Here is a 60,948-nt window from a genome sequence, read left to right on the forward strand (position 1 = left end):
AGACCAAAAACAGAGCAGAAAAAGGTGGACTGAGATTCATCAGGTGGAGACAAACACGACTCCACAGGAATGATCATGTTGGAGTTGAACAGTCGGTTAAAGCTTTTTAAACATGTCCTTTGTAATATTTAGTAAGTGTTGACCTTTCCGCCCGCTGTGACGTAAACCATGACAATGCTACAGACATCTTAAACAGATTGTAAGCATCGTTATCAGGGACACTTCAAAGGTTCAGCTGAAGTTCTTGTTCCACTTCAGTCTGCTCATTTTGTTGCTCTCTTTTTGACTCCACTGGTTTCAAAGGAGTCTGATTCTATAGAAGTCTATGAGAAAAGGTTCAGTAAACATTTTCCTAACGAGTTTATGGTCTCAATCTCTAGTTTGGAGTCTTCTTCAGTCCAGCATGATGTTCATTTAGGGCGATAGGGATCTGATCATCTGTGGATCTGATCATCTGTGGATCTGATCGATCTGTGGATCTGATCATCTGTGGATCTGATCGATCTGTGGAACTGATCATCTGTGGAACTGATCGATCTGTGGAACTGATCGGTCTGTGGATCTGATCGATCTGTGGATCTGATCATCTGTGGAACTGATCGATCTGTGGAACTGATCGATCTGGGGAACTGATCGGTCTGGGGATCTGATCGATCTGGGGAACTGATCGGTCTGGGGATCTGATCGATCTGGGGAACTGATCGATCTGTGGATCTGATCATCTGTGGAACTGATCGATCTGGGGAACTGATCGATCTGTGGATCTGATCATCTGTGGAACTGATCATCTGTGGAACAATGTCGGTTAAAAGTAAAAAACTCAACAACAAAACATTAAAGTCTGGGATCATGTTGAGTGTAATCGATCAGTGTGCTCTCTCTCGCTTTGTTTACTTCAGGGAGTCTTCCCACGAGGAAATGCTGACCAATCAGAGAGCAGTTTCCCCGCGCATCAAAACTTTTGGACGGCTGGTAAAAGCTGCCGTGTGAACACAAACCAAACTCGAGGCAAAATGCAACTTTGTAACAAAGTGGTCTTTGATCCGGACCAAACAAACGGACTTTAGGTGTGAATGTGCCCTCAGTCAGTAATGCTCCCATTTAGGCTGCGTTCACACCTGAGCTGTTCGGTCCCTTTGAACCGAACCCTGGTGCGTTTAGTCAGATAGTCTGGTCGGTTCGAGGTGGTGTGAAAGCAATCTCGAACTTTAGTGCAGATCAAGCAAAGGAGCTCTGGGGGCCAAACCAAATACAGGAAGTGAACCAAAAAAGTGTTCATTGTGGGTTGTTAACGGGTGCTGACACACAGCCAGGCAGCGAGATGAGTAAAGGACATGAATAAGGACAGACGTGGTGGAGCGATGAGGAAATAGAAATAGGCTGACCAAACAATTTCACACCACGCGGAGGCGTTCAAACTGGAACTGATCGAACTGCGGAACGTTGTCGGATAAAAGTAAAAACTCGATCAGTTAATTTTTGATGTTCTGTTTTAATGCCATATTTGAAGTTGCCCGTGGATCAGTCATTGTGGTGATTCCTGTGACGTCCTGACACCTCAGCAGGAGGTCTGACACCTCTGATCACAAACAGCCGATAATGAAGCTGAGACGTCCTCGTCCTGCTGCGATCAGAGGGGGGGAGACGCTCAGCTCAGCGGGAGGCAAACATCAACACTGTGCACAAAGAAGGTTTCAATTTAACGACCAGTGGAGCACTCGAGTCCCAAAATGTTCCTCTGAGTCACCAAACGACCTCAAAACCTTTTGTGAAGGTCACTAAGTGCTCGTACGTCATGTTTGAGTCACGTCTGAGTCTGAACAAGTCACCGAGTTCATGCCGAGTCAAGTCTGAATCATCTCTGTGTTTAAAAACTCAAGTCTGTCTGAGTCATCAATGTCGAAATCTGAGGCTGTCATCAACATTCAAGTCCAAGTCACAGACTTTCAAGTTCGAGTCGGCAACTTCAGAGTTTTAGTCAACAAAATTCAAAGACATCTAAGAAGACAGTCTGTCATCTCGAGTCAGTAATATTCAAGTCTCAATAAAAGGATGACTTGTCATGTTTCATTCATTTGACAGCAAAGTTCATGTCACGTCAGACACACACGAGTGTGACTCAGCAGTTTCCAAGTTTACGTCATTTTACAAGTCGTCAGTGATTGAATCCGAAGTATGAAACTCAGTCAGTAATATTCAAGTCTAAAAACAAGGTTTCTCGGTCTCGGTTGTTTCAAGTCCGAGGCACGGATCGACGAGTGTGAGTCAGCAGTTTTTGAGTTAAAGTTATGAAAATTCATCCTTGGCCTCTTACAAGTCATCAGAGTTTAAACCAAAGTCTGAAATATCGAGTCATTAACATTCAAGTCTAAATCAAAGTATGACTTGTCAATATTCATTCATGAGTCATCAATATTTCAATCCAAGCACGAGTCAATGTTGAGGTCCAAATCAAATCATAAGTCATCAACAATATTCAACTCTTAGTCACTAGAAGACTATATGTCGAGTCTATATGTCTAAATCAGAGTATGATTTGTCAGTATTCAAGTCATCAATATTCAAGTAGCATGAGTCAGCAAATTCCAACTTCTGTTCAACTAACTTCATATCTGGGTTTTTTGCAAGTCGTCATTGTTCGAGTCCAAAGTACAAAATTTTGACTGTAAATCAAAGTGTGACTCAGTAATATTCAAACAGTCAGTTTTATGGTCCAAGTCGAATCATGACTCGTCAATATTCAAGTCAAGAATGAGTCAGCAGCTTCTGACGACACTGTTCAAGTCAAAGTCCTTTTAATACAACCTGTCAACTCCCGAGTGTTAAATCTCTCTGATCTAAATCAAAGCGTGACTCGTCAGATATCGATCCCGAGTCATCTGCATTCAGGTCCAGGTCACTGATATCCCAGTACCCAAGAATGACTCATCAGAATTAGAGTCGGAGTCAATGATTGTCCAGTTGGAATCAGACGATTCCAAGTTCTTCTAAAAACAATACGAGTCATCGTACAAGTCATCGTCCTGACACGACAGTAAACATGCACGAGTCACGTTCAGGTCCAAGTCAAAGCATGACTCATCAATATTTAACTGTGATGGTGGCTGAATAATGCTGTGATCTGATTGGCTGCTGACTGATCCTCCAAAAGTTGAATCCAGGCTGACATCTTTTTCATTTGGACACCTGGTGACCATGGCAACCAGGTTGAGAGGCGTTGAGCCGACCTGCCTGAGGGCGAAGGAAATGAATGGTCTTCTAGCTGGTGATTATAGTGTGTGTGTGTGTGTGTGTGTGTGTGTGTGTGTGTGTGTGTGTTGAACATGAAGTCATCCACAGCTGAATGTGTGGAGGCTGTTGACAGATTGGAGCCTGACCTGTAGAGACTCATCGCTCGTGTGTGTGTGACACGGACACACACACACACGCACGCACGCACGCACGCACACACACACACACACACACACACACACACACACACACACAGGAAAGGAGGTGTTCTGTGTTTTATGATATTGGTGAGAAAGGTGACCTGGCGAGGGTTGGGGGAGGGGCAGGAACGGTAGGCGGAGTTACCGCGGTTACATGATCGGATCTGTGACAAACATGAGACATTTTTTAAATAAATGTTTGTAAAATAAAAAAGTTTTATTATTATTATTTATTGTTATTCATCCCTCGAGGATCGGAGGTGATTTTTTGGAATAATTGTTGATTTTTTTGTTCGTTTTCAGCAAACAGGAGCTCCTGACCATCTCCAATGTTCCTGTCACAGACTGCCCCCCCTCTCCCCCCCGAACCGCACCCCCCACCATGAAGGTAACACACACACATTTACATTTATCTGTACTTCTGAGGACCCTCAAACACATCCCGCAAATCCTCAAAGAATGTGCACGTGCAGAAAGAACCAGACCTTCATTTGTTATCTCTCCTGTTTTATAACTACACTTGTGTTGGATGATATTTACGGAAGCCCTTCGCACACACGCATCCAGACATGTAATCTTTTGTTTTTTTGAGATCTCGTCTTATTTATCTCGTTATCTCGAGATAACAAAGCTGCACACCGTAACGTCAGATGATCATACCTCGTATCCCCAGAGCTGCGAAAGCACCAAACAAACAGAAACAGGCCAGTGTGAGCCATGGCAGCATGTCCTGCTCTGTGACATCACAGTGAGCAGCCTGTTGGTCTGTTTAGATAAATAAGTCGAGACCTCGAGAAAACAACTGAAATGACTCGTTATCACGGGAAACGTTTGGATGCATGTCTGCTTAGGGCTTCTGTAAAAAAACATGAATCCCTCCATTTTCAGGTTTTATTGTGAAACATCTGCAGGAAGTGGTGAGATGAACAGGTAGTGACTATCCAACCCAATGTTCCAACCTTCAGTTAGTCACCTGCGTAGGTGCATGAAAACAGGTCTTGACGCGTATCCAAATGCTAACTGTCCAGATTGATGTTGCCTTTGGGTGATGTTCCCATTTATTGCAATGGTGGTACAGATGAGTGGTGATTACCAGTTGATGATGAATGTTCAATGCTCCAACGATGCTGTGATCCTGTGGTTATGTCTGTGTGTTACGGTAAGAACCGTATGTTCCCTCCACCTACTCCAACCAACTTCTATTCACCTGTGACCTATAAACACATGACCTAGTCATGTGACCAATCACCCAACTCAAATACACACCCTAGTGGTCAAAGTAAATCATTATAACAACATATTTATCAAACTATTTACAACATAAGACAACCATAACACACACGTTCAAAATGGCTCCCGCAGAACATTTACAGTAGTTAACAAGTCGTTAGTCGTTGTCGCTCAGGAAACCACACACCACAAGTTCAGAAGAACTTTAAATCATACATTTAACCCTTAAACAGCCGTCAGAGCAGGAAACAAAAACTGATCCTCGCAGATATCTGTGGTGTGAAAATAAAGTCAATGATACCAACATTAATACACACCTGTCTGTTTGTCTTTCTGTCTGCAGTCGGCTCATTTCTTCGACATGATGGACAAGATGGAGGTAAGAATTTAAAATCAGATTTAGATTGAGCCAGCATCGTCTTTCTGTGACAGCTGAAATGAAACACTGTGTGTGTGTGTAAGAATAAATAAATCAAAGAGCAAACGCGGGATTATTTTTCCTCCTCTGACAAACAACAGGAGCTGAATTTATACAATATTCATTTAGCTGCAAGCAGAATAAAATGAGGTCTGGGCAGATTCAGGTGAAACGGTGCCGGCAATAATAATGTCTCCATGAGGGACATAAAACAGGAAACACCTCGACATTCAATAAGTCTTTTCTTTCACCATAATTAGATTATTTTCTGATGTTGGAGTTATTCTGGAGTTCTGTCTCTCTTGTCTGATATCTGACGGCAAAGATGAGAAAAAGAATGAGTGAAGAAGTTTTATGTCCACACCAAACCATCGAACACATTAGTGGTTCCGCTCTCGGACCTTTAAAAGTCATTTAAAAGTGTTGAAAAGTCTCGTCAGGTTTGGCTGTGTTGTTTTTTCTTCACTGAGTAAACTGAGCTTCATTCCTGCTGCTCCAAATACTCACTGGAGCACCAAGTGTGGATTCATCCGCCACTGAAAATAGTCCGGTGCATATCCTCGTGTTCCTCCAGTTTAAGTCCTGTTTAATATTTGTGAATTCTTTTTGAGATTCTTCCGGTCTGAACCGTCACACTTTAAAACACTGTGTTCTCCTCCTGACGCTGACGCAGCAGGTGCCAGAAGCTTCAGAGATGAAGACGATCCCTCAGAGACAGAAGGCACGTCTGTCCATCCGTCTGTCCTCACGTCCATCAGCCCCCCTTCAAAACTTCATTTCATTCATTTCAAACCAAAGCGGAGGCAGTGTGTGCTGTTGAAAACCACAAAAACCATCATGAGGATCATTTTTTCTTCCTTGAATACAAAGATATCTGATTTATGTAGCGCTTCTTGATTTGATGAATTACAACGGGAGTCCCGGCCATCACAGGTGGTGGCACCAGTTTCCCTGGAGGTTCTGCTACTTTAAATTGGTCCCCTCACCTGGGGCCAATTTACCTGTAAAGACCACAACAGGGGTTACCTTCCCTCACAACAGGGTCATGGAAACGCACAAATACCTTGTAATGATGTAGATTCTTTGAGCGGGGCTGGTTTATCAGAGCGTCTACAAACAAACAGATTCTTGTCTCATGTTCATCACAGGCTGCTGCTCTCTGTGATCAGTCCAACAAAACTCACACAGTGTCTCATGTCCACCTGTCATGTTCAACATCATCACTCATGCAGTTTATCCCCCACATGGCACTGTGTGTGTGCGTGTGTGTGTGTGTGTGTGTGTGTGTGTGTGTGTGTGTGTGTGTGTGTGTGTGTATTCATGTCATGTACGTAACTGTTTTTTCTTCTTCTTTCAGGACGACTACATTCCTTATCCGAGGATCGAGGAGGTGCGTACATTCACCAACAACACGAGCAGCTGAGTGACATGTTTGGCTTGTTAAAACAGGGGAAATGTGACATAAGAAGGAACACCTGAGCGATAATAGTGATGAAGAGAAGAGGAGCATGGTCAGATGACAGACATGATTAGCTTTAGATTTGCTTCAGGGTTCAGGTTAGTCTCAGGACATGAATGTAAGCCGATGATATGTCCTCTCATGTGATGCAAACAAGAATGTGTGTGTGCAGGTGTTGGAGAGGGGGGGTCCCTATCCACAGGTAATCCTGCCGGAGTTCGGAGGTTACTGGATCGAGGATCCCGAGGCTCCTCCCCCTCCTGCACCTCCTCCCACCTCCCTGGAGACCAAGGGGGAGGAGGAAGAGGAGGAGTTGAAGAAGGAGGAGGAGGGAGGATTAAGAGAAAGAGGGGAGGAGGACAGAACCCCAGGGGATTATGGGTACCGGCTGGAGGAGATCAATGAGGCTGCTCGGGCGTACAGGAAGCACTTTTTGGGCAGGGTGAGATCAGCATCATCTGCTGCTAATGATACCTGCATGTTTATGTTTACTGAGCTCTGATTGGTCGAGGATAAGGTGAAAACATACAAGACTCTAAGGGGCACATGCCAGCCAATCAGAAAACAGGACTTCCTGTAGACCTTTTATAGTTTCCCCACAGAACTCGAGTAAATGTTTTTATGTTTTCAGTTCTCCTGAATGTGAAACTCTGCTACGCTCCTCAGTGTGTCTAAATAGATGGTCTTTCTCTCTGCCTGTCTCTCTGTCTGTCTGTCTGTCTGTCTGTCTCTCTTTCTTTCTGTCTGTCTCTCTCTCAGGAGCATTTAAACTTCTCTTGCCCAGCCAGCAGTCAGGGGAACCTGCTGCTGTCTGTGAGGCATGAAGAAGAGAAGGAGCACGAGTCCCTCCATGTCGTCATCAGGTAAACACACACCTCACTGATGGAGCATTTTTTATAAAAACAAATGTAGACTTAATTTTTAGTATAAAACAATAAAGAAAAATCCTTTGGGATGTGAAGCCTTATCGCTCTGGACCAGGTTCAGATTTCTGGTCTCTTGTGTCCCTTCAGGTCTCGGGTAAAAAGCGTCTACCACAGATTGTCCCTGACAGAGCTGCAGGAGATCCCCAGTGTGCCAGAGCTCGCCAAGGTACACAAACACAAACACACAGGAAACTGAAATGAGAAAAAGTCACAAAATGTTAAACAAACACTTTAAAAAAGGATCATTTCAGGAAGTGGACGCAGCCTCTTGGTTGCAGAAGTGTCTTAAACCCGCTTTCTCTCTACTGTCCAGCGGGGGGCGACTCCACTGGTCGATTTATTCCCTCAGTAAACATGTTCCTAATGACTTTATGGTCTCAGTCTCTAGTTTCAAGTCTTCTTCAACACAGCATGATGTTCATTTAGTCACTGATGCTCCCATTGAGAGTCACACAGACCAGGAAGAGGGGAGGGGTTAGGGCGGGGCTACCTGTGATTGACAAGGTGCGACGATGGCGACCTGATGTGTAGCATTTCTACTAAAAGACACTCTGCTCTTGTTTAAAGCCTGTTTTTAACTTTCCATAATTAGCAACCAAGCTAGCTGAATCCTTAGCCTTGCTGACTGTTTGCTCCTGTTAAGCTTCACCTTCTTGGCTAAATGTGGTCACTTCTTCTTCACAATCCAAAAACAAAGATGGCTGCGGCCAAAATTACCATCCCCTTTAATACCACAGTTTCATATGTACTTTGTTTACTAAGCTAGTGCTAGTGTTAGCTGGTAAGTTAGCGTTTCCTAAGCTCCACACTCTCGTCCAAATATGGCCAAACATGAGGCTTCCAAACTGTAGTCCAAAAACCAACCACTTTTTTATAACAAAGTCGATGGTCCCCACAAGGCACCTGTGAGAACAAGTGTGTGTCTTTAATATCACCCTTTTTAATCGGTCCTTTCAAAGGGGCCGAAGGATGCTTTCTACATCAGGGCGCTGAACACAGGATAGTAAAATAAGAGAAACATTATGTGCCTGAAAAGGAGCTGATCATCTTAGTGAACACAGAAACACACACTGTGTTTGAAAATGTATCAATGTGGGGACCATCGGAGAAGCGAGGACCAAGAAATACATTTAATTAGTTCAATCAGTCATAATAACAACAGTTGGCCTCTGTGCAAAAGCTTGTCTATAACAGAGTGTGTGTGTGTGTGTGTGTGTGTGTGTGTGTGTGTGTGTTTGTGTGTGTGCGTGTGTGTGTGTGTTTTCTGTCTGAAGCTGCTGTGTGATGAAGCTGCAGGTCTGCGTTTCAGTCCCGTCCTTTACCCCAAGGTAAGCTCAAGAGAGAGATCTACAACAATAAACATCCACAACATCATGTTGGACTGATTTATTAAACCTGTCTGTCTGTCTGTCTGTCTGTTTATCTGTCTGACTGACTGACTGACTGTCTGTCTGACTGTCTGACTGACTGACTGTCCGTCTGTCTGTCTGTCTGACTGTCTGTTTGTCTGACTGTCTGACTGTCTGTCTGACTGACTGTCTGTCTGTTTGTCTGTCTGTCTGTCTGTCTGTCTGACTGTCTGTTTGTCTGTCTGTCTGTCTGTCTGACTGTCTGTCTGTCTGTCTGTCTGACTGTTTGTCTGTCTGTCTGTCTGTCTGTCCGACTGTCTGTCTGTCTGTCTGTCTGTCTGTCTGTCTGTCTGACTGTCTGTCTGTCTGTCTGTCTGTCTGTCTGACTGTCTGTCTGTCTGTCTTCAGGCGTCTCAGCTGATTGTAAACTATGACGAACATGAAGTCAACAACACCTTCAAGTTTGGAGTCATTTTCCAGAGATTCGGACAGGTACCAAAAGACTGCTGGACTTTTTACACCCGACACTTGTACAGCTTGGCGTCAGACATGAGTTACATAGATGATGAGCATTGTTTGTGTTACATGCTTACTAATTTTGTAATCATATAAAAAAACTGTCCGCTAGGTGTCTGAGGAGGAGCTGTTCAGGAACAATGAGGAGACGCCGGCGTTCACAGAGTTCCTGCAGCTGCTGGGAGACACCGTGGAGCTGCAGGACTTCAAGGGGTGAGCAACAAAACGGCTCGATTTCTCTTCCATCTGAACATTTTAGTGAAAGTGAATGACTTAGTGAGAATAATGTGCTGCAAAAGCTCAAATCCAAATGAGTTTTTAATGGACAGAAGTCCACAAGGGTCAAAGAAATCCTCCAGAACACCCTCACAGCTGACGAAAAGTAAATAAATGTAAACTGTCCTTCCTTCTCTGTGCAGGTTTCGGGGGGGTCTGGATGTGTCTCATGGTCAGACGGGTTCTCAGTCGGTCTACACGGTCCACAGACAGCAGGAGATCATGTTCCACGTCTCCACCAAACTGCCTTTTACTGAGGGAGACACACAGCAGGTGGACAGCAGGACTTGTTGAATACAACAGGACACAGCATAAGATGAAGACGTTTCAACATGTTATATTATTATTACTCCTTCAGCTGCAGAGGAAGCGGCACATAGGAAACGACATTGTAGCAGTGGTGTTCCAGGAAGAGGCTACACCCTTCGTCCCGGACATGATCGCCTCCAACTTCCTGCATGCCTTCATCCTGGTACAGGTGGAGGAGCCCTGCTCGGACTGCACCTGCTACAAGGTACAGCTGATAGCTAACATGTTTAACCTGCTAACATGTTTTAGGAGTAGATTCGAACTATCTGGATGTAGATGTTTATTGTGTTTGGTCCATTTGCTTTTTCTCTGTTGGCATTATTCTTTTTTGTTGGTGATAGTAGAGATTGTTTTGTTTGACAGGTGTCCATCACAGCACGAGAGGATGTGCCCCCATTTGGCCCGCCCCTCCCAAATCCAGCTGTTTTTAAGAAGGTGAGTGGAAGGGAAGCTTTCCAGGGTACAACACAAAATACGGCCATGATGAACCATTTGAAAGATTTCTGAGTATAAATTTAAACCTGATGTCTTTGTGTGTTCAGGGTCCAGAGTTCAGAGAGTTTCTTCTCACTAAACTCATTAACGCAGAGCTCGCCTGCTATAAGAGCGACCGCTTCGCCCGACTGGAGGTAAAAAGACCAGAAAACACCTCAGCGTGATGGTTCAGAACGTTTTCTAAATGTTTAAAACTTTACAAGGAATTGCAAGATTTTTCTGTATTCAAGTCTGGAATAGATGATAGAACACATTTCTTGGCCAATCAGTCACAACACTGTGATACACCCGACCCTTGTTATAAAACCAGTTAATGGGAATTCCCACCTTATTGAAGCTGAGCCCTATTTTTGGTTTTCATGTGTATGTGAAATGTGTATGCTTTTTTATAGACCCAGATTTTTTCAGAGATTTAAAAAACAAGTCACACAGTCACACAAACATGTTCTGTGATGTTAAACTGCTCTTCTTTTCAGTGAAATCTGGTGGCTTTGAGCCATTTCTTAGTCGTGGTGTTCCACAGGGCTTAATGTTGGGTCCCCTGTTTTTATCTATCTACACATTGCTCTTGGATCACAGTGTGTGTGTGTGTGTGTGTGTTTGTAGGAGCGTACCCGAGCTGCCCTGCTGGACAGCCTCCACGATGAGCTGCAGAGACGCTCCCAAAGCATGCTGGGACTGACATCAGGTCTGGAGGAGGAGGGTAGAGCTGAGAACGGACATGCCCACGGAGGTCTTCTTGAGTCCCTCAAGGTTTGTTTCCATGTTTTAGTTTATTTTACACCCTTCAAAGGGAATTTAGTTTGTTTATATATTACTTTACTTTTGTTACTAAGCTATCAGCTCCCCCCCCCACGCTTCCTGGTCTGTGTGACTCTCAGTGGGAGCATCAGTGACTAAATGAACATCATGCTGTGTTGAAGAAGACTTGAAACTAGAGACTGAGACCATAAACTCATTAGGAACATGTTTACTGAGGGAATAAATCAGGAGAGGAGGAGGAGCATTTTCTCATAGACTTCTATAGGATCAGACTCCAGTGGAGTCGCCCCCTGCTGGACATTAGAATATTGCAGGTTTAAGAAACTTTGCATTGTTCCTGAACATTGTTGCTCTGCTGTCCCTCTCTCTCTCTCTCCATGGTCAGAGGGCGATGCGAGGGCGGAGCGTCTCCATGGAGACGATGTCGCGGGGCGGGGCAGGTCTGCCCACCAGTCTGAGTGGGGGTGGTTTGGCACACATCAGTGCTGAGGTGAGCAGAGGTCAAAGGTTGGGTTTATTTGTATCGTGTCTCCATTTTATTTATTTTTTAAACTCTTAACAATAATAATAATAATAATAATAATAATAATAAAGTTGGTTCCAGTAATGTTATTCTGTTAGAGGGTCAAATTTAAACTATTTTTAAACCTGGGCCTTTTTACACATTTTGGAGTCTAACTGATTTAATGAAACAAAAAGTTTTGGAAATGTCTCCAGTAGATGTGTTCATCCTGCAGCAGTGAAACAGGCTGTAATGGCTGCAACATAATCCTTGATGGGTCAAAGGTCGTCCACTCAAAGTTCTTGTTGTTTCCACTGACAGGCTCAGATTGTTATTCTAAGTGTGTGACAACATTACAGAAAGGATCCCTACAGAGATAGACCTTTTTGTTACAGAGGAAGATGATTGTTTTAACCACACACAGATGTTACATTGCTCTCTGCAAACACACCAGACTCCATTCATAAAAACACTGATTTAACCTCACAGAACACGGAAGTTACTGGTCTACTGCTGCCTCGACCTGTGAGTTGGCTTTCAATATTTTGTGACTGTGTGTTTTAGATCAAACAGATTCAACACACATGTTTTACACAAAAAAAACCAAACAATTGAAGCGGCAGGCGAGCAACTAACATGTTGTGCAAACTAAAATGACTGTTTTACGCAATGGACTCTGGTGACCCAAAAGTATGTAAAAATCCAGCCCATGTTTTGAAATACCTGAATGACCGTTTTACGGCTGATAAGTTTTGTGTGTTTGATCTCAGTATAGTGTGAAGTCCCCTGTGAAGAGGCGTTCAGGACTTTTTCCTCGTCTGCTGAGTGTCGACAGTCAAACAGAGAAACACAACCTGAGAAGGTGACTTTCATTTCAGTGTCTTATTTTTCTCTGATCCATCTCTTTGGATGGAGGAGGCTGACATTTGTTCAGCCTGCTTCCAGTGCTTATGCTAAGCTAAGTTTCTCTACATGTGATTCTTGAACAGTTTCAGTCTCCTCAGTGAGCAGAGGAGTTTTGACGGCTGTCCCCCGACGCTGGAGGTGAGGTCGGAGCTGCCATCCAATCCCAGCTCTCCAGAGGCGGGACAAAGGGACAGGTGTGTATAACTGTTTTTATTTGTTTGTCATACAACAACAGACTCAAGTAAAGATAAAGACAGAAAATTAAAATATGACAAAAAACATCCAGACAGAGTCCAGGCTGTGTCGGCTGAAGATGTTTTGTTTGCAGGATTCACATGAAGAAGGAGAGCAGTAAGATTTCCAGATCGACGTCCAGCAGCTGCAGCTTCAGCCTCCCTGCAGACGACACACACCTGGTCAGAAACTACAGCCTGTTTATTAATGACTGTATATCAAGATGGTCAACGCGTCTCCAGCTCCTTGTTGAACAAAAGTGAAGCCAAAATATTGCTGCCGTCATTTGTATCCAGAGTGTGTGCAGTAGAGATCGGCTGGTGGAGCCACAGTAATGAAGTCACGCCCCTTCCTCTACCCGACACACACATTTACCTTACCGTCCTTGCCTTGTGTTGGAGCCCTCAGGTGTCCTTGGCGTGTTGGAGCCCTCAGGTGGGCTCAGTCTGCAGCAGAGCAGCTTCTTGTGTCGGTCTGAAGCAGATATTCACGCTGATGGAAAGTTCAATGACTGTAGTGTTAGTGTTAGTTACGTCTCCTTTCGCCGTTCCTCCTCTACTCTGCTACTCGGGAACAGAACGCTGCAGGAGCCACATTTGTCCTCAGAGCTGTCAATCATGAGGCCACACCCCCTTTTTATAGCAACAAATAACTAATTAAAGGTTAACTTGTCAGAAAAATGAACACTTGGACATAAATCAGCATGATAAGAACTAACTATAATGACAGAAACCATGTTTGAGAAAAATGTATTTTGATTTTATAGTTTGACTCATGTCCCATCTGTTAACATGGAGGAGGCGGGCTTTATGGGCTATACTGGAGCCAGCCAGCAGGGGGCGATAGAGAGGGTTTGGACTCACTTTAAGGGAGCTGTCATGTCGGCCATCTTTTTATACAGATCCATATGAAAAAAACATTAATATATATATATATATCAGTTAATAGATTACTAATCTGTCCTCTCTCTCTCTGTCTGTAGCTCGCCCAGGCTGTGACGGTAGAAGGTCAAAGTTCAAGTCCGCTCCTCGTCTGTCGCAGCCCCACAGGTTCAGAACTTTCCGCTGCAGAGACACACTCTCAGAAACAGTTGGACGTTACAGTCTGTTCATCACTTTGTTTTTCTTTCAGAGCTGAAAAATAAAAACTCTCCCAGATCGAACCTCAAGTTTCGTTTCGACAAGTTGAGTCACTCAGCAGCAGTAAGTCTGATTTTACATTCAGCCTGTCTCGTGTTTTGGTAGATAAGCAGGACCGTTTTGTCTCCTTCCCTGTTTCCATACATTTTTATGTATCACAATAGAAAAGGTTGTACAGAAAGACCATCGTTTGATAAAACTCTTTGGCGTAACACTTCTGACGGGCTTGAATGCACAGTGTATTTGCTCCAAACCAGTTGACAGAAACTCGACTCATACACGTTTCTACTTTTTGCTCGGTCTGTCTCTGATAATATTCGGTGTTATGTTTCTGTGTTGTGATGTTTTTCCGTGCTGCTTCTCATATTTCCTCTCCTCTGTTTGCAGCCGGGGCAGTAAACTGTGAGGACGGCAGTGGGAGGTGTGTATCGTGTCTGTGTTTTTTTTTAAGAGAGACTTCACCAAGCTGACATTTCCCCCGAGGATGCTCAAAATAACAACAACTTTTATTTTTTTACTGTTTAGCTGAAAATAACATCCTGAGTTACAGAGGACAGAGTAAAGAGCTGTCCTAATGACCAGCAGTAATTTGTTCTCTGCTCTGACTTTTGATTTCACAGATTTAAAACAAAGAGGTTCATAACGACATCACACAGAGGAGGACGTTTACGTGAAGACACTGATGGACAATCACACACACACACACACACACACACACACACACACACACACACACACACAGGACAAAAAGGGAACACACTTCAACATTCGTCTTTCGCTGCTGCAGAAGCTTCAGCTGGCAGATTTAATCCTTTAAAGAGTCACTCCGTCTTCTGTACTCGGTTAGTTTACAGGGCATAATATTTCTGATGATGTCATAGTGATGTCATCAGGGTTATCTCAGACTACAGGAGGGGCAGACACTGTGTTGTTCGTCTGTAGTGTGGAAACACTGTGAGGTGTACACACTGTATTTCTGCTTATGTATAACAGATGCTTATATTTAATTTCTCCCCTTGTGCTCCTGAGTTATGGCGCTGAATAAGGACCAAAATATTATGATGTCACATTGAAGTCGACCTTTGACCTTGTAGATTCAAAATGTCTTCACTTAAACCTTTTTATCTTGTTACATATTTTTGTGAAATTCTCATTTTTGCTTACAACAAAAGTTATCTCATGACACATGAGTGTATGTCACAGTGACCTTTGACCACCAAATTCTAAAGTTATTGCCTCCTGGTATTCCTGAGTGTCGTCAAAAAGAATGGGTACCTTAAACCCAACAAAGTGTTGGAAATTAAGAAAGCAGACCGTAACACAGATGTAAAATGCATCTGAAAACAGACCTAACCACGTGTTGAAATACAGAAAACAAATGTTTAAAGATTCTTTAAAACAGATGCTTAAACAAACCATTAACTGAAAAGCAAACTATTAGAAAAGAAGAAAACAGGCTTAAGGAACCTTAAAATAGACCCAACAATGTATTAGAGATTAAGAAAACAGACCATAACTGTAAGGCCACCTTAAAACAGACTTACCTACATGTTACAGGGGAAAGAGATGGACCTTAAAACAAATAAGGGGTACCTTAAAACAGAAGCTGAATTGCACCTCAAACAGACTGTGCAATATGTTAGAAATACAGAAAACAGCTGATAAGGGTACCTAAAGAAAGACGCTAAAGGGTACATGGTCGGACATTAGAACCAGAATTTCCCTCTGGGTTAACAAAGTTCTATCTTATAAAACAAACCTAACCACACATTAGAAGGGAAGAAAACAGACATTAAAGGAACCTTGGAACAAATGTGTTTAAAACAACACTGTAGAACTGTAAGAAGTGAAGGAACCAGATGTATAACGGTACCTAAACAGGGATGCAAAAGGCTACCTTAAAACAAACCTAACCACGTAACAGACCTTGTTAAATGTTAAATCAAACCTTAAAACAGACCTCATCATGTGTTAGAAAGGACTGAAATGAGGGAGAGGTGCTGGAGGATACCTTCAAACACACCAAACAATGTGTAAGAAATTAAGAAAACAGATGTTTAATGGTACTGTACAAAACAAAACGCTAAATGATGAGAGCAGATAATCCTTAATTGATTGAGATTATAAAAGACTTTTCCATCTTGTTCTTTCGTTCTCTAAATATTAAAAAGTAATTAAATGGTCCTAAATAAAGACACTCTTATTATGCAATATTAATAAATGTGATTCAGAAACATAAAGTCAAACACTGGTATTACTGTAGTTCTTCCAGGTGTAGACACAATACTTGCCTCCATGTTGCTGATGTGACAGGCCGTCTGCTGAATACTGTATTTCATGATGTTTACACACACCAGTCACCTTTTCAAATTAAAATCATTACAATCAAACTGTCGACCGAGACTTGTTCAATCAGCAGTTTCGGGTTTTCATCACAGCCGTGAGTCAAACCTGCTGCAGGGTTTAAAGATATTTCAATCTCATAAAGGTTATTCTGAACAGGTTTGACTCTGAGCTGAGCTGAAAGTGCCCGACTGTAAACCTGCAAAAACAAGAAGCTTCACTGCCGTTTGATGCAAAAACCGACAGGAAAGAGACGTTTATTTTGCACTAAGATGACACAAAGCTCTGTGGATGTTGAATATGTACAGTCTGAATACTCTACTGTAATTGTCTTGATTGCACTGAAAGCACAAAATCTGTTCCTCCTCGTCTCCTTCTGATTTCAGGTGTAAATTTCTTTGTCTCTTTGTTCATAATTTTACAAAATAATAGTAAATAATTTATTTTGAAAGGGGACGAGGAAGGATGTAGCATAATTACAAAGATGTCGCTGTGTCTGTATTTAATGTTCTGCATTTCTGTGATTCTGACATAAAAATCTGATGTTATAAAAGTTTCTGCAGTACAAAACGTTCAAGTGTGTGTGTGTGTGTTTACTTGTTTTACTCTTGTTGTGGGGACAATCAGTTCAGTCACAGTGTGGGGACTTACATGCCTTAGAGGGACATCACACAAGATCCCAGAACATAAATCTGCTGCTGTATTGCTTCTAGCGCGTTGACATTAAAACAAGAAAACAGATGACTCAAAGAAGTAGAAGTAGTGACCATAATATGACCCATTGTTTTGGAGCTTTGGGCTTGGCATTTTGTTCGTCGCTATTGGTTTTTTAGAAGTGGAGAGGAGGGAGGGGTTAGCAATCACTAAGTTATCAGCTATCTAACGCTGGTGCTAGCTTGGTTAGCAAGGTGCATCCATTATTCAATTCATAATTGAGATGGGACTTTCGGTGAGATGGATCTCTTTTAAAATAACAGTCACTAAGTGGCGCTAATGCCTGTAAGGTGTAACGTCTACCACCACAATAACACCAACGAAGAAGAAGCGGGAGGACAGAGAAGCATTGCCGGGTTAAGGTAACAGCCGCAGCAGCCACAGTTGTTCGTAGCTCGCGCCATGGCGGCCGTGCGCAGCTTACGGGTGTCGGTGAAATCAGACAGCGGCTCTGACCGCTCGGATTCGGACTCGGACTCTGAGTCCGACAGAGATGCCCGAGAGGCCGAGCCGATGGAGGTGGAGGAAGGGGAGTTAGAGGCGGAGGACGTCCCTGTTAACCGTTCCCTGAAAGAGCTGCTGCCGGTAAGTCTCCTGAGAAGGCCTTGCTAGACCGGGGACTGGAGTCTCCTCCGGACGGCGTAACCGCGGAAGGCTTCCGCGTGTGGTAACTTCGACTCCCGGTTCTTTGAACTGGTTGTTAGCACCGTGGCTTTCATGGGCTAACGGCTATTAACGCTTAACTGCTCTATACAAGAACTAGTTTAAATTTCTATCTGTGTTTATTAGCTGCCGTTAGCCTGTTTGTGATCTCAGTCACTTGTTGCTGGAGGCTTTAAATGTCCCTTACCTGTAAGCACTACCACGAAATTCTATTTAGTAAACTGCAAATTAAAGGTTAATATCGTAATAGAAACGCAGGTGGTTAACAGGGATTAATCATGTTTGATGATTCTGATAATATAATACACTCATCTCGTTCCTCAGCTGTTAGTTGTCTGAAAGTCAAACTTACCTCTAACATATGGTGTTAGTAGAAACGTTTTTATTGTAGGTTTTAACGTTGTTTCACTGCCCTTATGTTTGACAAGTCACTATTCTATTTAGTCAAATTCAAATTAACAAGCTGGTTCTTTGAGTTACTGTTCTAGAAAAAGCTTAAAGGCATCTTCTGGGTCACTGAGGAGTTTTTATGTCAAACTTAAATGTTTGTAATCCACTTTTACACATATTTGAATACATGTTATGCCGATGACTTAGAATTTGGTAACAGTTGTTTGTCTTGTTATATTTTGTTTTGCAGGATACGAGCCGGCGGTATGAGAACAAGGCTGGAGCGTTCATCACCGGGATCGATGTCAACTCAAAGGTACGACACAGACTCTGTCAGTCCTCACGAAACAAACACAGCAGACACACCAGAAACGAAATATAATCAGAACAACGCTTTAAGCTCCATCTTGTGCTGCATTCCACTTCCTGTACAAATTTAGCATCAAACTGAGACTTAAAATCAGGTTCTTTACCTGAATGTGGTGCATCATGGGAAATTCCAGTGTGTCATTGGGAGTTGGGTGGACAGGGTGTCTCTGTGCAGCGTCTCTGTTTGAATGTCTGACGTGACGCTGGAGGACGGGGAGCAGCTCGTTCTTCCTCTCGGCCTTCACACACTCATCATGCTGCACTTTGTTCTTTCAGCTGCTTCAACAAGTTAGTCGTGTTGCTTTGCGGCGCAGACGCAGGTTTCATGACCTCTCTGCTGATTATTGTTTCTTCTTCACATCACTGAAACCTGAAACACCTCCAAACAAGCGCTGACGAGCCGCTTCAGGGGACCAGCTCGTCGTCTTCTGTTTCCCCGACCGTCTATGTTGTTTACTCTTCCTCTCTAAAAAATGAATGAAATGATTTATTGGTTATCAAAACAGCTGTCTTTTAACTTTATTTTGATCGTCTAATCATGTATCATTAATGATAATTCATTGTTGAGGCTCAAAATTGAAGTTTGAAAAAGGGAAAACTCAGAGTTTATCTTAATGTGTGTGTGTGTGTGTGTGTGTGTGTGTGCGTGTGCGCGTGCGCATTTGTCAGGAGGCGATCGAGAGGAAGGAGAAGCGAGCGAGACGTTTCCACTTCTGTGCGGAGGAGAGTGTCGCTCAGAGGAACGTCTACCTGGATAAAGACATCATGAAGAAAGGTGACCCCTCAGGTGTTTACAGGTGTGTTTACAGGTGTGGACTGACTGAGCATGTGCTGAACCTGCTGTGTTCTTCTGCTGTGGTGCTCAGCGATCCCCAGACTGAGGATGGAGGCGATCCATGTGACGGGCGTGGACGACATGAGCACTCAGGACGTGTTCGGGTATTTTAAAGAGTATCCTCCCGCACACATCGAGTGGATCGACGACCAGTCCTGTGAGTCACACACACTCGCATAAATGCACACGCACACGCACACGGACACACACACACGCACACACACACACACTCCGTGTTGAACGATGCATGTTGGAAGTATGACATTAGCTCAGAGTGCAACTGGTAAGTCTCACCACCTGTCTGTTTCCTAGGTAACGTGGTGTGGCTCGATGACAACACCTCCATCCGCGCCCTTGTCAACAGCAGCCGCATGCCCGACCCGGAGGCAGTTACCACGGCAACGCAGGACAGCGACCAACCAAGCAAACAGGGCAAAGGTCGGTGTGTGTGTGTGTGTGTTTTACAGACCCTTAGCAGAGTCCCAGAGGAAACAAAACTGATGTGTATGTTTTACCTGTCAGGTTGTCGGGGTCAAAGGTCAGACGATGAGGAGGATGATGAAGAGGAGGAGGGGGAGGTGGATGAGGCGGAAGAGGAGGAGAAGAAGAGCAGTGAGGAGGTGGAGGTGGAGGTGGAGGTGGAGGTGAAGGACAGCGAGGGAGAGGCGGAGCAGAAAAGGGAGGCAGAGCCCGGACAGGTAAGAGTTTCCTCTCATCAGGTTTATCACTGATCGATCACATGACCAGCTCCAATCACTGATCGATCACATGACCCACTGTGTGTCTCAGGGGGACGACCTGACGGGGGCGGAGAGAGAGTCTCTGCTGAGGAACGATCTGCGACCCGCCATCAGACCTTTTAAAGGGAACAAACTGCTCCTGCGCTTCGCCACACATGGTGTGACACAAACACACACACACACACACACACACACACACTTAAATCAAACCGTTACACTGGGGCCAGAGCAGTGGGGTTTGAGTGATTATGTGACTGTGAGGAACAGACTGATTAATAAAGTTTGATTTAAAGTCTCGTCCTCTGATTCTGTGTTCAGATGATAAGAAGGAGCTCGGGGCGGCGCGGCGCAGCAGATACTACATGAAGTACGGAAACCCGAACTATGGAGGCATGAAGGGAATCCTCAGCAACTCCTGGTGAGACTCGAGCAGTTTGTCCTGCACACACACAAACTGCACTCCTGAATACTGCCTGTCATGGTCCCGTCGGGGTCTAGTGTCTCCCGTCCTCCTGTTAAACACTAATCGAAGAAGGAGAATAAATCTCTTAGCGAGCAAACGCTCCGTTAGCAAACTCGTTAGCTTGTTAGCTTAGCTCTGTAGCTAACAGGACAAGAAGTTCACACTATTCAGTTTGCTCTAGCTTTTTGAATGTCTGTTTCTAAATATTGCCATAGCATGAAGAGCAGTGCAATTAATTTGAATCACAGCAAAAAATCCAGCAATGTGCTCAGTGTGCTCTGTTTGTCCTTTGCAGTTATAAACATGTGCAGTAACAGATGTGCACAGGTTACACAGGACAGTGTACAGTGTCTTCTTTTATGTTTTTAGAAAGTGTTATTTTTTATAGTGTATACTTTTTATTCTTTATTCAATTTAAATTTATTTGATTTATTCTGCGGTTTTTTCTCTTATTTTATATTTAGTAAAGCTGCTTCGAGTCGCACGTACCTGTGCTGTCCTGTACCTGTGCTGTCCTGTACCTGTGCTGCAATAAACATCTGTTCTGTTCTAAACGTGTTCGTCCTTTTGTTGATTCAGGAAGAGGAGGTATCACAACCGGAGGATCCAGAGAGACGTCATCAAGAGCAAGAAGCCTCTGATCGGAGACAGCATGGGACACACGCCGCCGTACACACACAGACACTCAGGTAACACACACACACACACACACACCTGAGCATCAGTTTAAAGACAGCTTACTGTGAATTCACGTTTAAATCAGTTTTCATTTTATCAAAGAAAACATTTTTCCTCACATGAAACAAGACTAAAGCCTAATAAAGAGAACCTTTAAAATTATAACTTTGACCACATGTTTAATTTTGTTAAAGGATAAAGATAATAAAAATAGTTAATGTAATAAAGAAAATAAAGAATAAGAAGTTTTGTTTGCTCATTCAGAGCTGTTTGTTCTAATACATTCAGCTTGTGTGACCAGTAGGGGGCAGCAACACATGTTTAACAACATCCGTGTTTGTGAAGTCAAAGTGTCAAACTTTATTATTATTTAGCAAAAAATGCCAGCGCATGTTTTAAATAACAACCTGGTACAGTAAAGCTGTGATGCCCTCTAGTGGACAGTATGTGTAAGTCTCTGTATACTGCATACAGATACATAAAACATGTTAATATAGGGTAAACATACAAATATAGTTAGAATCTTAAATAATCTGATCACAAAGATTGACAGCTGGTAAAAGAATAAACAGCTCAGTCTTCAGTGACAGTCAGGGCTCGATTAATGTTTGAGCTTTTATTTTGAAGAACATTTACTTTGAGAAATGTTAACTTTTTGAATAACTGTTGAATAAAAGAAGTCAAATAACTCAAATACACAAGCAGACACACTGTAAACACCAGGAACATCTGATGCAGACAAACATCATTATTCTGAAACTTCATGTTTTTGTTCAGCTGTTGAAAACTTTGGATGTTTTTTCTCTGCCCAGCTGACCTGGTTAACCTGCCCGAGGAACCCATCAAAGAGGAGGAGGAGGAGGAAGAGGAGGAGCAGGAAGAGGACGGTGACGAGGACATGGACTCAGACGACAGAGTGGTGGAGTACAAAGAGGGAGCAGAGCGGGAAAGAGGAGAGAGGGGCAGCAGCTCGAGGTCGCTGGGGGCAGGGCTTCGCAGCCGGGCAGAGCGCTCTCCGTCGCCGTGGTCAGAGTCGGATGAGATGGACTACGACCTGGAGCTGAAGATGATCTCCACGCCGTCTCCAAAGAAGAGCAAGAAGATGACGATGTACGCCGACGAGCTGGACACGCACCTGAAGAGCATCCGGTCAGTATCAGACACAAACACACATTGAGATGTATTTAGGGCTTTTACTTTGAAATATAAGTTAAAAGAAAGCAGCATTTTTTTTACTGGGCCAGATCAGAAAGTCCCTCTTCAAAGTATTCGATTAAACTTCTGGAATCTGTTTCCTCTCTGGAGCAGGAACAGGATCGGGGAGTCGGGTTCACAGAGCAGGCCCAAATCCACGTCGCCCACCAAGGTGACAGACGTGCGGCAGCTGCTTGAGGAGAAGAGACAAGGCCTCTCTCAGCACAGACAGCCCCCCCCGGTGGCTGCCCCCAGTGGAAAGACAGGTAGCTGTTTAGATCCAGGTGTTGTTTGTTTCAGCTGCTGGGAGATAAAACAAACTGATTCTGTCTGCAGACGTTCGGCAGCGTTTGGGAAAGAGACGGTACTCTCCTGACAGAGGACGCTCCCCCTCCCCCGTCTCCCCCAGAGACACGCCTCCAGCCAGAGAGCCAATCAGAGACGTGCATCGCAGACTGGGCGTGGCCAGCCAAGACAGCAGAAGCCTCTACTCCAACTCATCCAAAGACAGGAAGACAGGTAGGGAGGAGGCACGCCTGCTGTTTTCTTCTGTCGTCCTCTCTGAGACGCGTTTCTTTCTCGACTCTGACGTGAAAAACTAAACAAAAATACTACTTTTTAAATGTGTTTGACATTTGATGAATCAATGGATCAAAAACCCCCACAGCAGATAAATCTTCACCAAATAATAAACCTTGTTCGACCCTTCCTGTAAGACTCTGTGGCACTGACTGATGTTTTTAACCGTCACTCTCTGCAGGCGGGCTGTGGAGCAGACTCGGCTCTGCAGACGACGACAGCAGCTCCGGACGTCAGGAGCGTAAAACAAGCAGCTGCTCATCCGGCCTCTTCTCCTCTTCCTCCTCTTCTTCCTCAGGGCGGAAAAACACCAGCGACGATGCCGGCGGCAGCAGCAGGAGGAGACGGGGAGACGGAGAGGAGAAAGAGGAGGTGGAGGAGGAAGACGACTCAACGCTGCAGAAGATGTGGGGCGCCATGATCAAACAGAAACAGGAGCGTCAGACACACAAGCTAAAGAAGAGCCGGCTGGACAACCTGCCGTCGCTGCAGATCGAGATCAGCCGAGACAGCAGCGACGACTCGGACGCCTGAGACTGAGGAGGAGGAGGAGGAGGAGGAGGAGGAGATGGAGGAGGAGGAGGAGGAGGAGGAGGAGGAGGAGATGGAGGAGGAGGAGGAGGAGGAGATGGAGGAGGAGGAGATGGAGGAGGAGGAGGAGGAGGAGGAGATGGAGGAGAAGCAGATGGAGGAGGAGCAGAAGGAGCAGTTTGTTTCTGTTGAACTTCAGTCACTCTTTTCTTTAAGTACAACATTAAAAAAAACATGAAGCTGTCAGAGCAGACTGCAGATCTGAGGTCGGTCTGGAGGGCAGTCTGTTTATGTTTCATGTTGTGAATGTGTGGATGGATTACTGGAGGGGTCCACCAGGCACAGACGCAGGGGCTCACAGGGTCAGGAGGCCCTGTTTGTATTGACTAACTATTGCTTGTTGTCAGTTAAGCTATAGACTGTATATAAGAAGTGGACGTAGCCAGCGTGATGTCATTCTTTGGGTTTTGGATTGCTGTTTGGCATTTTGGTCGTCGCCATCTTTCTTTTTTTGAGCCAGAAGCGACCATATTTGGACAAGAGGGTGGAGCTTCAGAGGAGTCAGCAAATGCTTAGGATTCAGCTAGCTTAGTTAGCAAGGTGCATCAGTAACCCTAACACTACACAGGTCGGCGCAGTGGCTACTTGTCAATCACAGGTAGACCCGCCCTAACCCCTCCCCTCTTCCTGGTCTGAGTGACTCTCAATGGGAGCATCAGTGACTAAATGAACATCATGCTGTGTTGAAGGAGAAACTAGAGACTGAGACCATAAACTCATTAGGAACATGTTTACTGAGGGAATACATCAGGAGAGGAGGAGGAGCATGTTCTCATAGACTTCTATAGAATCAGACTCCGTTTTGTTGCCCCCTGCTGGATGTTGTAAAGAATGCAGGTTTAAGTCTGTGTCACTTTTCAGATCACGAGGCTCCGCCCACTTCTTACATACAGTCTCATGGACCAGCAGCACCTGAGAGTTCAGTTCACCTGCAAATCAACCAATCGGACAATCAAAGTAAGAACAAAGAGATGCACATGATGCTAAAAATGTGGTTAATGATATATTGTACACCCCAAAACCTCAGTCTCATAATCCACCCGTATATGAAATATCTGTGCTGCAGCCAAAACCTCCTAAACGTGCTGTCTTCATATCAGGAAGGAACACTCTCCTGACAGCCAATCGGATTCTCTCCTCTCACCTGCTCTCTGAATCATCATTCCTACGTCGATGTGAAGTCACACTTTTTGTTTCATGAATTCACCCAAAGCTGTGACGTGGCCTCTGTGTCCTCTGAGAACTGCTGGTTCTGTCGACGCCTCACCCCGGACCAGCACCAAACTCCATTTAAAAACCGTGTGTTTTTACATTGTATTGTCTGAGATGAGCTGCGATGTTCAGTCTGATGTGGACAGCGAGAAACACAACGTTAATAAAAGACTCAGTCGGATGGAAGCAGATCTGACTCCACCTTAAACTCCACCTTTGTTTCCAGACTTGTTTGTTTCTCTTAAAGCAGAATGAACTGATGAAACCGACTCAGAGGAAGAATCCAACATGTGGAACATTTTTTAATCTCCGTCTGTCACTTTGCTGTTTGTCTGTTTCAGTCGCATCATTTATGTTTTTGTTTTTCATTTTTTGTTCAATGAAACGGTCGGGGCCACAGTGACACCACGCTGTTTGATGTCACCAGTCTGATGACATCACTGCTGGTCATGAATTTAGATAAATATTAAAATGTTGGCTGATGCTGAACATTACACGTCTGTGATTTCTGAATCATTTCCTCACTTCTCCTGCAGTGTAGGTCATAAAGTGGCCTCCTCCATGTTAACAGACGGGACACGGGTCAAACTCTAACATCAAAATATACGTCAAAGAGAAACATCAGATCGTGCCTCTGTATCTGCTCCGTGTCTGATGTATGTTCGACTTTAACCCTTTGAAAGAGTGAAGATCGTAATAATCTACCTTTGTAACTCCTACAGGACTTCAGTTACACGCACCAGTGTTCTAGTTAATCCTCTCTGGGTAAAGATCCGATCCGATCTGATTCTTGCACAGACATCTAACAGACGATGTGCACATATGAGTAGGACTGATTTTATCAAGTAGATTAACAGTCTGAAATCAACTGCACATCCGCTGTGACGTGGCCTCTGTGTCCTCTGAGAACTGCTGGTTCTGTCGACGCCTCACCCCGGACCAGCACCAAACTCCATTTAAAAACCGTGTGTTTTTACATTGTATTGTCTGAGATTAGCTGCGATGTTCAGTCTGATGTGGACAGCCAGAAACACAACGTTAATAAAAGACTCAGTCGGATGGAACCTGTGTCTAAAAACTCTGGATCTCACGTTTAGTGAGTGTAGATACAGTTGGTGAAAGGCATCGGCTCCAAATAACGTCACCAGTGCAAGATGGCAGCAGCCGCCTCAAAGAAGGACAATAAGAGAGGTGGTGGAGACGCATCGTCCATCCAGTCTGTGGTGTGAAAGTAAAACAGACTAACAGGAACTGAAGAACAGGAAGTATTCACATTCAACAAGTTGGAACCAAAACAGAAAAAAATACTTGACTAATTGATGGATAATCAGAATAAGTGATGAATAATTTAATAGGTTGAGATATTGATTAGTCGTTGCAGCTTAAATTTAAACGTACGTGTTCCTGTAATTGGAACCAGTTTTTAGAGGTCAGTTCAGGAAACTTCTAAGGGATCATTTAAAAAGGTCAAACCCTGAAAGAGTTTCTGCTGTTAATAGAGTTTCAAATGAAAGAAACATTAGTTAAACATTGTTTTTTTATGTCAATAAAATATTTCACAGTCAACTCTAGTAAATTCCTGCTTTTACATGAAAGCACAAGAAATTCTCATCTGATGATAGAATATAATCGAAGACTATCCTTCTGCTTTTTATACTTAAACTTTATTTTCAAATATTGTTACTGAAGAAACATTTTAATGCATCTCAGTATTTTCACAGTGAATGATCTGAGTGCTGCATGTTGGATTGTATAACAGTGAAACAGCATCTCAGGCTGGTGTTTGATTTCTGTTCTAATAATAACCGAGCTGATGGTTTGGATCCTTACAAGGCAGCTGTGACACTGACAGGGTTAACTTCAATCACACTTGATTCCTAATCAGTCTCAATAACAAAAAACAGAGGCAAAGTATTTAAATAATTTCAGTATATAATGCTGCCTGTGTGTTTCTTTGTGTGGTGTAAAACCTTGTGTCTACAAATTATAGTCTTTTATAACACATGTCCACAGTAGCATAGACCTAGATGAATAAAAATCCCCAAATCTTAAATAATATAATCATTAATCATAAGTCCACCTTTCGTAAACACAAGATAAATGGGCACAAATAGGACTGTATGTTAGCCTGTCTTTATCATATGTAATGTTTTAGTCCCAAAAGCCTATGATAGCTTTAAAAATCTCCTTTTAGAGAACGCACTGTGGTTCGGTTTTAGGTTTTTGTCAGGATGTTCCATTTAATCAAAATGTGAATCAAGATCCATTTTTCTAATCTTTAGTTCAAGATACTGGAGGTCAGAGAGTTTGCACTTTAGCATACACAAACGATATGTAGCTACCAATGGAGACCTATTACATAATATGTATATACATATTTTATATAATCACAATATTTATTTATACTTATTCCATTACATATCTTATCTTTATTTATTTTTTTATATTGTTTATTTAGCTTTATTTATTGATAACGCTAGTGTTAGGATTGAGACGCCATGTTTGAGCCTCGTGTTGTTATGTTGTGAAACTTCTTCATGTCTGTCGTTATGTAATAATAAGCTCACATTGCATTTATGTGATTGGATCATTTGTGTGGCTGTTATTTCATCTAACCAATGAAAATAAATAGCGCAGTCAGGGCGACCTGAGACAGGCCAATGGGACTACATCGACGTCACGTCAGCTATTTCATTTTTCGTGTGACGTATGCGGCCTTCAGTTAGAGTCGCCATCTTGTTGTCGCCGTTAACGAGCAGAGAAGGACGACAGACAGCGGCTGAAATATACCACGAACACGGCGTTATTTTTCATCAAGTCAAGGCGGAACTTATAGCTACATGAGTTCATGGACTGCTTGCTAATCAATAGTCATGTTATAGAAAAGGCTCGTGTAGGTTTCCCCGGGTTGCTCGGCTCAAAGATGGACGACAAAGCAGCGAGGGACGACGCCTGCCGAGAGTACCAGTCCTCTCTGGAAGACCTGACGTTCAACAGCAAGCCGCACATCAACATGCTGACCATTCTGGCCGAGGAAAACCTCCAGTTCGCCAAGGATATCGTCGCAATTATTGAAGCGCAAATAAGCAAGGTTTTTACAAATATAGAATACTTAAATTTCAGCTGTTTCTGTCCATGTATGTCGAGGGGCCCAGTCCACGATGTGCAGTAGGCTAAGTTAGCTGATAGCTTAATATGGCGGCTAGCGTTGTGTAGCACGACATGTCGCCTAGATACGTTACATTCCGTTATTGTTATGGTTGGCAACTAAATCGAGTGGCACTGCTGTCCCTTAGTACAATTCTTCTGTATTAAAGTGTAAACTTCGGTTATTTCCTCATTTAGTTTTATTACAATAAATATATATATTCGAATATTCCCCTTTTCTCCAAACTCGCCGCGCTTTATGTGAGGTTAGCATTAGCTTGGTGAGCTTGCGGGCCCAGTGATTGTGAAAATCCTCCGTAAAATAACGTCAGCTGACCGTCAGGGCTAGAAAATAGTATCTCAGTTAAATAATCCCCAAGATTAGCAATTTGGGCGTTAACTTATGAGTCACAACAGTGTTACCATGGGTACAATTGTGCGTTTAGTCTTTTTCGACTGAAAGTAAACTCACTGTTCAAACTTTTTTTTTTTTTTTTTTTTTTTTTTTTTTTATACAAGTAATTAGAAAAGGGAGACAAAGAGAGGAGAAAATGTTTCAAAACTAAATAATTCAAAAAATCAAATAATAGCCAGCAGACGTTTAACTGCGTTTAAAGGTAACTTGTGTAGGAATTATTGTAATTGCATCAGAAACGCACTTTTTAAAATCCTTAATCTGTAGAGAGCTCAGGTACAGCATTAGTAAAAGATGTCAGTTTTCAATCTTCTGTTAACTCTGATTAATCTCTTTTAGTCTTTAGGCAGCCTTATTGACTCGTTTGTATATTTCTAAAACGATACAGCCTTTTAGGAACAACAAAAGAATGTAAAGTAGCTAATGTGAACAAATTTAAGATCCTAAATCTCAACACTTACACCCTGAAGTGTCCTGGAAGAGTCAGCAAGTTAGATCACATGTATATGAGTGGAAGAGGGCAAATTTAAACTTTGCCTTTTTGTAAAATAACCTCGGATAGGGAGTTTGATAGTTTCAAGGTAGAGTTTTAAAAAGTAAGAGCTCGAGTCTGTCACCGTACAATGAGCCTAAGGGCTTTTAATTTGAAAAACTAGTCCCAATTAAATTGTGGTGGACTTCGATGCAACTTCGCTGCCCACACTATTCAAAGCCACCTAAAGTATTCAGACTATTCAACACTAATCCTGAGCTCCTTTTCTTTATATCTGCTAATAAACACCAGACCGTACGGATGTTTTTTAAAGGATTTCAGGCAAATCTTTTGTTCATAAATATTGTCGGGTAGCTATTGTTGAACACATGAGAGGGGGCCTCTTCAAAGCCCCTCCACCTTCTATAGGAAATGCATTTCAGTCAGCAGTCCAGCCCAGTCTCTGTGCTCAGTGTTTGCACGTTTACGACACAGTCTGATCGGATCAGAAAATAAGTTTCTCTGCATTAAGTCACTAGTGAAACATGATTTACTGAAATGTCATTGAATGGTTAAATTGTTATAATAAAAATTGTGAAATGTGCTTTTTGTCATTTTTTATTTCCCAGTGTAATTTATTGGTATGACTCTGGTTTACATTTACTGACACAGCCAAGTCTGACTCGGCCTGTTTGGATTAAACAGAAGTTATTTAACTAATGCTGCATAGTGTAGTGACAATAGATTTAAATGCAGCTCCTCTAACTACAGTTATCTTGTTCTAATGGTTTTTTTTTTTTTTTTATAACAAGTGATTGGAGAAAAACCTTTGAAGAGTAAAACTTTGAAAGGGTGTGAGTGATTCATACTCACAGGGTGTAACGTTACAGATTTAAACTTGCTGGGTAAAGTACAAAGAGTGGTTTAAGCAGAAAAACCCTCTTTGGAGGTAAAACATCCCTGAGGACTGGAATCCCTTTTTAACCCCTCATGGATTTGTTTTTTCTCCTCTGACTCTGGGGAAGGATCATCTGTGCAGACACTGGAGTGACTGGTGGATATTAAAGATTTTCCTGCATTTTTTTTGAACCACCATGTTGTGGTCGAGCCTTCAGCTGGATGACAAAGGAGTTTATTGGAGTTTTTCCTGAATTTTATTTTGATTCCTGAAAGAAGAAACTTAAATGACTCTGGACTCCCTTTTTTTGGACGTCATTTTTCACTTTTCTTCACCTGGCACTTTTGTTTTTGCACATTTTGATTTTATTTTTTCACTCAGCGGGTGGTGAGGGGGAGGGCGCTCAGCCCTGTTAATCCTGTCAACTTGTGTTTTGAGCATTTGTTCTGAAATGTTGGTTTAACCCCTGTTGTTTTCTAAACTTGTCGAGTTCTCTATTGCTCCAGGCCCCATCCTCCGAGAAGCTTCCAGTTTTGTACTTAGTGGATTCCATAGTGAAGAATGTTGGAGGAGAATACCTTGCAGTGTTTGCTAAAAACCTAATCACTTCATTTATATGTGTCTTTGAAAAGGTACAGTTCTCTTTGCTGCCGTTAAGCTTTGTTATAAATTTAAGCACTAAACTGTTTAGCAGCCCACCTTCACTTCCCTCCTGTTTGTTGTGTTGCTTGCTTTTTAAATGTGACCTCCTGCACTCTGCTCCTGTCAGTTTAATGCCATAACATAGTGCTGCTAATAAAAGTATGGGAGGGTGGGTTCATGCATTTAAACATTTAGAATACGTCTTTAACCTCTCCAGAAACTGTATTTTAAGTATATTTTAACTTTTTATAATTGTACTGGAGATGGTTTTAACTGATTAAAGTGCTTCTGTGCTGCTGCTGAAGTGTTTGAAGGTTTCCTTGGGTAGCTTTGGACCAAGTCCTGTCCTCTGTTCGTAGGTGGATGAAAGCACTAGAAAGAGTCTGTTCAAGTTACGGTCGACGTGGGACGACGTGTTTCCTCTAAAGAAACTGTATGCGCTGGACGTGCGGGTCAACTCAGTGGACCCGGCCTGGCCCATCAAACCGCTGCCACCCACCGTCATCAACGCCAGCATTCATGTCAACCCCAAGTTTTTAAAACAGGTGTGTATGATCTGCAAACACTCATAGACTGGTAACATGTGAACCTTAAGATCTTAAACATTCAGTGTGTTAGACGTTCCAACCTGCAGTTTTCCTACATCGAGTTAGAAAAGGACCCACAACAGTGAGATAACAGATACACTTTCTTACTTCTTTTTAGAGACGCGTCTTCAGACGAGGCTGTTAACTTAGAAGTAGATAGGTAACTAACTTTAGGAACTTGTTAGTTCTTGTGTGTCAGCTGTTGTAAAGCTGGACTCTTGCTGGTAGAAGTGCTTTGCATGTAGTCCTGAAAGAAATGAGAAAAGTTTAAATATTTTGGTTAAAGTTTCGATGTTTGAGTCTTTTTATCATCAAAGTGTCAAACAACCTTTAGCCAAAATGTGACCACTTTCTCTTTCACATTTGACTGTAACTAATGTGTTTATTGCGCTGATTTTTTGATGAAACAAAGACCTTAAACCGCTACAAAATCTGTGAAATGAAAGTGCCCTTTTCACTAAAACAGAATTTGCTTTTACCGACCAGCAGTCCAACACCCCGAAAGATTAGACACGTCAAATTAAATTAAAAAGAAGTGCAAAATCCTGACATTTTAGAGGTTGGACCCGAGAAACGACGGCATTTTACTCATTAAACACTGAAATGATAAATTGATAAATTGCCTCTTGGATGTCCTGAGGCAAAGTAAAAAGTCTGTGGATGAACCCGAGCATAATTGTAACCTGTGATGGACTGTTTCTCTTTGTCGTCTCTCTTTACTCTTTACAACCTCTGTGTGTCTCCAGTCTGAGGAGGTCGCCTCTCCTCCGCCTGTCCCCGCCCAAAAGTCGCCTCCGCAGTCTCCACCTGCAGCGGCGCCCACGCCGGCTCCTCAGCCGACCCCCGCCGTCAGCCAGTCCAGCCTGACCCAGGAGCAGCTGATCCGACAGCAGCTGCTGGCCAAACAGAAACAACTTCTGGAGCTGCAGCAGAAGAAGATCGAGCTGGAGCTGGAGCAGACCAAAGCTCAGCTGGTAGGACTGAGGGCGGGCGGCGTTTAATCGCTCCTCCTGTTTACTTTTTGCACAGAACATTTTTCCAACATCACAAACATTGAGATGAACTTAAGCGCAGGTCTCTTTGTGGCCCATGTGGAGGTAGAACAGCTTCATGAAAATACTCGGACAGGAAACCTCCAGTAGCTTCTTCATCTGGTCCAAAGAGAATTTATGATGACACAGGATTCTACTATCCTTTAGTTTCTTGAGCAGCCTCTGAACTGCACAGCTTGTAATCTGTTCGTCTTCATGGTTTGAATATTAAATGTGTTGTTTTGTGTGTCTGCAGGCTGGAGGCTTTGTGATCCCTGGATCCACTCCAGTGTCATCTCCAGCAGCAGCGAGTGCAGCCCAGAAACCGGTGAGCCAGACTGCTCCTGTGGTCCGACCCTGGATCCCCCCTCAGACTCAGGCCGACTCCAAGCCGCCCACCAGAGACCCCCGTCTGAACCGAGGCGGCACCCCAGCTGCCCCCCAGCACAAAGAACAGCCTGCTGGGAAAAAAACAGACACAACAGGAAGTCCGGCACTGACCCCTGAGAAGTCCAACCGGCCTGACAAGTCCAGGATCCAGAGGAAGGAGGTGTTAGAGGAGAAACCCAAGTCCAAGTCGCCGTCTCCGATGGCCAAAAGTGTCATGAGTAAAACCAAACAGGTGGAGCCTGAGGTTCAGAAGCCTGCTGACGGCACCAAGAAAGATCCCCGGCTGAGGAAACGTACGCAGGATAAGAGCGGAGAGGCCAAAGACGAGGAGCTGAAGGAGAAGAAGAGATGCACTGACAAGAAGGAGCGAGAGGAGGCTCTGAGAGGAGCAGACCCTCAGAGGTCAAACAAAGGGAAGTTGGCCAACGGCTCAATGAGCAAACACGACCGCGACGAGTCCAACGAGAAACCCGAGTTCAAGACCGGAGGCAACGCCCGCACACACGCCAGGAAACGCACACGCTCACGCTCCAGGTCGCGCTCCCCTGCCACCTCCCCCAAGAGGAAGGACAGGAGGTCCCCAAAAAGCAGAGCCAGGAGCAGCTCCTTGTCCCCGTCGCCCTCCCACAAACCCAGCAAACCCAGACGAGTCCGCGCGGATGAACCGGAGCACGGCAAGCCCGGTCGAGAGGACCGCCCCACACCAAAGAAGAGCCAGTCTGACAGCAGGAGGTCCAAGAGGCCTAATGAGGACCGGCACCCCGAAGCCAGAGACTCTCACTCCCCACGAGGCCACGACGGAGGAGCCAAGGAGACAAAGGAGGCTCCTCACCGCTGGAGGAGCGGCTGGGAGGAGAACAAACAGTGAGTCAAATTATCATCTCAATACTTTTTATCAGTCATCAAACCTCAGAACTTCTCGTCACTGCCAAAAGATTTAAGAGTCATCAGGACATTTTATAATAATGAGTCAGTATTAATAAGACTTCAGTTACAGCCCTGCTTTAATCCATCAACAAGTGATTGCTGCTTCTGATTGTGAGGTCTGAGTTTGGCCCAAAGATTTGTTTGTCCATCGATAAGTAAAAACCGAATTGTTTTCAGCCCGGTGCTTCAGGAGGATTCTCACGTGAAGCCCGGACCTCAGAGACACAAACAGTACGGCACCCCGACCCGCCCCTCCACCCCCCGAACCCCGAAGCATCGCCTCAGCGTGGACGCCAACATGCAGATCCCAGAGGCCCTGAACTCCGCCTCCAAGAAGGACCTGCTGAGGAGGGTACGTCACAGACACTCTGCTACACCAGTTATAGAAATGGAGACAACTAATCATTTAAAAAACAGCCTCGATTTTTACCCCAAAATGTGGTTTTTAATTAACTTAACAGCAAAATAAAGGCAATAAAATGTCTTGTTTCAGTACTAAAGACTGGTAATCTCATGTTTTCAGTATCAACAGCTTTTTTTTTTTAAAGTTATGTTTAAGAGGGAAGGGAGAGAAAGGGGAACCACTTAATGTGAGCATGTGTGGTCAGTGTTGTACCGTCTCTGACCACAACATGGGGCCAAAGATATCTGATGATTTATGGATATTAGCATTAGCAGGTAAAACAGGTGTTTAAGTGTTTGAATGTGAAGGAAAATGTAAAAATCAGAGCTTTTTAAACTGAACGAAACCTTTTTCCTTTAATGCATTTCATGAATCTTAAATGTGTGAAAGTGTTTTTAAAGTTCGTCGTCTTCCTGTCTTTAGGCCAGTAAACGTCTGGAGAGCGGCGAGATCTCGCAGGAGGACTTCCTTAACATGGCCCACCAGATCAAATCCTTCTTCCAGTATCAGGAGGAGAAGCAGCAGCACTCTGAGACCTGGGACCGCTCTGGGAACTTCCCTGCCAAGAAACCGCAGCTGCTGACCACACCCCCCTCTGCTCAGCCTCGCCAACACGACACCATGGACGCCGCAGAGCTGTCGTACTACGAGCACAAGTCCAAGCTGAGGAAGACGCAGGTCACCCACCGACCCGCCGGAGAGGAGTGGGAGGGAGATGAGAGTCCAGAGGAGGCCGAGGGGACGGGGCAGGGCGAGAAGACGGGCGGAGGACGGAGCGCTGGACGCCGGGCGCCACGGGAACGGCAGGGTAAGTGACAACTGTGGCTGCAACGATGAGTGGATTTATCAATAAGTGACTTTAATCCCTCTCTGAGCTTCATCATGACTTATGTGGTGTGTCTCTGATGTCCAATGACTCTTTCAGGTGAGAGGCGGAGCAAAGAGCGCGAGGAGCCCCGCCCCCCACTCGGCCCCATGATCGAGGAGTACAACCACGGAAAAGAGTTCCCCACGCTGAAGTCTCTGCCCGGCCTCCGCTTCAGGAGGAGAGCCGACCCCCGAGAGTCCAGTAAGTCTCTGCTCCTATCGTCCCCGTGACAACGTGTTTGATTACCTGTTTGATAAGTGACCTGTGACGACTGTTACCTGTCACCTGTCGTCTTCATTCACAGAGAGGTCAGAGGTCAGGTTCTGGAGCTGCGTGGTGTCAGGGTGTCGATCAGTGAGGCTGCAGCAGGGTTAGAGACTCTTTCAAGGAGTTTACACATTTAGACAGAGATAAGTTCTCAGGCAGATATTCAGTCAGCTGCAGAGGATCATGGGAAATGTAGTCTAATTAGAGAGAAGTGTTTAGGTTTTTATTTAGCTCTCTGCGCTGTAGTTTCCATCTGACATAACTTTAATATAATTTAAATCAAAGATTAAATCATAACTGACAAACAGGAAGTCACAGTCTTCTTCATGAGTTTGTTTCCTGTTTCCAGCTGAGAGGGAGTGGAACTCGCCGCTGACAGAGCGCCAACGTGACGAGCAGAAGAGCGGCTATGACGCTCCACGGAGGTACGGCCCCCCAGCCGACCCAAGAAACCCAGACCCTCGTAGACCAGAGGGGCCCCCCTCTGGCACGGTGGTCCACAGAAAATGTCCGAGCCCCGCTGGTCTGGAAGCTCCAACCCCAAGGTTCGAGCGTGAGCGCCTGTCACCTCTGCACCAGAGAGACTCGGCCGAGGCGAGTCCAGTCCCTCGCTTCGAAAGTCCGAACAGCGAGCACTCGGACGACACGCCCCTCAATCTGGACGCCCCCACTCTACACCCTCACCCCAAATCCATCCTCAAGGTGCCTGGCCGCGCAGGACCGCTGGGTTCAGTCCGCCAGCACAGCGACTCTCCCGGACACACCCCTCCTCACGACGGAGGACACGCCCCCACCAGGTACGATGCCCCCGCACACATAGGCCCCTCCAGACCCCATCCTCCGGGGTGGTACGAGGGCGGGGGTGGCCCTGGACGCTACGATGACACGTCCCGGTTTGAGGGGCCTCACCCCCCGGGCCCCGGCAGGTTTGAGGGCGGCGGAACCCCCCATCACAACATGCCAGAGCGGTTTGATGGCCCCCACATGTCTCATGGGCCAATGAGAGGAGGGGAGGGTATGGGACGCTTTGAGGGGCCGCCTCACCCTCAGGGCCCCGGCAGGTTCGATGGTCCCATCGGTCAGCAACCACCAGTCAGGTTTGAGGGCCCGGGGCCTGGGCCGGGTCACTTTGAGGCCCCCATGCAGCGCTTTAACAACATGGCTCCTGGTCCTGGATCTGGGCCGATGGGCTTCCAGCAGCAGCGGCCCCTGCGCTTTGACGGCCCCCTGAACCAGATGGGCTCCATGAGGTTTGATGGCCCCGGGCCGATGCGTTTTGAGGGCCCTGGTCAGCCGGGACCCCGGTTTGACCTCCCCAATGTGCCCCAGCAGGGTGGGCCCCCTATGTACGAGTGTCCCCCCGGACAGCAGGGGCCTCTCAGGTTTACCCCCCAGCACAACCTGCAGCCTCCCATGAGGCAGATGACCCCGTCCGTCTACGAGAACCCCATTGCCCCCCAGCAGAACTTCAACATGGCCCCCCAGCGGTTCCCAGAGCCCATGAACCCCCAGTTTCCGGGGGGGCCGATGGCGTTCCCGACGCAGCCTGCAGCCAACTTCAACATGCAGCCGACCCCGCCCTTCAGTCAGCCAGGCCCCGTCCCCTTCTACAACCCCGCCGCCCCCGCTGTCACCATGCAGCAGACGGTGAGTCAGACATCATCAGACGTATCAGTCGTTTTGTTCTGAACTCTTGGAACTGTTTTCATCAGATTATTTGAGCTTTAGATAAAAACATAAATCTGTTTGTTGTTTTCAGGTGAACATGATGAACATGAACCAGCCCTTCCTGCCTCAGAACACAGTGCCTTTCAGACAGCCCGGTGAGACCCTCACTCTCATACTGAAACACACTTTCAGAGTTAAACTGGTTTATCAGATGTTTTGACTGTAGACTGTAGACGCTGTATTGGACTTGCAGCCTTAAACTCAGGTTTTCTTTTGAGTGTTAATCTGAACTTTCTGTTCGTCTTGTGCTCCTTCAGCTCCGGTCGTCCCTCCAGAGAATCACTTCGGTCAGGTCGACGTCAACGACCTGCTCACCAAACTCATCTCAAACGGCATCATCAAACCGTCGCTGCCTGATGCCGTGCTGACCACCGGCACCGGTCAGTGCACCGCCCTAGTTTAATACTGAACCGTGGTTTTACATGTGAAATAGTTACAATGAATTGTATTGTTTTTGCAGAATCTGTGGCTCCTGCAGCTGCTCCAGTGGTGGAGGAGGAGGAAGAGGAGGAGCAGGAGTTGGAGGAGGGAGACGTGCTGGACCTCACCAGCTTCAGCATCGACGACATGAAACAGTGAGTAACGTCGTCACAGAGGACAGACAGTCGCTTGTTGTTTTAACATCGGCTTCTTTAAAATGAAACCGAACTGAAATCTAAAACAAGGTCAGAAATCAATAACTGATCATGTGTTTCTGATTGATCATCAGGCGTTATGAGAGCGTGGTGACGCGGCTGTACTCGGGGAATCAGTGCTGTCTGTGCAGCATGAGGTTCACCGCCGCGCAGACCGACATGTACGCCGACCACCTCGACTGGCACTTCAGACAGAACCACGCCGGCAAGGTGGCCAGCAAGAAGGTCACACACCGCCGCTGGTACTACACCCTCACGGTGAGAGAAAACACACGCACTTCCTGCTCTCTATTGTTGACCTCAAAGCTACTGAACTTCTCACAGGGGATCCAAGGACGTTCTTAAATGTTTGTGTGCTTGATTCAGACAAAGGAAGAAGACAAGCATTTTAAGGTTGTCTGTCATTTGGAAAAGAGGTTAAGAACACCCTGACACGTCCTCGACTCTTTGTGTGTGTCTCTCTATCAGGACTGGATCGAGTTTGAGGAGATCGCCGACCTGGAGGAGCGAGCGAAGAGTCAGTTCTTTGAGAAGGTGAACGAGGAGGAAGTTCAGAAGACTCAGGCGGCTGCCAAGGAGAAGGAGTTCCAGAGTGTGAAAGCCGCCAAGGACCAAGTGGCAGAGGTGAGGCTCTTTGTTCAACCTTCAACTTTAATATGAATGTTCTAATAATTGTATGTTTTATAATTAATAATTAGACTCTTTAAAGTTACTGCTATACAGGCAGGAAGTAAAGCAGCAAAGTTTTTTGTTTAGTACTTCAGTAAATATCATTTTTTTTCTCATTGCAAATAAAGCAGACTGTTTGCACATAGATAGTACGGTGTCCAGCAGGGACAAATCAAAGAAGATCAGGGGGGAAATTGTTGATTATTTTTAGCTAGAAATGTAAACACTGAAAGAAAACAAATCGAGTGTTTCCAATAAAACGAGCGCCTCATGATGTCTGTTCCTCCGGCAGCTGTGTGAAATCTGTCAGGAGCCGTTCGAGACGTACTGGGTGGAGGAGGAGGAGGACTGGTTCCTGAAGAACGCCATCAGGGTCGACGACAAGGTAATACGAACACACCACACACCAGAGTCTGTTCAAAAGGTCTCAGAATAACTCAAACACACTTCACCATACATCCCTTTAAATGTTTGATTTGTGTGTTTGTGTTTGGAGCTGTTGTTTGCGTATGTGACAGTAAATAAATGTCTTTTTGAATTCCTGCTTCAACATCCTGTTAAACGTACCTGTTTGTTTTGTGTCGACAGAACTTCCATCCCTCGTGCTTTGAAGATTATAAAAACGTAAGTAACCAAAGAATCAATCATGTAAATATATTAATAATTTAAACCTTCAGGCGTTTGACCTCCTGCTGTCTGTCTCCTCAGTCGTCGTACATCGACGTCACGCCGTCGCCGAACAAGCTGCTCACCGAGCACCCGCTGAGCGCCTTCATTAAGGAAGAAGAAGAAGAAGAACAAGAGGAGGAGACTTCCTGTGCCCTCGCCGCTGCCTCAGTCTCGCAGGAAGTGAAGTCTGAGGTGGTCGAGCCTCCCGTCGTGAAAACAGAGGAAGAGGAGGAGGTTTTAACAGAAGTGCAATCAGAAGAGAACCCGGCGTAAAGCTGCTGCTGCCTCTCGTCACTTTTTCCTCTGAAGGAGAAAGTGTTTTTATCTGCCGAGCCGAGTCCTCAGCAACATAAACCTCAATACATTTTTGTATTTGGATCCTACGCGACCTTTTCTGGTCTCCTGTTTCTCTGTGAATCAAATGAAACTGTTTATAAAGAAGAGAAATGTTCTGTTTGGCTAAAGATGTACATGATTTAATTTATAAATTAAAGTATTTTTTGGTATCTCTGGTGTAGCGCTGATTGAGTCTGACGGCTGCTGTAAATACTCGGTAGTTTCAGGTGTTGTTTCTGGCTGCGTTAAAGGTAAGCATCATCTGATTGGACGGCTGAAGACGCGCTTCGTCGGAGGATCCCGCTCTGTTTCCTTTGATTGATTCTCAATAAAAGAGTCTGAAACTTGTTTGTGTTTGTGTGAACAGTGATTGATCAGTTTTATGTCATTTAGGTTCTAAAAGTCAAAATAAAGGTTTAGTGGAGTTAAAGTTCTGCTTCTCTTGTTTTTATTTCTTGTGTCTGATTTTCAGTTTAACAAAGCCAGTTGGTAAATATTCTGCTGTGTCCATTTCATGTGTTTGCACTCAGTAGTTCCCTCCATGTACAGATATATTCACTGTCGGGGCTTTACACCGGTCAGATACATTATGACCACCTGCCTAATATTGCGTCGAGGCATGGACTCCAGCAGACCTGTGAAGGTGTGCTGAGGTATCTGGCACCAAGACGTGAGCAGCAGATCCTTTCAGTCCTGTAAGCTGCGAGTTGGGGCCTCCATGGATCGGACTTGTTTGTCCAGCACATCCCACAGACGCTCGAGAGGACTGAGATCTGGGGAATCTGAACACCTGCAACTCGTGTTGCTCAAACCATTCCTGAACCATGTCTGCAGTGAGACAGGGCGCATCATCCTGCTGCGAGAGGCCACTGCCATTAGGCACATTCTTAATTAATAGTTTTCGTTGCTACAGTTGTCATGATGCCGTCTGTGCATGCTGGCACTGACCTCTGACAGAAATCAGTCAGGAAACAAGCGTCTGTTTCCCCGTGATAACCAGTCGGTAATCTTGTAATTTTGGGTAAACAAAAGATTCCTTCCTTTCTCGTCACATTTTCTTACAAAATTACAAAACCAGTTTTTTCTTGATTTCAAATCTTTATTAGTGTTTTCTTCATTACAGTAAAAATCTGCAGTCCAACGTGTTGTTCTGTATGAGTTCGATTTTTACTCACGGACGTCAGGAACATTTTAAATGTTACCTACTCAAACACATCGAATGTTTCTACATTTCATTAAACCGTTCGATTTAAATAAAACATGTAAACTGGTTCATCAAACATTCAAAACATGTTTCCATATCAACACGACGTTCATAAAAACATCACATATAAAAGTGTTTGAACTCTTCGAGGGTCAAAACAAAATCTAATTAAATATTTTTACACCACGCCTCCTCACGCAGGTACTTTAACAAAGTACATTTTACAGGTACTTGTACTTTGCTTTATGTGCTACACTCTGTACTCCACCAGAAGTACTTCAAGCCTTTACACATTTAAAGTAGCAACATCAGTATTTAAAAGCACTTTGTTACAAGTTAAAGTCCTGCACAGGTCTGTTAGTGAACTTGTCAGTGAAGGTTCTCAGTACTTTAGTGAAGGTACTTCACACATACTTTAACTGGAGATGCTTTGAGAACATTTCACTGCTGATCGTGTGCCCCTGCTTGTGTGAAATTATAAACGCAGGACTTTTACTCATATCAGAGTATTTTTACATCTTGTAGCAGCAGCAGTCCCGCTCACTGATTTCAGAGGAACTACTTTGTGCGGCGGATGAAGACGAGTCCGTGGTTGTTCATCTCCACAGCCTGTAGACTCCCAGAGCGATGGCCAGGCAGGAGAACACGGTGGCTGAGGAGGAACCCAGAGAGGACAGCATCAGACAGACTGTCAGTACTTTAACTGCAGTACTTCCTGTGAGCACGCCGACGTACCTGCCAGGTAGCGGATCGTCTCCAGCTTCAGGGACTCCAGGACAGTTTTCAGCGACGCCACCTGCAGGTCCATCTTCTTATTGATCTCCATGTTGTCGTGTTCCAGGTCGGCTCTCTGACCACAGTGATGATGTCATCAACGACCACATCGAAATCAACCAATCACATCACACGTATCAATTACTACAAATGTACTTCTAATAGTTTGTTTTCTCTGGACGTGGACAGGGTTTACCCCGGGGGCAGTTGTATGTGGTCGTATAACAGACATATAACAGCACATTATCGTGCTAGATAAGTACTATAGTGTTTGAGTAATGTTATAGAAGTAATATAGAGTTACAGCAGTATTATACTGATATAATAGTAATACAAGTATCGTAGTAGCACTATAATAGTATTTACCTTGTGTTGGAACTCTGTACTCGCCTCCATCAGCTTCTTCTCCTGTTCAGTGAACTGACAGAAAAACACAAAAAGACACATCTCCGTCATTTTTATTTTAACTCGGTGTTTGACTCGTTTCCCTGGGGTGCAGTGAACTTTGGGGGCGGAGTGAACTTTGGGGGCGGAGCTTCTGAAGCTGTGCTGAGTTCAAACGACAACAAACTTTCTCCAGAATTGTTTGTCGACTTTCGCTCAGCTTTGAACACGGTGCAGACACACGTTACAGAAAAAATGAAGCAGGTGAACATTTCATCCTAAAGTACCTTTCCTTCCTGACACACAGTCCAGCAGGTCGAGGCAACAGCGCCCTCTACGAACCCAGGTCTATCAGCACTGGTGCCCCACAGGGCTGTGTCAGCTCCACAGTCCTCTTCACATTGTACACAAATGACTGTATCAGAACGCAGACGACTCAGCCATCCTGAGCCTGCTGCACAGTCACAGCAGCCCACTGAACTGTGTGACAAGAACCCTGCTGTGCTGAATGTGAGGAGGTGTGACCCAAAGACGTGACCTCAGTCCTGTGGTTATTAAAAATGCACCTGTCACTCAGCTCTGCTCATACAGGTATCTCAGGGTCCATATTGACAACACACTCAGCTGGAAGGTCCACGTTGGGAATCACTGCTCCAAACTCCAACAGCGTATGTTTTTCCTACGCAGACTCGGGGTCTTTGGAGCAGAACATAATGTTACTCTTTACAGGGCTGAAAGAATCATAAGAGTCGGCTTTACAGCCTGGTACGATAACGTAACAGTGCAGCTGAGGTCACAGATTGCTCGCCAAAAAACCATCCATCCAATCAGATTCTGTATGAGCAGTCTGTTATCAGGCAGGCAGCCCAGCTCACATGTTACATCGAGATTTACAGCTTCGGGACATTCAGGGTCCCAAGGTGCAGGATAAATAAATAAATCCATTTAACTCCTCAACAACTTATAACACAGGGCTATCATTAGGACAGTGCAACATGTTGGGACAGTGCATTATGTAACGTAGCTTCTGTGCATGTGCCATCTATTTCTGTGAAATGGTGTCCTTGTTTGGTGCAGCTGTTTGAGCTGGTAAACTGCAGCCACACAAACTCCAGGAAAAATTATCCCAAGGGGACAAAAAAAGTGTTTCTAATCTAAAATCACCACCTTTATAATCCTCCATCAGGTCGTGTTCTAATTACAGGCATCACTGCAAAAACACAGATGACCTACACTCAATACTGTACCTGAACGCATCCTGTGTACTTGAATATCATTTAGTAAGCCAGAGAGAAATTCAGTGTGTCCCAGTACTTATTTGTCTATTGCAGTACCAACATGTCCTACTACAACTGGTATGTATGCAAGTTAGCATGTTATTTAGTGGTACATCCTCATTGTATGAGTACTTCATGTTGAGTGCACACTTTGTTAAGGCTGCAGTACGCACCATGTCAGAGATCCTGCTGCGCTCCAGGTTGATGTCCAGTTTGGTTTCTGCTCGGACTTTCTGGCTCTCCTCCTGAACAAAAACATCCACCAACACATCAGATCCAAACTGAAACATCAGCTGATAGTTTCAATTATGTTGTTTTAAATTCCAACAGTCTCATCTGAAGTCTGCAAACACACACTGACACAGAAACACACTCCTCACCTTCAGTCTGTTCTGCAGCTGCTCCAACTCTCGCTTCATTTTCTACAAGAGAAAGAGAGAGAGAAGTTTAAAACATGCAGGCGGTGATGGATCAACACAGATGTGGGCTGTCTGGACTTTTATCGATCGTGTCGTACTGAGTTCTCTGCTCGCAGGTTGGCGAAATCGCTCTTCTCCAGGATCACCATGTCCTTCCTGATGGAGTCCAGGTGAGCCACGATCTGCTGCACGGCGATCTCCTACAGCACACATAAATACACACTGAAAGTACTATACTGCATTATTGTGTATTCTGGTGTACAATAAAATATAAATATGTATAAGTAAGAAGTATCCTACCTGATGAGCTCTGGTCACCATGTCTTTGTACACGATGTCCATGTTCGCAGTCGTCAGAGTCACCAGAGCCGAGACAATCAGCTCCGCCTGACGCTTCGTAAAACCTAAACACAACAAAGAAATCATTCTTTATTAAAACACACACACAGTCTTTGTGTGTAGATGTAGTTAAATGTTGTGTTGTTTTCTCACCACTGCTCTCCAGCTCCGTCACCATGGTGTGCGAGTCGAACGTGAGCTTTCGCTGCTCCAGAGGCGTCAACTCCACTTTCCGCAGGTCAAAGGTCGCTGCAGGGGCCGTCATATGGAACTCTAGAACACAAATATACTTTAATATGTTTGTTGGGGTCTCCTACTCATCAATTATTATTATTTGTGTTATTAATGTAGATCAGCAAAGGATTTAATGTTATCTAATAAATGTAGTACAATATTTAATATACTGGAGTAGAAGAATAGAGTACCATTAAATGAAAATACACAGCTAAGTATATATAATAAAGTAATAACCGGACCTTTAAGAGACAGCTACTTCCGGTATTCTTCTGGTTTCCTGGCAACTACTCTTGTTTACGTACTTTATCTTAAGTTTTTCTCTCTCTCTTAATTCTTTAATGATTCTGTGACATCTGACCTTTATGTTTAGGGTCTCAGACTTGGTGTCACGTGTGTACAGAAGGTAATGCATGATTAATGACGCAGTCGGACAACAAACGAACAAAACTGTGAAGGAGGCTTCTGTTATTACGTCACTGTTTTGACCCAGAGTGCTTTGCGGTCTATGAAAGGACATGCTCAGAGGTTGTTTTTCTTGTTTTTTAACTGTCACTTTTTTTTTACTATAACTTTACAATCAGACTCACCTCTCCGTGTTCCGACCACACGCCGCAGCAGGTGACACCGCCGCAGCAGCGCGTTCATCCTGGAAGCGTCAATGAGTTTAAATCAAAGTTTACCAAAGCGCTTAAAACTACAAAAACGGACTCAAACTGACTCAAACAAACTAGTAGACACTCTTAACACTGTAAGATAAAAGAAACACACTGCTGACAGACCGGAAACAGCAGGAGGAGGTTAGAGGAAAAGTTGACAGAACAGTCCGTCCGGGTGCTGCATTCAGGGACTGTGGGACTTCTCTATTAAAGTCGTCGTGACTGTCAGCACCAAAGATTTCTTCTTTGATTTGATACAAAGTTAAATAATATGATGAATTAAAATAATAATTGAGACACAAAGTAATTTAAAAAATCATATTATTTTAGAATAATACGACTCTGGTCTTGAATTATCATTCTCAACACTCCCCCTCGTAATGTCAAGCCTAGAGCTGTCAATAAAGCTTTGCATACAAAACCAAACAGATTCACTGTCATGGCGCCGCCCGTGGCTGACAGTTGGAGCTGGTTTCCAGCGTTAGCACTGGGAGTTTCTTTCCTCAAATGTCTGTTTATCAGCGCCTAGTGAGTGGGAGTATTTCGATGTGAAGTAATTTCATTGTTAGGTTCAGCTTCAAGAAGAATATTTTATTTGATATTCGATTTACTTTAGAAGCTGCTGCGACGCCTGTTAGCATCCGGCTAGCTTACTTAGTAGCTAATATTAGCAACAAGCCAGAACATGTCATTTTAAATTCAATATTTAGGTTGAATAAGTTATTTATGTGTTGATTTTAGGGGAGATGTTAGAGAAAGAAATGTGTATGTAGTCCTAAATTATAAAATACTTAATATGAGATGAGGAGGGATTGTTTATGTTGTATTAACTTGACGTGTTATTAACTTACCGGCTATACAGCCAAACGGCCTCAAGATGGCGCCGTTTCTCGAGATAGTGCTTAATAATAAAAGCACAATCTAACTTGGCCATGATTTATTGAACGCAACATTACACTCTATGGTGTCCCCTCACTTATAACATATGATATATTTCTGTCATTTCAAGATGATGTGTATGTCTCTGTCACATTATTTCAGACTTTATCTGCTGATAAGTGAGGCTACATTAAAGATAAAAACATTTTGTATGGGGTTTGGTTTGACTTTCTGTCTCTCTTTCAGTCATTCTACAGACTTCGAGGTGCACAGGAACTGGTTGGCGATCACACACAGTCTGCCAGTGTCCAGGTGGTACCATGAGGTCAGTATAGAACATGTAATAAAGTGTATTCTAGTAAGTGTTTGATTGTCTAATAATGCAGCTAGATGTGATATTTGGCCTATATTACTATAAACATTTATTACACATCTTGGCAGATTTTGAGCCTCTGTGTTGACTTTTTTTAACAGAACCAGACAGTGTATTGTAATAGTGTCCTGTTTATAAATAAACGAATAAGTGTATCTCGTCCTCGTCCCTGCAGAACACGTCAGAGTGGACTCTGGACTACCCCCCCCTGTTCGCCTGGTTCGAGTTTGGTCTGTCCCACGTGGCTCAGCACTTTGACAGCAACATGCTGCAGGTGGAGAATCTGAACTATGACAGCCCGGCCACCGTCCTGTTCCAGAGGCTGTCGGTCATCTTCACTGACGCGGTGTTTATCTACGCTGCCAGAGAGTAAGTCCAGAGTCTGATAGCTCCAACCTTCTGTTATCTCTGATTGAAACCTCTGAGAGCAGCTTGTATTGGTGCAGCACAAACACGATCCACAGAAGTTAAAACAACTGAACTCTAAGACAATTAAATGCTAAATAAATAACATGTACATCTGCAGCTTCTGTGTTCTTGTAAAGCTGAACATTTCCTGCATGTTTACCTGAATGTATTTGATCTTTATTTTTATTCAAATGTACCTCTGATGATGTAAGCCCTCATACATTTTTTATTTCAAGCATCAGCATCAAGTTTAACTCTACAATCACATTAAAAGACGACGCTCGACGACTGCTCGAAAGATTGAACATCTTGAATTTTCCCTGAAGTTTTCCTCTGAAGCGTAGTAAAACTCGTTACTCTGTCCACCTCCAGGTGCTGCCGGTGTGTTCAGGGGCAGAAAGGCTCTCGGGACATTTTAAACCGACCATCCTTCGTCCTCGCTGTTCTGCTTCTTTGGAACTTCGGCCTCCTAATCGTCGACCGTATCCTTCAGCTGTGACTCAAATAACCTCACAAAGTAAAAACACATGTTTGGTAACTTTTGGTAAAACTTGTTAGACATCTGTTTGACTGGGACAAAATAAAAGGCCACAGAAATGTGTAGTTTAAAGGGAATATGCTTTAAAATGTTGCCTTTTAAATTTTGCAATAACTACAAAACCAGTTGTTTCACACGTTTTCTCTGATCGATTTTTGGTGCTAATTTGCCAAGAATGACAGAAGAAGACTGCTGGCAAGTAAACATGGATGTAAATCTGGATTTCTTAATAGTTAAATTATCATCTTTGCAAATTTGTAATAAAGACAAACATGAATTCAGCTCTTTTTAAGTTCAGTGATTGACACAGTGGGCTGCACGGTGGTGCAGTGTTTAGTGCTTTCGCTGCACATCAAGAAGGTTCCTGGTTTGAATCCCGGTTCTTTCTGGGTGGAGTCTGCATGTTCTCCCTGTGCATGCGTGGGTTTCCTCTTGGTACTCTGGCTTCCTCGCACAGTCCAAAGACATGCTCGTTAGCTTCTCTAAATGTGCCGTTGGTTCTCTGCAGTCTGATCTCGTCTGACATCAGTGAATAAACCGACCCTCAGTGATCATTACGGACAAGATAAACTTCCTTCACAGTTTGTGTCAGATATTCACTTCCAGTACAACGGCTTCCTGTTTGGTTTCCTGCTGCTGTCGGTGGCAAAACACCTGCAGGTACAAACACACCTGACGCTTCCGCACACTGTTAAAGACCTCGTGTGTTTGAACAGGAGGTTGATGTTATTTTAACGTTACTTACTTTGAAAGGAACTCTTAACGTATCAGTTACTTCAGTTTATCTTTTGTTGTTTGTTGGAACAGTCTCAGCACCTGCAGGGGGCGCTGCTGTTCTCCGTCCTGCTCAACCTGAAGCACATCTACCTGTACGTGGCTCCGGCGTACGGCATCTACCTGCTGAGGAGCTACTGCTTCACCCAGGACAACAAAGGTACCACACACACACCTGATCACTCTGACGCTTTTATTCTTTTCACTGAAGCAGAGAGGAAACAAACTACAAAATGTTACGTTGATAGTTTAGATGTTCAATTCCTCGTTGACTGATAATCTAAGTTGTGTGACCTTTGACCTTTGTAGCATCCAGCACAAACCTCAAGAGATTTTTAAGCTCCGTCGTTATGAGAGGGTGTTTTGTTTTTGTGCAGACGGCTCAGTCAGGTGGAGGAGTTTCAGTCCGCTCCGTCTGCTGGCTCTGGGCGGCATCGTGGCCTCCGTCTGCGCTCTGTCCTTCGGCCCCTTCATCGCCATGGTGAGCAAAATCTTCCTCCGTTAGCATTCGTTCACTCACAGACAGCTGGAGGGTCGCTAAGACAGCTGAGCATCACAAACATGAGAACAGAGTTCAGGCTGCAGTGTGTGGCTCTGATACAGGGTGTGTGCAGAAATGTTGCAAAGGATTGTGGGTCAAAAGGGGATCAGTAAAGGTTGTCTTATCTTAAAGTACGTTCTTGAGGTTGTTTGAGATTCCTTTTTCTGAGACCTGATTCAGATTAAGTGTTGTGTTTACTTCAGGGTCAGCTCCCTCAGGTCCTGTCCCGTCTCTTCCCTTTTAAACGGGGCCTCTGTCACGCCTACTGGGCCCCCAACATCTGGGCCCTCTACAACATCCTGGACAAGATCCTGGCGACGCTCGGTGAGCCTCTTCCTCCTCAGATCGCCCCGTCCAATCAGCTCACAGGATTTTTTGCTGACGTGTTTCTGTGATAAATGTTTGAGCAGGTGTTCGTCTGAAGCTGCTGCAGGAGGCGGAGCTTCCTCGAGCCTCCATGACGGGCGGCTTGGTTCAGGAGTTTCAGCACTCGGTCCTCCCCTCCGTCTCTCCCTCCATCACACTCGTCTGCACGCTGCTCTCCATCCTGGTGAGTCAAAGTGAAGTTTAGCTTCTTATATGTCTGTAAAGATGTTGGTTCAAATATGACCGTGACTGCATCTCTCTGCAGCCGGCCGTGTTGTCAATCTGGCGGCGTCCTCGCGGTGCTCGGGGTTTCCTGCGCTGTCTGCTGCTCTGCGCTCTGGGCTCCTTCATGTTCGGTTGGCACGTCCACGAGAAAGCCATCCTCATCGCCATCCTGCCGCTCAGGTCAGAATCACACTGCAATGAGAACATGTCTAAGTTTCTGCCTTGAGCCTTTTATTGATGCCTGTTCAATGGATTTAGTTAATCAATCAACCAAGTGATATAACGGGAGTATTTCTGTCTGTTTTTTGTTCCTGTAGCATCCTGGCGGTGGAGAGCAGAGAGGATGCTGGGATATTCCTGCTTCTTAGCACCACAGGTCATTACTCCTTGTTCCCGCTGATCTTCACCCCCGCAGGTAAACATTACACAGAGTCACGTTTGATCTGAGAAGAATACGTCTGTTTATACCAAATCAAACTGGTCAGTTAAATGAGCAGAACATCCTTTAAACTGCGAGTTTCAAGCTAAATGCAAAAGTCTTTTTGATCATTCTTTCTTTGGCTCTTTTTAGTCACATGTTTAATGTCTCAAGTATTTAAATGAAACTCCAGTTTGCTTTTAAAACACTGTCTTCTCTAACATGTGTGAAGCAGTGCTGTAAGCTGTGCAGGTTCGCTATGTGACGGACCAGAACTGTTTGTTTCAGAGCTGCCCATCAAAGCTGCTCTGATGTTGATGTTCGTGATCTACTCTTTCACCGCTCTGAGGAAACTTCACAGGTAGACAGACAACTTTTATTCTCTTTATTTGATATTCAGATATGTTTTTATAAAAGTTAAGTTTGAGATCAAAGTGTTCAGTAGGAACCAAAGGACCACAAACAGGAAGTCAGACAGTATTAAGAGACGGACTAACGTGTTGTTGGCTTGAGTCTGAATATATCAGAGTTTTACTGTTAGAGTTAGACTTTGGATTCATGTTGGTCAGAAACATAGTTTTAAAGATATCTGACATACTCCTTCATAAAAGAGACTACATTACCCAGAGTGCTTTGTTTCTGGATGGCTGTCTCTGTTTAGTAATCATGTCTCTGACTCTGTCCTCTCAGTGGTCCAGGGTCTCTCCTCCATCCTCTGGAGTCCGTCTACCTGCTCGGACTGGTTGCCGTGGCGATTGCCTGTGAGGTCATCTTCCCTCTGTCGCCATGGCAACAGAAGCTGCCCTTCCTCCCCCTGCTGTTGACCTCGGTGTACTGCTCAGTCGGCGTCTGTTACTCCTTCGTGCGTCTGTACGTCAGCCTGCTGAGGGAGGAGGAGAAGCCCAAGCAGCTGTGAACCGTCGTCCTGGACCCGAGAGGTCAAAGGTCAGATAAACACACTCAGACTCTGACGGCTCACTGTGAGGACCAATCAGGATAAAGTGACGGCCATCTTTAAAAAGACCCTCCAATAACTTCTTGGTTTGCGTGTGTTGACCAAACCAAGACTATGACATCAACCATGACATCACTTCCTGTTGTCATAAAAACTGCAAGGACTTTTGGGAAGAGATTCATTTTACTACAGGTTGTAATATTTTAAACGACTAATCGATAAACAGTGTGTGAGTGTCTCCAGTAGATGTGTTCATCCTGCAGCAGGGAAACAGGCTGTAAAGGCTGCAACATAATCCTTGATGGGTCAAAGGTCATCCAGTAAAAGTTCTTGTTGTTTCCACTGACAGGCTCAGATTGTTCTTCTAAGTGTGTGACAACATGACAGAAAGGATCCCTACAGAGATAGACCTTTTTGTTACAGAGGGAGATGATTGTTTGAACCACACACAGACGTTACATCGCTCTCTGCACAGAGACCGCAGACCGTCTCTGCTGGAGACAAACCAAAACTATTAAGACCCAAAGTGTGTGAAAGAGATTGAACAAACTGGAATAACTCGTTAATGTTGACGCTGTTAGGATAGCTGCGTCATGTGTAGATGGGTCACGGACGGGCTGACAAACTGTGAAACTGACAGGTGTGTGAAACAAACATCAGTGACGAGCGCTGCAGATCTACGCACCACATGTTGACCAAAACAGAAATAAAACACGTGGATGCTTTTTGTATGTTTGCAAATAAAACAAATATGAAAACGAATGATTTCATCTGGATTTAATGATGTTAACTTTTACTTCCATCAGATGAGCAACAACACTGACATTGTTTGTTTAAAAACTTTATTGATAAGGCAACACAAACATGATCAGATAAAATGAACTTACAGTGTTTTCACTGTAAGAAGCTCTATTGCACTATAACTGTTAGCGTCGATGCTAACCTGCAGATCTGATCTGACTGTACGACTACCAGTTAGCAGCTTTAAGGACAGAACGGCCTCTAACATCGAGTCTGACTTAGTATCAGTGTCAGTCTACAGACGAGTTCAAACATTCCCCTCCGTCGCCTTGATCTTGTCTCACACATCAGAGTATAAAAGTAAAAATGTTTTCCAACACTCAGATCATTCAGTAACTTCCCTTTGAGTTTCAAAATAAGAGACCAGACACACAAAACTAAACTACTGATGTGACAGAAGAACACAGTTCACAGTTTGTTGAGCATCCAAACATCGTTGCTGCTTGTTTACATCAAGCTGAGGGAGTTAAGTTCACACACTCACAAATCCCCTCACAATAAAACAACATGAAAACAGTTTGAAGGTTTCACACATGAAAGAAACTCTTAGTTGGATATTAATAACACCTTGCTGTCACTGCTCTGGCTTGGCCTGGTTTGGCCTGGTTTGGCCTGGCTCAATCTGTGGCCTGGTTCCAGAGGAGCTGATGGATCAGGTTGTCAAGGATTATTTTAGTCTGGATTAAACCGCTCTGCTCTGCGGGGTGAGACAGAAATGGAAAGTGGATTTGTCAGCCTTCGTCAGATATTTTTTCTTTAAGTAAAGCTCCTGTTCTTGTTTCTGTGTATTTTCTAGCAGGAAGTTTCTCAAACATTCGGTTAATATTTTCCTCCTGCAGCCTACTGACATATAAAAATAAACATCTTTGCTTCTGAAACTGTCACTAAATCGGCTCCATTACAGCTCAACCTGCTCAACCTTTGACAGCATTAAGAGGATCAGGAGCTTCACAGCAAAGACCAGCTCACTGCAGGACACACTCCCAGCATGCTCTGCTCAGAGACACAGAACCCACCTCTAACAAAGTGTCATAAAGATAGCGATGCGTGCCTCATACGGCGAGCGTCGGCACATTCACATGTAGAAGAAAGCAGAACTATTGGCCTCACATCCAAACAAACCTTCATGTGCGTAAAATAAAGCTGCCAGCATTAAATGATCTTTTTCTTTAACAGTGCAAAATATTTATCTGCTCCTCCAGTTTCAGGATGTCCCTAAGATAACTAACTGATAGTGCAGTTAGAAACACTGAGTGCTGACATTTTGCTAGAAGTTCTTCTTCTCTGCTATAAAGTGTTTGTTACTAATGCCATCCATAACAGGCTGCTGTGTTAGCTCTAAAACTCTCCCAACATGGTTCTTTAACGTCTTCATCCTGCTGCGACCGTTGACGTTCACTCGTCTCTCAGCTTTCAAGTAGTTTGAAAAAGATTTAGCCCTTTTTGAAATTTGTGTCCTCACAAGGTGCTGGGCCAACACACCTTCAACCACTCCCAACAGGATACACGTTTCTCTATAGAATAAATGTGATCAATCAGAACTACTGAGTATTGATTCGCACTCAAACTCTCCTTCAAGCCCCAAACCATCCCAACAGAACTGCTCCCACAGCATCAGATCCTCTCACTCTTTGAGGCCAGCGTTCAGGTTTTTACTTTCATTTGTCGCCTGTTTTTTGATTGAACCTCGTGATGCTTGACTTTTATGTAAAGCAGGAAACGAAATTTGAGAGAATGATTAAAACTCAAGGCTCTATGGTTCTACAAACGATTCTAAGTGTCTTTGACATCAGGCTCCACATTCAGGGCTGGGCATCGTGTTTGTCGACACTGATTTCCACAAAACATTCGTCACATTCAGCAGAAAGTTTTGCATTTTAAATGTTGCAGTCCTTCAAGAAGTTTGTTATTAAAATACATTTCCATCAAAGAAAATCAGAGAAAGCGTTCAATTACAACTTCTGGTAGTTCAGACAATGTGTTGCCTGCTGCTGTCGACACATTTCAGCAGGTACATTTCTCTAGGTAACAAACTGTTGTCCACCATGTGGAAGTTTTTCTTTGGCTTCACCACATTAGCATGGGTCACAACAACATAAAAACATTAACAAGTAAAACCAACAATGAACATCGAGAGAGCTTTCCAAAAACATGTTGATGTTTGACACCCAGCCCCGGACCAATACGGCGTCTTTAACTGGAACCATCGCTGGACTTCAATATAAAGTTCTTTGTTTGAACACTTTTGGACGAACATCATGATTGCTGTGTCAGGTGAATTGTGAGGTGATAGAAAGATTTGAGATGTTGGATTTTGTTGGATAGGATGAAGATCTTCATCAATAGTCTTCATCAAAGATATCTTTGTCAAAAATAAGTTTGTTTTTCAACCTGATACCTGCAGTCGTTGGAGGAGGAGCGGCCACACAATCAAGTGCAAAGTAAAGTTTTACAATTTCACCATCCGTTGATTCCCGCTTCCTCGCTCTGACCACAGAACATCAGGTGCCTCCGAGACGACTGTCAGGAGAGCAAGTCATTCCTCTTTGTTCGATTGGGAGTTGGAGCTGATTCTTGCTATTTCTCTCTATTTGGGGGCCTTGAGGATTGGAGGATTTCTGCGTCCATCAGTCTTTGTCGTCCCGGTGCACTCTCATCCCACCCGGCCCTCCACAATGATGACTAACACCGGCGTCAGGTCCATCATTTTCTTCAGCATGTCCATGATGTCTTCATGGTCTTTGGCTCCCTCGATGAACTCCTCCAGGGTCAGCTCACCTGAGAGATCAAAGGGATGGTTCAGGGGTTATAACATGGCAACTGAAGGGTTAATTCTTAGACACAACAGAACACTGATCAAGTCTTCTGATGTTCGTCTTTTGGTGTGCACAAGTTTGTTCCCTTACAAAAAACTGATTCAACATAGAGGCTCCATGTCTACTACATGTTGATTCCACCTCTCCAGAACCTTTGCTGCTGACCTTTATGGGTTCTGTTAGGTAGATGGGTTTGGTAAGAAAGGAGAAGGCCATTGTGTGCAACTTGCTCTGTCTATAGCACCCAAAACAACGGCCAGTTTTGTTGATGGCATAAAAGGTCGAACACATTGGACGAAATGCAATCCCAGAACCCATCAGCAATCGTCAATAACTTTTCAGCTTTTAATTTACCTCTATAAACAGATATCTTGAAATGAATGCCGATAACAGCCGCTCTTAGACGTCGTCTCTACACTGAAACTCTTTCTTGAGTCTCAAGTTGCTGGTCGGACTGAAGAAAATGACCAGCGTCCGGAAATGGCAGTCTTTGCACGGATATCCTTGACAGTTATTCAGATATCTGCTGGCTACACCAAAAGCCCCAAAAATATGAGCCGTTCCTCCCAGAGACTTCACCATCGTCAAATGATGCCGATGGTTTCTGGGAGTATAAAGAACTGTATCATCTGCATACGTATGTGTTCTGCAGATTGTCAGCTGTTTTTAGATCATCTCAAACTGAACTTTGAAGCATTTCTGTAGTTTAGTGAAACTTTTAAAGTGTTAGCTACTAACTATATGAAAGGCCAATGCTTAGCCAATGTTAGCATTAGCATTTTATACCTTTCCTGGCTGTAATTCTAGTAGGAAATGCACTTTTTCACTTTCCTTGGACAAACAATGTAAAGTTTGTCTTGAGGGTGGCACCATTGAAAGGGTTGTGTTTTGAAAGGTTTGTCTTGTACGGTGGCCTTATTAGGACATCTCAGCTTGTACAGGCATTCATTTAGGCAGCAGCGCCATCTACAGTAGAAGTTGTTTCCCATTATTTGATTGTAAAACTTTACATCTGAACATGGATGACTTGGATGGCAGGGAAGGGTTATTAGCTTGGTAGTGGTTTACAGTATCCTTCTCTTAGCATGCTATGAAGCTAACAATCTCCAGATGTATGTGCGAGCGTAGAGTTTGTGCAGACCTGTCCGATAATTTTAGAGTTGTTTGTGATCTGATTGTTGCCCACAGATGGCCCTACAGTTGTGTAACTGTGTGTAATGGTAAAAGTAGTCGTTAGCATAGTTAGCATTAGTGGCATTAACAATGTCGTCAGCCACATCTTGTTTCTTTACCTTCTCCCTTTACGTCGATCCTCTCAAATATGAGCGAGACGATCTCCTCAGGGTCAATGTCTCTGTTCCGTGTGATGTCCTGGATGGCCTGCAGGGGGAGACACACAGTGATGTCCTTCGTGAGGATAACCTTTGAGTAAGCATCCGGTGCGGAGCAGCATTTTACCCCCATTTAAAGTTTAATTTCGTGATTTCCAACGTTTATTAATGGCATGCTTATTCTGAGTTTCTTAAGTACATTGAAGAATCCTCCACAGCTGGAGCTTCAGAAGGTTGAACTCTCCACTGCAGACTGAACCCTCTCACATCGTTCAGACTGGTTTCACCCAGGCTTACTGGGTGGGAGTCATTCGACCCACTTCTGCAGCTTGCTGTCGGCTTCTAGATTGAGCTCATTCAGCAGATTAACACTTGTCTAATTTCAGAGTTAATCCAGCCCAGTTCTCAGTGAGCAGAGCTGCAGCTTCAGCTCTTTTGATTCGCTCACAGAAGCACAGTTTGTCACTTTAAAGTGTTGAGTGTTAAGTTTCTTCTGTTCGACGTGAGCCTCTACGAAGCCTTCTTTGATTCATTTAAAGTAATTAAATACATTCTGTACAGCTCCATCAGGATGTCTTATGCATGCTGGCATCTTCTGGTACATGTGTGCATTGTGTTCTATTAGATATTACCTTATATATATATATATCTACATATATATATATATATATATATACAAAGCTATAAGATGATAAACTATGAATGGCCATTACATGGCTCTCTTGAAACCCACCAGCCTCCACTGAAAGAAAGAGCAATTTTACCTCACAGAACACAGGATTTGTTTCATGTACTTTTGCCTTGATAAGTTTTTATCATTAGCCCCCCCAACAGTGTGGTTAATGTTTAGTTTAGTCAAATCTTGCATCATCATAATTTGACAACCAAAGGAAGAACAGCTCCTCTAAACTTTGCACATATTTTCTTTGGTTTAACAGCAATCTCATTTTTTCTTTAAAGCTCAAAGGAGACTCTCACATTGTGCTCATTCATGTGTCCTGTGTCTTGTTGTCGGCCCGGATGTTGTCTTGTGTGTGATTGACTTCTTACCGAGAAGATGGTCTCCAGTTCTTCTCTGTCGATCTTTCCGTTTCCGTCCTGGTCAAAAAGTTTGAAGTACCACTTTAGCTTCTGGTTGATTTCTCCTTTCAGCATCAGACTGACAGCGGCGATGTACTCCACAAAGTCGATGTAACCGTCCTGCAGACAGAAAACAGCGAGATTTAACCCCCATCAGGTTTTTAGGAATGATGGTTCAGTTCTAAAAACTAAATCTGGGTTTCTACACCTGTCAAGAGGAACTGCTGAGGAACGCTGGCAGGAATACTTGCTCATTCTTCTGCCAGTTTTACATGAAACTTTTAAGAACTTATTTTGTCCAATGGAAGAAAAACTTTTTTCAAAAAACAGTGTAAAGAAGTTTTTGTTAAATTTGCTTCCCTATGTAAACATATTCCCTTCTCCTTTTTATATTAAAACCAGGGAAGTAAAGTTTTTTATCTCATGCTTGTAAAATGATCACAAATCAATCAATCCATCGTCAGTAGTGAGACCTTTGGAGTAGTTTAAACTGTGAATACGAGCATCTTTATCTCTTTACATCAGTCTCAGGCCAGTTGTAATCTCGAGTTTGAAATATCATGAACTTCTGAAGAGGTGTAAAGAACTACTAAGGTGTCAACACACTGTTGGAAGACAGCTGTAAATGCACCATAGCTAACACCTAACAGTAACACAGATATGATCCTTTATGAGTGTGTCTTTGTTTCAGCTGAACTGCTTTTGACATGTAACACAAGAAGATCATTCAGCCCGGTGATAAGGAGGCTGCAAAGGTACCCAGTCTAACTGCATTGGAATAATTGTAATAACAGGTGATAATAATGTTTCCCATTTTCCTGCATTGCCTGAATGCAGCATTCATGTCTGGACTCATTATTCACACGCAGATCTGTTTGTTTGGTCTAAAGTGACGTTTTAACCCAGGACATGAAAACACTATAACACATGCTCACGTCATCAGGATTTTAAGATGGTGATGTAACGTTCAAGGCCGAGCCGACTCTTTTTAACAGCTCTGTGGTGTAAACGAATCAAGTTTTTGTCGGTTGTCACCAGATTTAGCTGTCTGTGTTTCCATTCCCCCCTTTGAACCAGCTGCCAGAAAACAGTAGAAGAAGAAGAATGAGAGAGGCGAGAAGAACTTTGAGCTGCGTGAAAAGGAACATATGATACGATCTGACTCCCTTTAAAGAGTCGTCTCTAACGCCCATCTCTTCGATGATTGTCTGAACACTGGACACGACACAGCCACACAGCCGGCTCTAAAAATACACAAATACAGAATTTATTTACACACATATACATGTTGTTAAAACTCTAACCTCTGCTGTGCTCTGCCAAACAGTAACGTCTGCTCGATATTCTCCTGGTGTCAGAAAATGTGAAATACAATTAAAAAGTGAAACAGCTGCGCAGAGTTCAATGTGTTCAAACCAACAGATATTTGACAAGCTGACGTTTATTAAAACTTAAAATAAATTTCAAATAAATAAAAATAAATACGTTTGAATTGGATTGGAAATCATATTTTTGCCTGTTTGAGTCGTGAAACATTTAGAAAAAAGTGATTTTATAGAGAACACGTTTTCTCCCAAAAACGTCTAAAAACGTTTCTTATAAATGTTTTTGTCCCTTCTTTGGTGTCTAAGCTCTTTTTTGATGCCCGAACACGATCGATAACGCTCCTCAACTTCTGTTCATTCCCAGATGTATTCAATCTTAGATAAACTGATTTACGTTTTGTGTTTTTAATACAAATCAATTTATTATATCACTATTATTTGAATTTTGCCCTGATAAAAGATTTGCTTCCCAGTCCTACTGTGAGTAATTGTACTTTTATGTATATGTTGGTGTGAAGTCCTGATAAAGTCCCGGCTCCTGCTGTGAGCTTGTTTATCATAGATGTGAATATGTTGTTTTTTTATCATTCTTTGAACTCGTTTGTTTAATCTATATGTTGTTCGTGTTCGTGTTTCGCGCTCCGCTCCAAACCTCTTGTCTCTCTCTGGATTAATCCCGTGTTTGATTGATTGGCTGATTCTCGTTAATTGATTGGCCCGTTTGTGTGAACCTTGTCTCTCTGTATTGAACCTCATTAAAAAAGTCCAACATTTAAGTCTAACAGGTGATCTCCAGGTGTCCTTCCGCCCGCTCGCTTCTCAGAACATCTTCCCTGAACTTCAGTGCTCGCTACCAATCCACTTATCTCGCCATAAACACACCCAGCGGGGATCAGAGCCCCACATGCAAACTCTGTAAGCCAATTACAGATAGAGAGACAGAAACAGAGAGGGAGAGAGAGGGAGACAGAGAGAGACAGAGGGAGAGGGAGAGAGACAGAGGGAGAGGGAGAGCTGCAGCCGCCATCTTTGTCCTCATTTTCACTCTATAACAAAACTAAAGCATAACTCCACATTTATACTCAAATAATAAAGTGTGCTTATTTTTACATTTTCAACAAGTTTTAATTTCTCTAACTACCATACAAAAATATCACAACACCTGTTTACCCTTCAAAATAAAAGCACATCATGTAAGAGTGAAAGTTCACTTTCGAAACAGAAAAATATAAATAATCTTCACTAAAGTTCTTAGTAACTTTTTTGAAGCCTTCAGGCACACGTCATTCTCTTTAACTGTTCGTGGAGTCATCACATGATTGATGTCATTCTGAGGTCACATGATGCAGCTGATGAAAACCACAAGATGCTTCTTACAGCTCCACAGAGAAGCTACAGAGTGAATCCTGTGTGTGTGTGTGTGTGTGTGTGTGTGTGTGTGTGTGTAATAAATAATAATAAATGAATAAGAAAAATAAGAAAAAAAGTTAATCAGTTTGAACATGAAGATGTTTTTCTTTGTGTTGTTTTCGGGTGAATGTCTGTAACTGTGTTTAATTTATATTTAACAGCATGTTATTAGATCGCCGACGTGCAGGCGTCGGTCCACAGTACTGCAGATCAAACACAAACATGTCTCACATCTGAACTCGTCAAATTAAATCCAACACAAAAGTTTTCTTACAATAAAAAAAATGTTTAAATAAACTGTTCAGCGGAAAGTTCCGTGATTTAAAATCTGACTTAAAGCGACAGTCAGGAGTCCACATGGCTCACCTGTGACACTTTTATGACATCATTACTAACCTGCTTTCCAGGGCAGAAATCAGTCAAGTTTAAAAATACTGTGACATTAATGTAATTAACCTCCTGCTGCCACTCTGTGAACGTCACACTGTTTCTGTATCTGATTCAGACGATGATCATTAAAAACAAGTTTTCATTTCTCACAGCGACAGAAAGCTCCTGAAGTCCCGACAGACTCAGTCAGACAGGAACGAGTTGTTTACAAGAAATTCTTCTTAAAATTAAACATAAAAAATAAACAATATAATAGTTCCACAATCTCCACGAAACAAGCAGCCAGTAATATAAAGTGTTTCTGTTAAAACGTCTCAGGTTGCATTCAGACTGAAGCTGATTGTTTTCAAGCATCTGTCACATGACCTGCAGGTCGACCCCGTCCTGTTTCCCATCATGCATCTGGTTCACAGCTCAAACCCCACCAGGAGAACTCAGACGCGCTCATGTGTTTATCGTGATATTACCAAAACGTGTTCGTAAAATCCACAAAAAAAGAATCAAATGTTTCAAATCATATTAAAAAACGGAGTTCTGACTTTTTTGATCTGCTGCAAACATGAAACATGACAACGTTTTTATTTCAGCTTGAGGCAAACAACAAACACGTTCTGACCTCGAGCTCTGTTTACACAGAAATATGTAAATGAACGTCTTCATCTCAGAAATGATGAGACCGTTCGTTTAAGAAACAAAACAACCTTAAAATACTTAAAGATTAAAAGAAGTGCAGTAAAAGTTAGTCAAAGCAGAACTTAAGTAGAGCTAAGCTTGTATAATAACAGAAATGTACTTTAAGTATGAAACAGTACCATTTCATAAGTTTACCAGTTTAATAAGTATATTTAAGTACTGCACTTTTTTGGCTAATTTTAAGGTCCTTGTATTTTACTTGAGTATTTAGTTTTTATGCTCCTCTGGATTTAACCTCAGTACGTTTCCCTGACCGCTGGCTGAAGCTCAAAGTGAGTGTAAGCAGAAACTTTCACTGGTGGAGGAAGAACTCACACCATCACTGAGCTGAAGTACAACAAGTAAAACTACAGAAGTTTTCTGAGCTTCATGAAGAAACACTTTGACTACATGAAGCTAAACACTCTCAGTACTACTTCCTGTTGTAGTGTTGTATATTTTTAAGCCTGTAAGATCTTAACTCGTACCTCTGTCTGTCAGATTCATGAAGTACAGAAGAAGTTTGAATCAGCACAAAGTAAAAAAACACAGTAAAGTCATTTACAACTTAAGTTGGGGGAAAAAAACGAGTAGAAATAAACTTTGTGGATTTTTACCACAAATAGAACAAAATAACTTGTTCACATGAAACATCTTTAAAAAGAAAAACTTCATAAGAGCGCCGGATAAATGTCGAGCAGTAAAACGTTCTCTGTGAAAGTACTGGAGATGAGCCAGCTGCCTGTTTTTAGAGGAGCACCTTTATTTAATCTTATTATTGTGTATTAGATATAATTCTTTCATTTTGATGTATTTTTGATGAACTTTGTACTTTTTGATGGTTTAAAATCTTCTGTATCCTGTTTGGATGATTTAAATATCTTTTATCTGCTGCTGTCAAACAGAAAGTTCAGCTTCTTCTGTGAAACCAGCAACATGTGATCAAACACAAGATCTCCGATTTTCTCTCCTTATGTTTAAACAGAGTTTAAGTTAGAACCTTTATTCTGAAAACTCAGGCCGTGTTCGAGACTCACCCCGTCCATGTCGAAGGTAAAGAACACCTGGTCCACGTAGCTGTTGGCGTTCTCGCTCATGCCCTTCAGGCCCAGGATGGCCTTCAGCTCGAACAGCGTGATGAGGCCCGACGGAGACTCCCGCATGAATTTGTTGTACCAGTGGTGCATGTCCTCCGCCAGGATGTCGTCCAGGTTCGAGCCGTGGTTCCCCATTGGTGCGGTCCGACAGGAGCACCGAGGCTGGAAAAACAAAACCTCAAGGGAAGAAAGGAAGAAGGGTTCTCCTCACACTGAAAGACAGAGTTTCAGAAGAGAAACCAAAGCAGACAACGACAAGAAGTGCAGGCGTGTTGGATCCTCAGTGGATCCTTGATAGATTCGTCTGAAGTCCCAACAAAAGGAGTCTAAAGGTGATAAATCCACGGCCTGAGGAGACAAGGCCAGCAGGTTACAGCAGCAGGAGCCGGCCAATGTCCAGGCTGTAGTGACTCTGCAGTCAGAGAGCAAAACCTCAGGACTCTCTAACCCTC

General features: G+C 43.7%; 6 protein-coding genes across 7 annotated transcripts in view; 4 read left to right on the forward strand and 2 right to left on the reverse strand.

The window, feature by feature from the left end:
* The window catches only part of LOC138600684 (rap1 GTPase-activating protein 2-like), a 41,976-nt gene extending 25,113 nt beyond the window's left edge, over positions 1 to 16,863 (forward strand). The window contains exons 3-25 of the mRNA XM_069672163.1: positions 3,735 to 3,819; positions 5,005 to 5,040; positions 5,753 to 5,800; positions 6,437 to 6,469; positions 6,711 to 6,980; positions 7,298 to 7,401; positions 7,552 to 7,630; positions 8,739 to 8,792; positions 9,222 to 9,305; positions 9,442 to 9,542; positions 9,749 to 9,878; positions 9,964 to 10,119; positions 10,278 to 10,349; positions 10,457 to 10,543; positions 11,016 to 11,162; positions 11,557 to 11,661; positions 12,444 to 12,535; positions 12,663 to 12,773; positions 12,908 to 12,995; positions 13,796 to 13,862; positions 13,945 to 14,015; positions 14,340 to 14,373; positions 14,573 to 16,863. Coding sequence (XP_069528264.1) covers positions 3,735 to 3,819; positions 5,005 to 5,040; positions 5,753 to 5,800; positions 6,437 to 6,469; positions 6,711 to 6,980; positions 7,298 to 7,401; positions 7,552 to 7,630; positions 8,739 to 8,792; positions 9,222 to 9,305; positions 9,442 to 9,542; positions 9,749 to 9,878; positions 9,964 to 10,119; positions 10,278 to 10,349; positions 10,457 to 10,543; positions 11,016 to 11,162; positions 11,557 to 11,661; positions 12,444 to 12,535; positions 12,663 to 12,773; positions 12,908 to 12,995; positions 13,796 to 13,862; positions 13,945 to 14,015; positions 14,340 to 14,351 — 2,032 coding nt within the window. The 3' untranslated portion in view covers positions 14,352 to 14,373; positions 14,573 to 16,863. The remainder of the gene's footprint in view (positions 1 to 3,734; positions 3,820 to 5,004; positions 5,041 to 5,752; positions 5,801 to 6,436; positions 6,470 to 6,710; positions 6,981 to 7,297; positions 7,402 to 7,551; positions 7,631 to 8,738; positions 8,793 to 9,221; positions 9,306 to 9,441; positions 9,543 to 9,748; positions 9,879 to 9,963; positions 10,120 to 10,277; positions 10,350 to 10,456; positions 10,544 to 11,015; positions 11,163 to 11,556; positions 11,662 to 12,443; positions 12,536 to 12,662; positions 12,774 to 12,907; positions 12,996 to 13,795; positions 13,863 to 13,944; positions 14,016 to 14,339; positions 14,374 to 14,572) is intronic.
* Positions 16,864 to 17,398: 535 nt separating this feature from the next.
* ncbp3 (nuclear cap binding subunit 3) lies at positions 17,399 to 23,471 on the forward strand. Of its 2 annotated transcripts, none has more exons than XM_069671216.1 (13): positions 17,399 to 17,594; positions 18,313 to 18,378; positions 19,101 to 19,206; positions 19,298 to 19,423; positions 19,579 to 19,704; positions 19,789 to 19,964; positions 20,056 to 20,164; positions 20,325 to 20,424; positions 21,049 to 21,158; positions 21,960 to 22,296; positions 22,456 to 22,607; positions 22,678 to 22,860; positions 23,102 to 23,471. In XM_069671216.1, the coding sequence occupies exons 1-13, from the start codon at positions 17,412 to 17,414 to the stop codon at positions 23,452 to 23,454; spliced, it is 2,127 nt and encodes a 708-aa protein (XP_069527317.1). In that variant the 5' UTR covers positions 17,399 to 17,411; the 3' UTR covers positions 23,455 to 23,471. The 2 variants fall into 2 exon arrangements, with proteins under 2 accessions (XP_069527317.1, XP_069527325.1); XM_069671224.1 differs by having other exon boundaries at positions 23,219 to 23,471.
* Positions 23,472 to 27,464: 3,993 nt separating this feature from the next.
* On the forward strand, positions 27,465 to 39,237 carry pcf11 (PCF11 cleavage and polyadenylation factor subunit). The gene is made up of 17 exons (XM_069668554.1): positions 27,465 to 27,814; positions 30,162 to 30,287; positions 30,657 to 30,842; positions 31,631 to 31,858; positions 32,172 to 33,169; positions 33,410 to 33,584; positions 34,059 to 34,443; positions 34,561 to 34,704; positions 35,120 to 36,417; positions 36,530 to 36,593; positions 36,756 to 36,878; positions 36,959 to 37,073; positions 37,208 to 37,391; positions 37,602 to 37,757; positions 38,095 to 38,187; positions 38,391 to 38,426; positions 38,511 to 39,237. Exons 1-17 carry the CDS (start codon positions 27,572 to 27,574, stop codon positions 38,742 to 38,744), a joined length of 4,788 nt encoding a protein of 1,595 aa, XP_069524655.1. The 5' UTR covers positions 27,465 to 27,571; the 3' UTR covers positions 38,745 to 39,237.
* A 686-nt stretch (positions 39,238 to 39,923) lies between these two features.
* ccdc90b (coiled-coil domain containing 90B) lies at positions 39,924 to 44,230 on the reverse strand. Its single transcript, XM_069675723.1, has 9 exons — positions 44,029 to 44,230; positions 43,358 to 43,477; positions 43,166 to 43,269; positions 42,964 to 43,065; positions 42,827 to 42,868; positions 42,620 to 42,691; positions 41,152 to 41,205; positions 40,747 to 40,861; positions 39,924 to 40,663 (listed from the first exon to the last, which is right to left on the reverse strand). The coding sequence occupies exons 1-9, from the start codon at positions 44,084 to 44,086 to the stop codon at positions 40,608 to 40,610; spliced, it is 723 nt and encodes a 240-aa protein (XP_069531824.1). The 5' UTR covers positions 44,087 to 44,230; the 3' UTR covers positions 39,924 to 40,607.
* A 306-nt stretch (positions 44,231 to 44,536) lies between these two features.
* On the forward strand, positions 44,537 to 50,486 carry alg8 (ALG8 alpha-1,3-glucosyltransferase). Its single transcript, XM_069667171.1, has 13 exons — positions 44,537 to 44,625; positions 45,223 to 45,301; positions 45,525 to 45,718; positions 46,130 to 46,239; positions 46,888 to 46,955; positions 47,103 to 47,229; positions 47,447 to 47,550; positions 47,814 to 47,934; positions 48,021 to 48,160; positions 48,242 to 48,381; positions 48,519 to 48,616; positions 48,908 to 48,980; positions 49,310 to 50,486. The coding sequence occupies exons 1-13, from the start codon at positions 44,537 to 44,539 to the stop codon at positions 49,533 to 49,535; spliced, it is 1,569 nt and encodes a 522-aa protein (XP_069523272.1). The 3' UTR covers positions 49,536 to 50,486.
* A 2,542-nt stretch (positions 50,487 to 53,028) lies between these two features.
* guca1d (guanylate cyclase activator 1d) lies at positions 53,029 to 60,631 on the reverse strand. The gene is made up of 4 exons (XM_069667182.1): positions 60,437 to 60,631; positions 55,573 to 55,722; positions 54,484 to 54,571; positions 53,029 to 53,153 (listed from the first exon to the last, which is right to left on the reverse strand). Exons 1-4 carry the CDS (start codon positions 60,629 to 60,631, stop codon positions 53,029 to 53,031), a joined length of 558 nt encoding a protein of 185 aa, XP_069523283.1.
* Between the last annotated feature and the right edge of the window lie 317 nt (positions 60,632 to 60,948).

This window comes from Semicossyphus pulcher, unplaced genomic scaffold (assembly GCF_022749685.1).
Source record: "Semicossyphus pulcher isolate SPU_LCO1_2020_fin unplaced genomic scaffold, fSemPul1.0.p SCAF_10, whole genome shotgun sequence".
Lineage (NCBI taxonomy): Eukaryota > Metazoa > Chordata > Actinopteri > Labriformes > Labridae > Semicossyphus > Semicossyphus pulcher.

Bases quoted from the DNA above. Each gene is read 5' to 3' on its own strand.
- ncbp3 (XM_069671216.1), top strand. From the start codon at position 17,412: ATGGCGGCCGTGCGCAGCTTACGGGTGTCGGTGAAATCAGACAGCGGC. The intron at 17,595-18,312 runs GTAAGTCTCCTG...TTTGTTTTGCAG, and splicing joins CCCTGAAAGAGCTGCTGCCG to GATACGAGCCGGCGGTATGA. The intron at 19,424-19,578 runs GTGAGTCACACA...TCTGTTTCCTAG, and splicing joins GTGGATCGACGACCAGTCCT to GTAACGTGGTGTGGCTCGAT.
- pcf11 (XM_069668554.1), top strand. From the start codon at position 27,572: ATGGACTGCTTGCTAATCAATAGTCATGTTATAGAAAAGGCTCGTGTA. The intron at 36,594-36,755 runs GTGAGACCCTCA...GTGCTCCTTCAG, and splicing joins AGTGCCTTTCAGACAGCCCG to CTCCGGTCGTCCCTCCAGAG. The intron at 37,758-38,094 runs GTGAGGCTCTTT...TTCCTCCGGCAG, and splicing joins CCAAGGACCAAGTGGCAGAG to CTGTGTGAAATCTGTCAGGA.
- guca1d (XM_069667182.1), bottom strand. From the start codon at position 60,631: ATGGGGAACCACGGCTCGAACCTGGACGACATCCTGGCGGAGGACATG. The intron at 55,723-60,436 runs GTGAGTCTCGAA...TTCTGTCTGCAG, and splicing joins TTACCTTCGACATGGACGGG to GACGGTTACATCGACTTTGT. The intron at 53,154-54,483 runs GTAAAGAAACAA...TTGATCTCTCAG, and splicing joins GATCGACGTAAAGGGAGAAG to GTGAGCTGACCCTGGAGGAG.
- alg8 (XM_069667171.1), top strand. From the start codon at position 44,537: ATGGCGCCGCCCGTGGCTGACAGTTGGAGCTGGTTTCCAGCGTTAGCA. The intron at 45,302-45,524 runs GTCAGTATAGAA...TCGTCCCTGCAG, and splicing joins TGTCCAGGTGGTACCATGAG to AACACGTCAGAGTGGACTCT. The intron at 47,935-48,020 runs GTGAGCCTCTTC...ATGTTTGAGCAG, and splicing joins CAAGATCCTGGCGACGCTCG to GTGTTCGTCTGAAGCTGCTG.
- ccdc90b (XM_069675723.1), bottom strand. From the start codon at position 44,086: ATGAACGCGCTGCTGCGGCGGTGTCACCTGCTGCGGCGTGTGGTCGGA. The intron at 42,869-42,963 runs GTACGACACGAT...TTTCTCTTGTAG, and splicing joins ACCTGCGAGCAGAGAACTCA to AAAATGAAGCGAGAGTTGGA. The intron at 40,664-40,746 runs GTACGTCGGCGT...GTTCCTCCTCAG, and splicing joins GACGATCCGCTACCTGGCAG to CCACCGTGTTCTCCTGCCTG.